A 57397-nucleotide genomic window follows, 5' to 3' on the forward strand; every position below is an offset into this window, starting at 1 on the left:
CTGAACACAGGATTCAAGGTGTGGCCTCACCAGTGTCATGTACAGGTTGTCAGTCAGTGCCCTGGTCCTGCTGGCCACACTACTGCTGATACAGGCCAGGATGCCATTGGCCTTCCTGGCCACCCGGGCACAGCTGGTTCGTGTTGAGCTGCTGTCAATCAGTACACCCCAGGTCCTTTTCTGCCTGAAAGGATTTCCAGTCACTCTGTCCCAGGCCTGTGACACTGCCTGGGGTTGTTCTGCCCCAAATGCAGGACCTGGTTCTTTGCCTTGCTGAAACTCATGCAATTGACCTTGGCCCATCAATCCAAATCTGCTGCCCAGATCCCTCTGCAAATCCTTCCTGCTCTCAAGTAGATCAATACTCCCATCCAGCTTGGTGTCATCTGCAAGTTGACTCAGGATGCACTGAATCTCTTTGCCCAGATAATAAAAAAATATATTAAACAATATTGGCCCCAGTACTGGGCCCTGGGGAACACCACAACAAACAGGATTTTACTCCATTCCCCACTATTCTCTGGACCTAGTCACCCAGCCAGTTTTTTACCCAGAGAAGAGTACACATATCCAAATCAAGAGCAGCCAGTTTCTCCAGGAGAATGCTGTGGAAAACAGTGTCAAAGGCTTCAGTAATGCCTAGGTAGATGACATCCTCAGCTTTTCCCTCCTCCACTGATTCACCTTGTCACAGGTGTCGTAGATTACATCAGATGTTCTTCCATCAATTACATCATTTGTAAACAGCAAACATTGTATCTTTCAAGTGGTTAGCAGAAAAGGCATAGTTTTTATAAAATCAGGAGAAATTAGGAGTGCTTCAGTGTTCTCAGGTACTAATTGATTCAGTTTTGACTAATCTTTACAACTGCACAAAGGCAAGGTGCTTATGCACTCTGCCCATAGTCACTCTCCTTCCAATATATATCCATTCAACAGGCAGACAGAAGCTTCCTGGCATCAATAAACATAAAATCTTCATGTCCACACCCAATATTCAACAAATGCTAAAGGTCACATGTGCTAAAGTTAATCTGCCATCTTGTGGGTATATATCACAATATACTTTTTTTATTATCAACCATACAATTTATTACAGACAAATTAGTATCTTGTATTGGTATATAAACTACCTAAAGGTTTCTGAATAAAAAATGGGAGACACAAATACAACCTACGACCTCGTAAATAAGACTTACACAATGATTATTGTAATTCCTACAAAAGTAACCACAGAGGAATATTACCCAAGATACAGCAATAATTCTAGTTGGACAGACACTCTAGGATGGAAACTTGGTCACTTTGAAACAAATAATAATATAAGTATAAATTATGAGTTAACTGCATAACAAATTAGTGTAATTTTTTTTTTAAAAAGAAAAAAAACCAAAACTTTTTTAAACACAGGAAGAAAGATCAGTCATGAGGTGCTGAGTAACAACTTCATTACTGCTTTGGCTGCCAGTTAAATTGTACGTGGCATAGAGCAAGCACCAATCTAAAGGTGAAGTCCAAATGGCATCTGCAATGGAACAAATATCAAAAAGAAGCTATATAAAGATATATAAAACCTTCCAGCAAATTATGACCATCAAAGAAAAAAATTTTTAAACAGCTCTAAAATGCAAGCAGCTCTTTCTATTCTGTGTGGAATATTGCTACATTAATACATGACCATATAATGAAATTATATTAGTTTAATTGGTGATTAACTTCAACAATGTCATGAAATGTTGGTCCCTGGTAGAAATTCCCAAACCTCAATCACACTTTATGTCCTTTATTTGTTCTTACTCTAATAAAAATATCTCTTTAGTAATGAATTGAGGAAATTCTTTATAAAATTAACAGTAAAACATTGATTCTATTTTATATATAGATAATTTATTTTAGTTTAATCCATCAAGACACTTTTCCTCATCTCTGATGATAATGACTATTTGCAACATTATGAGACTCTGAGGTGCTTTCATAGGAATATTCCCACTAGATAGAAGTAATACACTAGTGTGGAGAACATGTGTCTAAAACATTTTGCTTTTTGGACAATTGGAAATCAAAACCCTGGTTATGTCTTAACAAAAGGTATTTAGGTTGTTTTAATAAAAAAAATTAAATGGACTCAAAGCAGGGGCAAATAGCATTTTAAACCATCATTGTTAGAGCCATGATGTGTGTCACTTGTGTACGTATTGTGGTAAAGAGTCACATTTTTCTTCAGCAGGATTGAGGATTTAGCTTCATTATTTGAAAGGAAACCTGGAATCTTCATGGGCTAGCTAAAGTAAAGTAGCCATCTTCACTTAAGTAAATAAGAAAAAATCTGAAGAAATAGCAATAGAAAGTATGTCTCAATCGCTTATGATGTTCCACCAAAATGTTTTTCAAGAGGAAAAAAAAAATTTTCTAATGAACACCTGGGATGTATTTTCAGACTGGGGAAAAAGTCTACAGAGCTTTTGGCTCTTTACCCAGACAAAGATAACCTTAGCAGTAGATAGACATGAAGGAATTGCAGATATGCTGCTGTTTTGAGTCCTTGAATGAATCTGCCTAGGTGCGAAGCTATGTCACACGGAGAACAAGATCAGCAGAAGACTTCTTTTGGGTCACCTTTTACCTCCAGTGTAGCTTATTTGGAGGAGGGGATGTTGGGGGGTAATTAGTAAATATAATACTTGATTAAATGCTGACATTAAATATTTTTAAGGAAGATGAGTGTGGTAGCCTGATGAATGAAAATTTTGCCTTCCTCGATGCAAAAAATTATTATACCTACTAGATCAAAGATGAGAATGCCTTCTTCCACTTTATAAAGGTACTATAACAAATATACAAATTCAAATGTGACACAGATTTAGCTAAGAAAAATCTATATATTATATTTATTTTTACAATCCACCTGAATTGTTTCTGCTCCTTTATGGGTGTTATCCCAGTTACATTATGGGGTAATGATTAATTTCAGTGAAATGTACCATCAGAAATGGAAGCCTGCCCCTAAATTAAGACGTGGGTTTTGATCTAAAAATCTTTCAAGGAATTTACTGCTGTGTTTTTTGTTCAGTTTAGTTTAAAATTAAGTATTGTTTGCAAATCCATATTCTACATATGGGACATGGTTTTGAATTAAAATTCTTGCTATAATTCTGTACCAGTTGTAGCCTCCTAACTGGTTTTGGTGTGATATCTGAATACAATTATATTTTAAAAAGGCTTCACAAAATGACAATATCAAATGAAATAAATTTCTACAGTTATCTATAACTTTGCCTTTTCTCATTATGTGCATGTATTATATATACATATACAAAATGCAATTCAGGAAATTTCGTAACGATTCAGCAGTGTTACACAAAGGTGACACCAAACAAAAGAAATCATGCTTCACTAACTTGATTGCCTTATACAATGACAAGTGACTGGATAGACAAGGAGAGAGCAGTGGATGTTGTCTACCTGGACTTCAGCAAGGCTTTTGACACTGTCCGCTATGATATCCTCCGAGGCAAGCTCAGAAAGTGCAGGCTGGATAGGGGGATTAAGAAGTGGCTGAATGGCAGGTCTCAAGGGGTTGTGATCAGTGGCAAAGAACCTACTTATCTAAACAGTCTCTAAAGCAAGTCAACTGTTATAAGAAGACAAATACCATCAAGATATCCCTCCAAGAACAGTAAAGAGGAAAAAAAAACATCTGAAACAAAACCTCCCAGGAAACAAAAATTCCCAGCTTATTCAATAGTCTTGTATTTTCTTTGCAATATGTTAATATACAATGCACGAAAAATAGTTTCAGAGGAACTTAACTATAAGCCTTCTCTGAAGAAAATGCCTTTAAAATTGCACTAAAATAATAGTGTTGCTTCAGTGCTGCACACACAAATTACATTTGCTTGGATTATAAATTGGGCAAATTTAAGTAAATCATTCACTAAATTGGGTGGCTTGGTTTATTTCCCTTCCCTACCAAATTCAAATTCCAGAAACAGAATTTGAAGATCAAGTGAAGTTATTTCTGATTGTTCTACTGGTGCTGACTGAAACATGCTCTTGTTCCACAGGCTACAATTTACCTATTACTCTCCCCAAGTAAATTATAATCTTGGCATCTCTATTCCCTGTCTATATCATCTCTCCGTGCTTTTCTCTGCTTTTCTCACTATTTCCTTTCTCATATGATCTGAGACCAATTATTCTCAATGGTATTTAATTCTGAAGTTTGTTGTTCTCTTTCAGATCCAAAAAAGGGGCTTCTGTGACCAAATGCTACTTTTCGAACTGCACTAATTATTCTAAGAAAACATATCACCTGTACCTGCAATCCCAATCTAGCATCTGACAAGACATAGGAACCAGTACATCTGTATAGTTGTTTTAATAATTCTGAAAGAGATGAGATGAGGAGATCCTATACAATCACTTTATGGCATTAGTACAGACTGCATTGCATAACTACTTAAGTGATGCCACTGACATTTGTGCACAAATGAATAAAAACAATAACAGGTTAGACTTCAATAAAATGCTAGCAGGGTTAAATTCCACTTTAATCCTGGAACAGTTATATAGCTGCTATTAAATGTGCTCTTAAAATGTGCCTCAAGCTTTTCTTTATAATATGTCTTGATCTGTAAAGGAGTGATGAATAAAATAACTAGAAAATGTTATTTCTTTCCTCATGATGAAATGGGGGAAAGAAGGGAGAGCAGACCATGTAGTGAAGTCAAAGAATCCAGTGTACAAAGAAAAGTTAAGGCAGTGACATCAAACCTGATAATTATTTACTAACTACAGTGTTATTCACATTGAAACACTGCAAATATCAGATGAAAACAGGATCCTTTCCAGTTTTCAGTTATTTATCTTTAAAGGATATACATATTTGTCATGAAGAAAAGGTTTTGTTAAAAATCCAGTCATCTGGTGAAAAATAAAACTCTATCAACCTAGCCTAGTTGTTTTTGCAAATTGCATCTCAAATAATAAAATAAATTTTCTAAGTGAGTAATGTTCTAAATAACAAAGTCAACTTTCTCCATTTCTCTTCTATCACCCCACTGAGTTTAAAATTCTACTGTTTTGAGTACACCCACACATTATCAGAAAGTGAAGGAATAAAAAATAAATAGCACAAGATCATCTATTTACATACATTCATATGTGTAAAGCAGAAGCAGACAGAAAGATATCAAGCTGAACAGGAGGAAGCAGGGAAATTGAGAGAGCCTTTCATGTGGACAATATACTCAACCTACCAAGCACTGCAATAAGATTCCAGGTTAACTATTCTTATCCTATTTCTGAGTAATAAAAAGATGACAAATACGAAATACAAAAATTACAAAAGGAAGGTAAGTCTTGGAGACAACACTGAGGGTCTTGAATTCATATTAATATGGATAGTAGCATGAGCAATCTGCTCATTTACAGAATCTAAGATAAATAATACAGAAGAGTTAAGACTAATAAAACATTAACAATTTTCTCTCAGTTCTCATATAACTTTGTGTTATTTTTTCTGAACAAGGGTGGATAATAGTAGGGGTAAATGAAGCTCTAATCTTGTGCTATTTACCAAGATGACATCGAAAGCTCTGAAATCCAATATTTTTTTCTTAATATCCTTAATATTACTGCCATAAAATAAGAGATTCCCAGAAAGAAAACAAAACCCTACTGCATGTAGGTCTTGATTTGAAATCAGGGTTGCATTTTAACTAAGTAGAAGCAATTCACTGATGATTCTGGCTGTGACCAGGCAGAACAGATAAGGAAGAAGAAAATTTTCAAAAATCTCACCATGCCTTTCTGTTTACTCTAAGTTTATCATAAGTGATCCTGAAATTTTTTACTCTCTCTCAATAAGCGACAGCTTAAATCTAAAAACCATTATAAACTATGTACAAACTGCTGCTGTGACACTAAAGATCTTTTTCATGTGCAGTTATGATGTCACCATTTAACCACTTATCCTCTACTTCTGATTAATGGTCCAATATAAGATTTTGCAGTGAAGAGCAATACTGTTTAGGCACCACTTTAGCACACTGAATGGCTGACAGCATATGGTCTGCCTAACATGGGGTGACAGAAGGAAAGACCTTTAAATCACCACATTCTAAATTAATTTAATGGTTAAAAAGATGGCTGTGTAATGGCCATGTATGATTATGTGGTCTCGCACGAACCTGTTCTCTTTGTGGTGACCTGTTGAAAGGTGCCCCACAAATGATTTCAAATTATGGAAACCACGGGATCAATTCTGGTTAAATACCAGTCTTTGATTCCATGGCTTACATTTTTAGTGAAGAGTCTCCTTAAAAATTTACTATCATATTCTGGATGAATAAAGTAAATCCAATTAAGCAAAAACCAGAATTATAGTAGCTCAAAAACTAATAAAAAATAATGGTTATTTCATGGCAACTTGCAATAAGGATACTATAAAATTCTTATTGACTTGCCTAATTCTAGTAGAATCCTTCTAATGTGTTTTTATAGACCATAACTCAGTAGTACAGCAAGCAGAGTTTGTGCATAAACAAGATGACCTAGTTTTCAACATCTGCAAGTCTTACCTTGAAGCTTGTTTGTTACTTGAAAGGCAATTAAAATTTAAACAAGTGTGAAAGAACAAACTCTTTTTTTCCTTGAATTTCAGTGAAAAAAAAAACCCAGTTACACATTAACTAATATTTAATACAAAGCCACATCATAATTGAAAATAACAGCAGATAATTAGTATTTGTATTTTTTAGACCAAAACAAACCACTTAGAGATACTAAAACATATGCAAAATTATAAAAGAACAGTAGGGGTAAACAATTCAGGACAATAGGTTGGGCAGTTCCTTTCAAATTATAAACCATGTACAGAAAGTGTAATTTCACAGGACATTCTTCAAGTAAGAGATTTGAGTCAATGAACTAAGCAATCTGTGTATTATTGTATGGAATTCATTAAAAATCCAGACACTCATCTTGCAACAGACAAACATTCCACATAAAAGGTGTCTTTCAAACATCAGTATTTACAGAGACAAACTCATTACTCTTTTCCTCTGATAGCAATTTTTTTCATTGTATTTGCATATTTTACTATTTAACTAGGATGTATTTGCTGTTAGTTATTGAACATGATGCTTATTACAGCAGAAAGGTTATACAGATCAAAATAATTTCTGTCCCAAAGAGCCTGTAAACCAAACACAGGAAAACACAAGAAAAACTGCCAAAGGAGCAAAGAGCATTACAGCACCCATTTTAAAAGGAAGCTAAAGAACCCAAGTAATTTATACTTCTTCATGTCCTGAAAAACGTTCTGGAAGACAAAGGTACAAAAACTGCTCCTTATATTTATCTTAAATTCAGTCTTCATATTGTTGTGATTTCTTTATTGTTTTAATTACCACCTATTCAGACCTTTTGCTCTTATTAATACAAAATATTTTCAAATCATGAAAGGCACTAGACTTATAAATCTATGCTTTTACTTTGACACTGATACTGGATAAACTCATAGAATAGAAAATAAAGACTGCAGTTTAGAATTGGAGATGCTAAAATAACTGATCAGCATCGAAACAGCTAAAGGAGAACTAAGTCTCGCCAAACATCACTTTTTTCTGAATACAGGTTTATTTGATCAAAGTAACTGTGTTGACATCAAATGCCTTGCAGAGTCTTCTAATAGGTTTTTATGACATTCTGAGATACAGAAAGCAAAAATCAGTAAAATATAAAATACAGGTATCCAAAGGTAAATGTAAATGAGATGCTTCTAATACAATGGAGTGTTTCCATGCAGATTATATGTGGCTGATTTTGGCCAACAGTAACACAGACCTATTTATCATAGCCTGGAGCATGGTCCTCCATCTCATTCTGGCATACTTATGCAAGAAGAAAAGAGAAGAAGTAGAAAAAGTCAAAGTTATAAAGGAAAAAGACAAAAAAAAATATTCAAGGAACAGTTTTAGACCTTAAATGATGACAAATGAAAACCGTGCTTCACAAACCAACTATCCAACTGCATACTAAAGCAATGTGATTATCATCTACCTATTACGTGCAGAGGATACTCATTTTACATTCTTAAAATGCAGTGAGATAATATGGTTTGCATACTATTCTCTTCAATATCATAATCTTGTAATAGATGCAAAGTCTAATGTCCAATCTCAGAATATCTGCATAAGAGCTACAGCCCTGTGAAATCACTCTATTTACTATGATTTATGCAACTTTTTTTACTCTCACAAGGGGGAGTTATTAGAATTACTACTAGAATCCTAAAAGAATAAAATAACAAAATCCCTTCAAAAACCATAAAATACCAAGAATTAAATTTTTTTAAAAACCCCATACAAAAAAAAAAATCTCTTTGGATTCAATGGCATTATCATGCACATGAGATGACATGCTTGACTCCAGTTTTTTCACCAGTAGAACAGCTTGAAGTATTAACAGATATTTCTTTAAATAATATACCTTTCGTCGTTGAAGAATTCTGCCTTAGTGTAACTTTTGTTTGGATTCTATCATTCTACCATCCTCTCCTTCTCTTAGACAATTCATTTGCTTGTGGTACCATCTGAGAAAAGATTACAGGTTAACCTGGTGGCTATTAGCCAACAGCCAGCTTCCCTTCCAGGGCAGCACCTCTGGGCACATGGTCAGGCAAATCAACTCGCTCCGTCCGATTCTCCCCAGACAGGGACACAAGTGATTCATCCCCCCTGGCAGATAAGCTGCTGACATTTCCATCTCTGTTTGCTGGGTTAGCTGACAGATTGCTGACATGATGCCTTTGTTTTCTCCCTATTCTCTCTACATTAGAGCCAGGAACAGAGCAGGTGAACACCTACTCTCTGCTACAGAATGGAAACACCATGTGGAGTCCACTTTACAAGTAGCTTCATTTTTAGAGTATAAAAGTTAAGCACTCATATTAAAAATATACACTGCAAAACTCAGTTTGACAAAAAAGTACCACAAGTCCTGATGCATATGAATTTCACATACAGATCTTATTTATCAAAAAGTACAAAAGGTTTTGCAAGGATTTCAGAAGATACTGCAGAAATACTTATGAACATATCTGCATTCATAAAAAAATTGGATCATGCCTGTTTTTTAACTTAAATGAGAAGCAGTTTTAATTCTATAAGCTAAAGAATTTTAAATTTGGAACTTGCAAAAGGAAATGCACCTTTTTACAACAAACAAGTGACTTAAATAGCTTCAGGAGCGTAAGAGTCTGATCTCAAAGTTTCTCTACCTATATAAGGATATATTAAATTTTTTGTGCTACTTTCCAGATACATAAACTTTAAGCAAATTAAGTTTGACATTACTCAACTTTAAAAACACAAAAATCTTAATTATATATAGGATCACACAAATAAATCTTCCTAGGAATGGAACTTCAATACCCCTACAGGACACAGAGAGAGAGAGGACAGACCTAGAACCTAGACACGGGATTGGCAGAATTTAAAAAGACCACTAGTGCTATAAGGGGAAAAAAAAAAAAAAAAAAAGAGTGGACCCATAAACTTCTGAGACCACTAGACCAGACATTGCAGGGCACACAAAAACATGGAAAGCTATTTGTTTATTCATTGTTTACTGAAATCTCACTAATTTTTGACAATACATTGGGCTTTTTTTCCAGAGAATAAATCATCATGGGCAAAAAACATACAGCATTTTGCATAGAGATTTGTCTTACAAGGATAGTTAAAAACCAGAAATATTCTGCAACGTCCTACACAAACCAGCCCTTTTTAATACACTATGCCTTTAATATTCTTATTTTAATATACTCCAGAAACTGAAAAAATTCCAGTGTGCCCACTGTCTCTTCTCTAGGCTACCATTCCCATTTTTGCAATTTCTTAGACCTGGTAAGTGCTGCTTGCACATAGCTAAAAAAGTCCCTGTAAAAAAAGAAGCAATTAATGATAGCCTCCAAAATTAAAGGAAAATTAAATTTCCCATATCCTTAAACTCCTTTCTAAATATATTTGTTTCTGGTCAGTTTTAATGGGAGAAGGTGAAAAATGGCACGCAGCACTGGACCTGACAGAACTTTACAATTCATAACACAGCACCTAATGGGACAGTAGAGGAGAGTTGATTTGAATAATATAATTTCAAAATGGACTAGGAGGGGAATAGACAAATTTATCTTGTGAAAGCAAAATAATTTTTAATTCCTACCAACTTCTGGGTTTGAATTTTATGTCGTTTTGAAAACTTAAAAACAATTCTACAGGTCAATCCTTGCACCTCCCAGTATTCATATCCCATACTGAACCTCCTCTTTTTTTACAGAAAAGCAAGGGTTTTCCTGATTCAAATGTCTTTCAATTTGTCCTAGGAAGAGATACTTTAAAACACAAAACTGAATATTGCAGAAGTCTTTTTATATTTTATAAAATGGAGACCTGCAAGTAAATTCAATTTGTGGTCAAAAGAGACACAGTGTTTCCTTCAAATGTATGGTAGGATAGCTCAAAGTGCCTGTAAAATGTGCTCACTGATGCAAATGCTTAAAACATTATCTACTGCCAGTAGCTGCACCACTGGCAGTAGACTACAAGTGCAGAAAATTTCTATCTACTACAGCAGAAAACTGACCCTTTATACATACTTATAACTGAACAGGAAAAGACTAGCAAAAGAAAAGAAGCATTTTTAATATATATAACAATAAAAATCAAATTTTAGACAAAAGAAATTAATCTACTATAAAATCTTATCTTACTAAGAGCACACAGATTTAAAATAGGAACTATCTAAAGACAGGTTTAAGTTACTGTGTCCTCAATCTGTGGCACAAATTTCTAAAGAGGTTTTTGTACTGGGTTATGTTTGTACTATTAACAATACTATGCATATTTTATCACCATTTCCCTTTTGACAGAACTAGGTCTCCACAAACACACAGAAATCTGGAAGCTAAGTATAAGTTCTTAGAAGCAAATATCTCAAATATAAATCTAAAACACTACAATTGGCTTTACCATTACTGACCTTGTATTACATAAGGAGGTTATGCTGGATTTTTTTTCTGATACTAGTACTGCAACAAGAAGTCAAAATTTTAAGACTCCTTCTGAAAGCAAATCAAATTCTATCATGAACCACTTTTTCTGCTTTGAACTGCTAATAAAGCATGTAGGGAGCATGCCCAAATTCTGACTCTACAGGCTATAGACCCTTGTTATACGACCAAAGAGTCTTGCTATTCATAATCCCACTTTTAAATCAATTTCTTAATTTTAATTACATATGTATTTTTAAGAGTATTATCCACAGAAATTGTTGAAATTAATGAAGTCACATTTCTGGTGTCAGGACTTTCTGCATGTATGTTTAGGTGCTCCAACACCATAAAGGTCTGGGTCACTCAAGTTTTAACTCCCTTTTGTGACCTTCAGACCAAATAGATCTAAAGGTAAGTGCAATTTAAAAAATAATGAAAAGAAGGAAAAAACCCCACTCCCATGTCCATTCAGATTGGTGATGTGAAGGGAGAAATTAAGTAACAACCCAAGAAATATCCTTGTGAAAATGTATTTTTTTAATCCTCTATGTCTTAAGTGCTTTCAGGCAGCTCAGGAAGGACCAGGTCAACTTCTACAATACTAAGCAGACTTCTGCTGTCAAGGATGTATTACTGAAAAGGTTCTTCTCCATCTAGCTCAAGGCATAGAGAATTTCATTCTGTTAAATCCAATGTATGCAATTAACAGGGCAAAATATATTAACAGGGTAAAATAAATTAACAGGGTAAAAGATGAGCTATACTTCTGGAGCCAAGGCTAACCAATAACTAGATTCATGTCGTATAAACTGATCCCTTGCTATTTATAAGTGATTGACAAGTACTGTAGCAGGCATTTTACACATGTGTCTGGCAGGGTCTCATTCTGTGCTCACTCAAAGTATTTATCCCTATGTAGGTGCTGCAACCTGTGTGTTGGAGGACTAAACTAAATGTCTTAACTCCTCAAAATGCTGCACGTACAAAAGCTGCTGTTAGTTTAAAGGAAATAAAATTTTCAGAAACTGCTATTTAAAAGAAATCCCACAAGAAAATGCTTTTAAAACGAGTCATACTAGATATTTTCTTTGTAAACTGTGTTCATCTTCAGTGAAATAAGCATTTGCTTACATTATTAAACAACAATTAAAAATATGTAATGCAGTGAAATTTATTAAAACACACAGCTGCCAAATAAATATGGAAATTGTGACTGAATTATCTTACAATATGAGAATAAAAAATGAATTAAGTAACTCTAAATAAATTGTACACACATACACAAAATACAAATTTGAGACAGATAAAAAATGACACCAAATGACACGTTTATAATATCTACTGAGATAGTTTAAAATCTTTCTTGTTATTTGTAAAGAAATTGTTGAGACTCCTGCACCTAAAATTAGACTTACTATATCAGTTACGTTGTGTTCTTGGCTGCGACATCCTTGGCTGTGCAGCCCCTACACTGCACTCTTGTGTGCTGGCGTGGTAATGCAATAGCTCGCTACTACTTGTTTCAATAGTGTGCAGTCTCTTCTGTACAGAGATGCACCATAGGAAAGGAGTGGCATGGCAGTTATCAGCATGGGAGAGAACTCCTTGGACCTAATTTTTTTGCTGCTGGAGGATTCAGCAAGAAAAAAATGATTTACACAAGTGTTCTTTTCTGAACTGGCACTGTAGATCAGGACTACTAAATATTTATTTTACAAATAAAACTGACTGAAGAGAAAGTAGTCAGACAAGTTGTTACTATCACAGTATGCTTCAACACTAATTATTCACAGAATAATAACAAAACATTTTAAGTGGAAAGACCCTACCAAAACTCCTCATGCAGCTCTATCTCTTGGCTGTAATGGGAATTGAGATACTCAATTGCTTAATAACAACGTGTGTTTCTTGGCTTTATCAGACCTATGCTTATCCCACCTATAATGACTGTGACCATCATTGGTGCACTTCTGGACCAAATTTAGTGAGTTGTTGACATGGTGGTGGTTGGTGAAAGGTTGGACTCAATCTTGGGTGTCTTTTCCAACCTTAAGGATACTATGATTCTAACTGCACCAGTAGCCTACTGTCATCACCTCAATCCTGCCATCACCTCAATCCTGCAGGTGTTTCCAATTTTATAATCAGTTGTACTTATGATTTTAAGGCAGCACCAGGAATCTTAAAATAATTTTTAAAACATTTGAATAATGTGCTATCTCTACTGCTATGCTACAAAATCAACATTTAGAAACCTTGGGCAAAATTGTTTAGCTAATTTTTGATTATGCAATTGTAATGCTTATTTGCATATATTATATTAGTAAAAATATGTATTGAGGAAAAGAGGAAAGGGATTGATAGTGGATCAATAGCTCTAATCCACAACAATGTCTAACAATAGAAAAACTCTGTCTGCAGTCCTTTCTGCAATGTCACTAATGGTTGCTGTGGAAATAATTGTCAATAATACAAAATTGAAAGCAGGGAGCATCTGGAAACTCACAGCTCAGTCTGCAGCATCTCTAGTGTTAAGTTTTTAATGTAGAAATTTCTCACCTATAAATCATATTCTCTCAATCCTTTTCTGCCTCCCACCCAGCTGCACCTCCACCCACCCTACTTCAAGGCTGTACTGTTTGTGAAGGTAATGTTCATTGCTGCATATAGTAAAATGATTCTACCTTCTGTTACCCAACAGTTCTTCTTTTTCAATCCATATCATTAATAGTTAGTCACAGAGCTATTATTCATTCTCTGAACTCCTAAAATGAGATATCACTGATAGGTTTATATCCTTAGCAACTGCACATAATATGGAGAACTGTATTTTACTCAGCCACATCATCACAAGTTTCTATTTCTGCTTGCAAACAGACTCTTGTTGTTGTTAAAGAACGGGTGTCAACAACAGGCTTCAACAGGGTATTTCATTCCAGTTAATATGTACAGCATGTCTTTACCTCCCCAGCAATGCCACTAGTTTGAGTGACTGCAGCCTTTCAGCCCAAAAGTAGATTTCTTTACCAGCTAGTATCTATTAACCCTTGGTTCTACTATAAAAATATACACAAGTACATATATATAAATATGTACATGGGTTTGACTTAAATAATTCTGCCTCCTTATATGTAGAAGCAAAGCAGATATGTTGAATTGTCTAAAATATTTGATCGCATAGTGATAATTATTCCTATAAATATAGATGCTTATTTTAAAATTTTATATATACTGTATTTTACTTCAGTTATTTACTATACATTCTTTCATTTTACTCTATATGCACAGTAAGCAATACCCAAAATAGAAGAGATAAGACTGTGACATTCTTTAAAGAAAATGTAATTGTTTCAATAGTCATAATCAGATTTTATACGTACTAGGGAAGAATGTGCAGGATATGCAAGAACTTTAAAAAATAACATATATCTAACTTTACATACATGTTTGCATTAATATTTTTCTATAATAAAGGAAGATGTTTTGGAAGACTTCTTTCTGTCATAACAAACATGAAGGGAATTCAGTGGTCTGCTGGTATTTCAACGCAGACCCAACCTGGACAGACCCTCTCTCATACATGATTTATCCTTTTCCTAAGACAGTAACAACATTCATGAATAAGGAAAGTCATAAGGTCAGAGAATTCTACAGTGGCATGAATACTTCAAAGCTGACATCTCTGTAAGAAAATTCTCCATTTGATAAGGAAAATACCTCCACTGTTTAAATCCCATGTCTTGTTTCTGGATGCTTTTGGCCAGAACTGGCAGTGGATTTCTTGAAATTCTACATTCCTTTTAGGTCAACCATGCTTCAAAAGCACCCCAAGGAATCCAAAACCCACAAACTTAATACAGCTATTACCTCCTTACACAAGGGGAACTTTATTCATGCAGTGCTAGAGTAACATTGTGTTCCATATACAAACCTAGCTGGTACGATCTGCTGTCCATTTCCATATATGCAGCCATGTTAAAAAATCAAAAATAAAACCAAGCCCAACAAAGCTTAAAAAAAACCATGTGGAGTTATTACAAAATACTACAATTTTGCTCCATTTGTCCCCCTTTTTGTTGTTCTTTTTTGCAGAGCCTCAAGAGACACTGCATCTTACATTCATAAACACTTTACCTGCAAAACAAAGAGACAGAATGACTTAAGTTTTGAATCAGGGATATGAGAACCACAGCGGCCACTGTTGTTCCTTCAGGCTTCAAAGAAAGCCAGAAAAGTCCATTACCCTTTTTCTCAAAGGATATTATCAACTCAGACAGCACATGGTGGTTTCTGTAGGCCTAGATCTTCTGAAGGAAGGCAGAAATAGTGCAGCAGGTGAGGCAGTGTTTCTTGAGGAGCACAAGAAACAGGGCTCTGAAGGGATACCATTAATAGCAAAATGGGATTAAGATGTGTGGGGAAGTACATAACACTTAAACTAGAGTATGTCTGTCTATATATATATTTTTTTAATAAAAACGATTAAATTACAGAGAGGACAAATTAAATAAATACCACTACCACATTACATGCCACGCCTACATCTATGAAAACTATATTCTCAGGTATATATGCACTTGCTATGCCAAGCTCTTCAAAACAGTGCCTCTTCAGTAACTCTCCTAGAAAAACTATATTTTTGGCCTTGAGAGGTGGAGGATATTTTGTAATACCTCCAGCTGAACTTGTCTGTTGAGCGTAGATATGTGTATAAATATCATGCATATATTCATACAGTTGCACATACAAACAGTTATCAACCTTTCCATTTCTTCCTCCCATTGAAAATGCTACAGAAGTCTCTCCTGTCAGTTATCTTTACTGAAAATAGAAGGAGATTGTTTTTATTAGCAAATACTTTATTGTTATATTTGCATTTATCCCTTCCTTTAGTTAGTTGCTATTGCCAATGGAGATTATTCTCAGTCTTTCCCCAGTGACGCTCTATTTGTCACTATTCCGGGCATTAATCCAAGTCCAAAGATAGGAATGAAAATTATAGGCTCTTCCTACATAGCTTTCCTTTTTAGCAACTTCATGCAGGCTCCATATTAGCAACTTCTAACTTCTCTCAGATTTCTTTCTACATAAGTCATTCTCCAAACAGATCAGAAGTGGAAAAAATTAAACTCAATGCTCAAAAGGATTTTATCCTTTAACTTCTTACTGAAAAGATTTATTTTTCCTTTTTTTTTCCAAATTCAAATAAAGGTAGTAGATTTGAGGGGGGTGGGAGGTGGTTGGTTGTTGTTTACCTGAAGCATTTTCTATAGCACATACCACATTAATATCTGAGATAAAATATTAATGGATTTTTCTTCACAGTAGTTCCATTTTATGGAAAATATCGTTGCCCTCATTTTAGCAGTAGGAAACTCATGCACAGATAGTGAACTGCATGTGCAACATCATAAGAGAAGAATATGCTGAAATCAGGAATACCTTTCTGAAAACACAATCCTTTTCATTCTTAATTTTTGCCAGTGTTTGGAAAATATTGCTATGTTTTTACTATTGTTCCGTGATGTTATTTAAATGGAGTGTTGAATGCAACTTTTTTATTTGATCTAATTCATCACACGATACTAATAGATAGAAGCTCAGTTATAGGTCATGATTTATTCTGCCAAATGTTAACAAACAAACAAGTTGGAAAAGCTAATAAGATGTATTAAGTAACCGATAAAAAATAGATAACCAAATCTAATTCACTCCTAGTCTGACTTAATTGACAGCAAGTCTATTTTGAAGCAGGAGACAGAACTAAGGTGTCAGTTTAACCATCTGTCATATATGCTTTGACAAAGAGGAGAGATTTGTAAGGTACATCCACATCCTACTGCTAATGGAAAATCTCAGTATGGTATATGGAGCCCCTACATACCAATAGGAGTATGTTGAACCAAACACTGCTCTCCATATCTCTTGGTTTATATCAAGTAGATACTTAAAAGGAGAGCTACTGTTTTACTGAACTTCAATGGAAACTATATTTGCATGTATCTCTTCAACCTCTAAAATAAAATCAACAGCTCTTGTCAGATACTTCTTGGCTGCATTTCACAATTTAATTTAGGATTAAAATTAGCAATCAAATATGATTACAAAGTGAATAGTGATTGGGAAGCACTTAATCACCTAACTAAGATAAAACATTAGAATTGGCAAATCAGAAAATGCTTCTGAAAGAAAAAATGGAAGAGGTTGCAAATGCAGTCAAAAGAGAAGCTAAATGGCAGGGAAGTCATTAGCAAAATAATACTTGATAAGCCTGAATGCCTCCTACTTATTTTTGCTCAACCATTTAAAAATTATCCCTTCCCACAGTCCTTTCTAGTTTTCTCCCTCTTTCTTCCTTCCCCTGGCTAGTCCTTTTACCAGAACAAAAACTACCTGTTCTTCTACTTCTACTCAAAAGAAGAACACTTCTTTTCACTTACTAATGGATTCCAAACCTGCATTACTGCAGAACCAACTACAGGATACATACAAACAAGAGTGCCACATCTACAAATAACAAAAACACACAAGAAGCATAACAAAGTAATCCATTACATCCTACAGATATAAGGAATTGGTTAGCTCTTCTGCTATATTCATACAATACCATAGAGCATTTAGGAGTTTCACCACTGATTGCTCTTTGCCCAATATTTCATCATTATGCTGTCTCTATAAATCATAGTTTTAAATAATGAACAAGTGAAAATACATGGGGAGTTTATAGTTTCCAAAAGGATAACAAAAATATTCTGGCCCTTGGTACATAATAAATAAACTATAATCAGTTTACTGCTTGTAACATTTTACATCATAAAAAAGTTAAATACTTACATAGCATCATTCAAACACCAAGTTCCTGATTTGCAATATCTTATCTCACCACTCTGCATAGAAATAGAGAGAAACATGAGTTTGAAAGCGGTCAAGACTCATAAATGGACAGGCAATTGTGAGGAATGCCAGCTTACAAAGATGGTCCTGAACAAGTCAATAAAAGACAGGAGTTTGACTAATCTGTGACACAATCATCTTAATTACATTACAAAATTTTGTCATGTTTTTATAATACGACACTCCATCACTTGATTTTTATCTTTATTTTCCATCCCTAATAACTCTTTTCGAGCACGGTAAAACGCCCACAATGGATTCAGAGGCTGCTCTGAGCATCTCTTCGCAGTTGCCAGTGCGTCGGTGGAAAGCCTTTCCCTCCCCTGCGGCGGCTCTGTGTGGGCAGCGCGGGGCCGCACCGCCCCCCGGCCGCGGCCAGCGCGGTGCCGCAGCGCCCCCTGGTGCCCGCCCGCCTGCGGCCCGCGCTGCCCCGGCAGGGCAGGGGCTCGCCGGGGCAATTTGCAGCGGAAGCGCGGAGCATGGCGGTAACGCGGAATTCCAAGGCTCAACAAAAAAGCGGTGCTCCTCAACCCTTGCTGGGTGAGCTCCTCGCGGTATAGTTTAGAAATTAACGGTATGAGGATATACCTGAGCGAGAACCACTCCGTTCTGCAGAGAGGAGTTAAAAACAAAGAAGTCCAGGAAAGAATTCATATTGTGTATTAGGGATACAAGGGATTTGCATGTCAAAAGATGAGGAAAGGGGTCTGTTTATACTTAATAGTATATTGTGTTCTACACTAGAAGAAAAACGTTGAGTAAATTTACCTTAGTTTTTCCAATAAACCAGGAGCTTACCATATTAAGAGGAGCATTTTATGATACTACAAGTAATCCGTTCACTTCAGAAAATATCAGAAGATATATTCCCTAAAAAGGAAGGGAATCATGCCATTGACTGGGATTTGTTCTGAAGACATTCAAGGATGAAAGACCAAAAAGCACGGCTGCAACAACAAGCACTAGTAACAGAAATTAATACTGTAACACCTAATTTAATCCTTTGAAAATAAAAGCACATAAGCAGTAATCAAAGAAACTTGGTTTATTTCTGTATAGGATCTGTTAAGGCACTGGAAAAATACTATAGTGAAAACTCTAGGATTGCACATGGCTTCACATAACCAGTGAATCAGTAATATACAGCAGAATACCAGCACGTGCAATATTAGCATCTTCTGCTACAGATCAGAAACAGAACCGAATCAATTAAGCTAACAAATGCCTAACACAGTGCCATTACACTCAGCATCAATCAATACCATGCATGAGGCAAAGAAACTACAAATACTTCAAAAAACAGCTCTAAATATAACGTAAATATAAATATAAGCCTGCCAAACATGCCTCTGTGGCCTTACTTTTTGTTCTCTGAACACTGAATGCCTTCAGGCAAGCTGATGGCTAGTAAGTTACCAATCACTTGTGCCTTACTTTCTTGCCTCTAGTTCTCCTACTTCTCTTTAGATTCTTTCATCTAAAATCTTTCATCAATACTTCCAACAAATCCCAATTTTAGTAGCTTCCTCCTCACTCAAATTCTAGCTCATACCCAGTAAACAACTAAGGAGACACAACTGACTCCTGTTCAACCTCTTCCCCCGCCTCCAAGAAGGGTAGTCCAGCAGGTAAAAATGTGGTATCCCCTTTAATCCTAGACCCCTAGTTACACACAAGCACAGTTAGCTGCTAACCCACAGCTGTCACAGCACTCACCTTCGAGTAATTGGAATATTAAGCAACCATTTATTCTCTTAATTACTTTTTCAATTAAAAAAAAAACAGTAGAATTGCTGTGATTCAAAAGTACACAAGGAAAAACCTTCCAAGCTTCTAGAATTATGAAAGAAGCTTCTAGGGAAGCAAATAACCAGTTCTTTTTGGACTCATACACTTTAGCTGAAGAGTTACAGGGTGTAACACAGCAAGGCAGTTCCCAGTTCAGAGTCATGAGTTCTTAGTATAGCTCTCCAACAGGACAGTGTGCCTGCTCTCTAGGTTTCATTGTGGCTATTTTGAACTAGAAGAATTTCAGTTTTTATTTTCCCAGCTACAGCTCTCAGAAGTTAATGGAACAGAGAGACAAACAATGAATTTACATTTCAAATTTGCGATAAGAAAAAAATCATATGTAAAGCTTCAATTTCTCCTACGTGGTTTTATGTGACACTTAATTTAAATAAGCAGTATATTGTTTGTCACAACCAACTAGTAAGGCATAGCCAGTTGCAATTTAAGATTTTGTTTTCCCTCCACATGCTTACTTTGACCATAATAGTGCAGAACAGGAGGCAGAAAATGTTATCACGTCAGACTGAAGCTTCAGGATCCACAATGAGAACCATCAACAAAAGGTTAGCAACACTGCCTACACAAGACTTATCAATGATAAGCTTAAAGACTCTGCTTCTCCAAAAGGGGTTATGGTACCTTCAACTTGCAGGAGAGGAAAAACTGTACTGATAACTTCCAGGTCAGTTATTTAGCTTTTGTCCACTAACTTCACAAATACTACAAGTTCTTATGAAGACCAGCTTAGAAGTTTTAGGATATAAACATTTTCCTCAAACCATAATTCTTTTGAGTAGCTTCTGTAAAGCTCTATACACCCTTACAGAAGATCAGGTAATTGGTATTTATTAAGCTCATCAGCTAAACAACACAGGCAGACTGCCCACAGCTATCATATTACGAGGTTGCACTCCCCTGTAGTGCTGATTGTCCTTGCAGAGGGCACAATATACCTGGACACTTTACACTCATTGCTCACATGCATCACCAAATATTTCTCAAGAAAATCTTTTCTTAAAATGGTCCATAATCTCTTTCTGGCAGACTGTTATGTATCTCACAACTAAATTCATTTGCTGTTGAAAACATTAGTCCTTTTTTAATATGTTTGTCTGAAAGACAGAGACACTATTAAAAAGTAAAAGATTACTGACCTTTTTACAGAGGACTAAAGAATCTGACATTAAAGTGTCATGTGATTATAACAATCATTCCTTACAAAGAATGCTCCTTTTTTTCTGTTTTATTCCTTCATTTAGCGATAAAAGGAAATGTATTCTTCTTTATATGTCATTTGCATCACATGACTTATTTTTCTAGGCCTACTTTGTGTCTAATCTTATATCTTTAATCTTAAATGGTTTCAGATGATTCAGACATTCTTGGAGTACACAAAGAGCTTATAGTATTGACTCTTCTTTGGTTTTTTTTAATGCCTTGTTTGCTTTAATATATTTAATGCTTGTGAAAGATAACAATGGTTTCACTGGCATTTAGAAATCTAGTTCTCAAGCAGTAACACTGGCAAAGCAGAAGTTGCAACAGTGTAGGCTTCTCCAGAAAGCTCTGCCAACACTGTTCAACACCATCTCATGCTATTATTTATTACAGTGTGTACACCTTGCCCAGTGGGGATGTCAGGCATGTTTGTAGGTAGTTTCCTGGATCATTCTTGGACTTCTTTCAGGCAGCCATATTCATGTCAAATGTGCCATTTTCCAATACCACTAGTACCACTGACATGAAGTACAATGGTACTACCTTCTCCAGCCACAAATTAATTTATGATTTCAAGATGAATACATCTGATCATCCCAAATCATTATTGCTTATATTTTCCAGTCACTCTATTGATAATTCAATTTAAGGGATACTCTCTCTCTAGTCCTCCTTGTGGAAAGTGTTTTGCCATGGAAAATATCCTAAGATACTCTCCAGTAAACAAAAAACACCCCTCTTTGCTTTGTCTGGTCTGATTTTATTGTGATTGCTCTTCCCACCCAGCCTTACATTTCTGTGGATCTTCAGGATTCTCCTGCAGAATTTCTGCTCATAAGTACTAAAGGTACTAATAAAGATTCCTTCTTGGTGTTTGTTGCTCTAACACATTTTGGCCTCCTTAGTATGTTTCTGCATTTCATGAAAATTTATGGTTCTTTCTGTTTCTTTTTTTAGGCACAAATTCCTTTGTGCCTATCTTTTTTGAAGGTGCCATCTGTTTGTTTGGTTTTTTTTTATAATTGTCTCCTGTGGTTTAATTGTGTTGGCATCCTTCAGAGCTTGATCCTGCACCACAACCAATGGTGGTGTGGTGTACAACTGCACAAACTGTCCTACAGCAAACTCCCAAAGAACTTAATGTAAACAGTGGATTATGGACTTGCAGTGCACCCTGCAATTTTATTCACAATGTACTGCAAGTCTTAAGGCTAAGACTAAAACCAGTATTAAGCATTCTAGACAATAACCACATTCCAAAGCACAACAAAAAGCACAGAGCAATCCAAGAAATCAAAAACTACTCTCAAAGCATCTCTGCACAATCTTTTGGGAACTGCCTATTCCTTTCCTTAATTCACTGTTACTATACTGAATTAAAACTAGAAATTTATAAACACTACTCAGAATCATGCCAGTGTGACCAATAGAAGTAAAATTTTAGGACTCCTAAATAAGTGGGTGGGTGCCACATTCAGGCACCAGCCCCCTTATGTACTAAGAGCTGCATAGTGGGAGCTTGACTTGATTTGTCAAAAAAAGTCTGAAGAATGTATCTGATTAATTATAAGGTTATACAGGAGAAAGTATTTGCACAAAACAGAAATTATTTTCTAAGGTAACTAATACACACTCCAAATAAGAATTAAAACAAAATCATATTATTTAGGGCACTATTGTACAGCATGTGGGTATTAGATACAGAGGCCTTGTGAGGAAATTGCTACAGTACTAAACATAGAGAGTCTGGTAGAAGACTATCTTGAAAACCTACTACATGGTTTATTACACTCTGTTTAAAACAGCTTAATTCTCCGGTTTCACACAGAATTCTTTGTACAGTCCAAGAAAGAAAATAACATTGTTACAAATCACAGGAATTGCGTCTTAGGCCTCTCAAAGTTACTTTGCTGAGTCATGTCATCTGACTAGTCACACAAGAATACATGTCAGCTTGTAGCTTGTCATGGAGATGATTAAAGATTTTTTTGAAAGAGCTGAAGCTAATGTGCTTAAGCTATTGAACAAAAATGTCATATATGCTCTTTATGTGCACTTTGTTCTCCATATTAAATCATATGCATCATAGATCTTTAAGGACAAAATTACTGATGCACAGCACATGTGCTCCTTTAAGCACCACAGTTTACCCTAGCAAAGTATTATCAAATATAGGAGTTCTTAAGATTATAGAAAGGAAATTAGCATGCTCTATTTTCTCTACTATTTAATTGTCATCTCTCAGGCATTTTTCCCCATAATGATTTCATCTTGTTGAAAATTTTGGGTCCACATTCTGATGATCCCTCCAGTAATTGGAGTAAGTCCCTAAAGTTAGGTAGATTTTTTTACTCTTGTAGGCCCTACATTTTTTGTCCCGCAATACTTCACAAAATTAATTACCTCCTCCAATTTTTTTATCAAAGCCTACTACGTCCTACGAGTTTCGATTTAAGATGTATTTTTCTTTGTGTGGATTGTTCTGCATTTCCAAAGCGTATTCCTGCTGGACACTGATTGGTCTCAGCTCGATATCTAGCGACTAAACTTTCAGCACTGTCATTTTCCATGTTTTAATTAGTTTGGCTTCTTCCCATCTTTGACTAGAACCTCAGTACATTCTTTATCTGACTGATCACTCTATAGCAGATTACCCTCCCTGAACAACACTGATATTGAAAAGTAGCCATAAATTAGCAGCTGTGACATCGGACCTGGTTTTCGTTACACATCCCACCGAGAAAGCTTTCCTGGTGCTCTCGGGATAAACAGGGAATGGGTGAACTTGAAGTCTTACAAGTTCAAGGCAGAGAAGCGCTTTCTTTCTGGAATGTTTCCAGTACAGGGGCCGTCCGGAGGATGGGCCGCCATCTAACAGCCCCCGCCCACCCGTACGAGCCCAGGGCGCTCCTCCAGCCCCTGACCGCGGTCCAACAGGTCCCTGGAGCCGCGGGTCGGGTCGGGCCGGGCGCGGCCGGACGGGAGCACACCCGCCTTTCCCACACGGCGGCGGCGCCGCGGGACCACTCCGAGCCCGCCTGAGGGGAGCCCGTGCCGGGCGCGCGGGCCGGGCGGCACCGGCGGCCCCCAGCCCAGCGGCGCCGCGAGGGACGCGGCTTGCCCGCCCCGGGCCCGCCGGCCATGGAGCCGCCGCCGGCCGCGGAGCCGCCGCCGGCCACCGCTCGCCAGGTACCGGGCGGACACTGGGGGCAAGGCGAGGTGTGGGACTGTGCGCGGGTCAGCGAGCCCGCCCGCCGGCACCCGCCGGACTTCTCTCTGCGCCCCGCGGCTCGTGGGGCGGGGATGGGTGTGAGGGGCACCGCGGCCGGTTGAGGCGGCTCAGGACGATCGGCCGCTGGAACGTCCCCGCTCCATGGTCGAGCGGGCGGCAGCGATGGCCCTTTCATCTCTGTTCAGTTGCCCCCGAATTCGTAGGAGGAAGAAAGTGCTAGGTACCACGCAGGGGGAGAAATGCGGTCTCGGGGACCTCAGCTTGTGAGGCCGGGGAAGGGTGGCTCCTCGGCTGAAATTCGGTGCCGCGTTAGCGCCCCGTCTCCAGCCGTGCCCCATCATCTCCGGACGTGCCCGCTGCTGTCGCTGTCGTAGCGGGTGGCCTTGGCATGCCCATGGCTCGCAGGGAGCCCCAGGAGAGGACCCTGCGAGAGGCAGACGCCTCGCCTTCACCTCTCCCGCGTTGTACAGCTCTCTGGCCGGGCTCGCTGCTGGCATCCCTCCCTGTCTGCGGGCCAGGGACACCCTGGGAAGCTCTTCTCTTCGCACAGGAGCCGTTTCACTTGTGTCACAACTTTTTGTTGCCCTTTCTTTTTGCCCACTGAAATATGTCCCTTCCAGCTGGGGAAATGGAACAGGACTTAGCAACGCACATTGTGTTAATTTCTTGTAACAAGTGAAGAGAGGGACCTGGACTGTTCCATTCAGTGCAATTTTACCTGTACTGTGCTGTTAGCAGAGGGCATTAGAATTTAAGGAGAGAATGACAGTGATGCTTCTGTTGCTGAAATCAGTAGTGAAATAAAAATGTAGCACAAGTCTAGATAAGAAACAACTGAGGGAGAATGTTACTTATGAAACTGTGTGATATGAAGATAGGAAATAGTGTTTAGTTTCTCTGTGATGCCCCAAAAGACCTGGGGACACCCAAGTGAAAATACTGAGTGGTAGATTCAGAACAAATTAAATTCCCTGTCTCTTCCTAGGATGCATAATTGAAACGTGGCATTCACTGACACATAACATTGTAGATGCTAAAACTTATGCACAGTTTCTAAAAAGGGAAAAATCAAGCAGCTGTCCATTTAGAAGTGTAGTGCACCAAGAACACAACCACTTTGGGAAGTCCAAAATACACAAACTGAGGAAAGCTGGGACTGGAAATTTATTTGCTAACTAGCTATCTCCTGTGTTCCTATGCTTTTCCCTAGGCACCTTTCATAGTAATCACTCAGAAATGGGATACCATGCTATACTGGCCTTTGATCTGAGACGTATTAATTTAGTGCTGCTTAAGGATTAAAGGTTCCACTTAAATGTGTAGCCCTACTAGAGGCAGGCAATCTTATGCTTGTCAGTTTATGTGTCTATCTACAGATGGCTTAGATTTTTCAGTAATTTAATTTTTTCCCAGGAATATTAGTGGCAAGCTATATATGTTAAATAGGCTTCTGCATCCATGAAATGGTGGTTTTACCTTCATACTTAGTACACAGAACACAGGCAAGCACTTTATTCATTAAATTCTTGTTCCTCTCTTGAATTTCACAACTTCAGGTAAAATACAGTCTTTCTGATGAATAATTCTAAAAAGTTGTCTGGAAGCACAGTGGTCATCTAAGGAGAGGATTACTGCATGTTTATTAAGAAGTTCTTTTATGAAGATACAAACATTAATTTTTCAAGCTACTGCTACATATTGTTCTCTAAACTTTGGTTCTTTCCCATAGAAACTTTCTGGTACCAGCTGATTTTATAGTGTCATTAATGATTCATACTTAACTAAACCATTGAATGGCACAGAAATATTTAAAATACTGGATAAAACCTTGGATTAGAGTATGTTAAGATGTTGGCATGCTTTACTAGTAAGTCTTAAAATAATTTAATTTTCCTGATTCAGGAACTTTTTTACTGACCAATTGCATTAGCCAAAATGTTTTCAAAAATACTTGATTCACATTTCTGCCTTTGAAACATGACTAAGAATGTCTTTGTTTAGCAGCCTACCTCTGAGTTTATATATATTTCTTGCCTTTCACTTATTATTTTTCAGAGAATTACAGAAGATTATGGGTCAGACTTATACAGGAATTAGCTGCTTAATACCCCTTTGATTTCTCACTGAAAAAATGGGATTTATTTATCAAAATGCCTCTACAAACCTGAGTGTTTGACAAATTCTTAAAAATCTTTAATTGACTATGTGAAAAATACTTTTTCTCACTTATTTTTCTCATGTATAATGTCTTCCTTGTCTTCCTGAATAGGTAGAAACAGATGACCAAATAGCCCTCCTTAGTAAGCCCAGGAATAAAGGAGGAAACAGTGATCTGGCATCAGCTGGATTTAACATTATTAATTCAATCATAGGATCAGGCGTTATAGGTAAATCTACTTTTCTTCACTATCCTGTGTTCAGCCTTGTTTATTCATGCATGACTATCCAGCTTGGGGAATAATACTGACTCCTTATTTTCTGCTGCTGTTTTAAAAGTTTTTTCTCTGTATTTATTTGTTTACTTTGCAAATATGCTGAGGTGTCAGTTGAGACCACACTTTAGTGATAAACACCCCAGAGTCTCTTGGCCATAATGGTCAGAGAGGTTTTATCTTTCTGAGGTTATTAAGCATGCTGATCCAATTTGGGAGATTACTAGCATTTTTTAAAATCTGAGTTTTTCTTTATTTTGATTCTCACAAATAAATATTTGGAAAGAGACTTCTAGAATCTCTCTTTTTCTGCTTTACAGGATTGCCATATTCGATGAAGGAAGCCGGTTTTCCTCTAGGAATACTGCTTTTGTTTGTGGTTGCCTTAATCACAGGTACTCTGAAGGCAGTTTCTGTTGTAAAGATAAAATTAGTCATGCAATATTTTAGCTTATCTTGAGCTTAATGATACCTTAAAAAAGCATATCTATGACAATAAAAATGACTAATATTTTCCTTACCTCACAAATCTCTTCAGCAGATTAGTAGAAGTAGGGAATTATACTGTACAACATATGAAGCTGCTTTTTGACTGCATTTATTTTCATGAAGCCTTAGTTTCCTAGTCGAGGTAACATTTGAAAGAATATTCTTATTTGTACCCTCATAATCACTTGTTTGAGTCCACTGTTAAGAATGGACTAATTAAGAGACTGAATCCTGAGGGGGTTGTATATGACTTTTAAAAATAGACCGCAGAATGAAAGCCTTTGGTTGTACTATGATTTTAAGTATTCTTCTTCTGATAGGAGCCTATAGCTCCTGGGTTTAGTGGATTGAGAGATTTTGTGAGATTTCTCATCCCTGCTCTTCCTAGTGTCACTGCTTTTCTTCTTATGGCCTTTTTGTTTTTTTGGTTGGAGGAGTGAAAGAAGGTGAAAAGTAATCTACTGCAAGTTGGCTCATATCGTCTTTAACAGTAATTTTATATTTTAACAGATTATTCCATTATATTACTGATCAAAGGAGGAAATTTGTCCAGTACCAAAACCTATCAAGAGCTGGTGAAAAAAACGTATGGTCTTGTAGGTTATCTAATCCTTTCAGTTCTCCAGTTTTTATACCCATTTATTGGTAAGATCACATAAAATATAAATGTTTAAGTTTTATAAGTATCAAGCTTTTTCACATTACTTCATCATTTCACTGATTGAATATTAAGAACTATATAAAGAATGTACTGTATATGCTTGTTTGCTATTTTAAAAAATTAAATATATTTTGTGGGTTCTGAAGAATGAGGAGTAATTCAATGAATTGGAGGATCAGAATAATAGAATAATAGAATAATAGAACTGAAATGTAATAGGGAAATGTGTGATCACACATATGAAAATTAATTACAAAAGTAGCTAGAAAAATAGCAAAGGAGATTCTGTTCTAGACTGAGTAGCACAGCACAAAGTTGATGTGTCTGAAAGAAAAGGAAAACACAAATTTAGGAGTATACTGACTTAGTATATTTTCAGAGATGCAATGTTACTCTAATTGGAGAAGCCACTGTTTCAGTCTTGCTAGAATATTATGTGCTGTCATTGCTCTTCAAAAGCATTAGTTCAGCCTCATACTCAACGAAGTACTAGGAAATAGGGTAGTTGAGACCCTATTGGAAGAAGAAATAGTAACTGAACAAAAAGGTATAATCTGGGCAGGAATTTATTAGACCAGAAATTTGAAATAAAGTTCTGTTCTGAATCTGTCCCCTGCTGTAGCAACATAATTCAATCAAATATTAAATAGTCTTGATATTTTCACACATGGGGTTGCAAGATGGGATGACTTGATTGCAAGATGACTGGACTTGGTGATCACAGAGTCACAGATCAAAATTCCTATCTTGGGTCTGGCTACAGGTACCTGAGATTTTTAAGGGTGTCAGTTTACTGTTAGTGCAGGGCAACAGTGTTAGACATTTAACTGTACTCCTTTGTAAACCAAGTACTCCACTGATAATACAGAAAAAGAATTGTAAAGATCTTAGTCCTTACGATAGCGCTATGGCTATGCATTTGTATATGTTTGCATTAATTTATATAAGTAGAGTTGATGACTTACAATTTCACAGCACTGAATATTTATGTATAGTTAAGGTCAATACCTACATATATGCTGTCTAAATGCTGAAGACCATGAGAATGTATAAATACATCTTGTGTATGCATACACATGTGCACAAATTTACATACTCTTAGTGTAGAGTTAGATAAGAATGAACTATGGGTGTTAAGGCCACAGCACTTATTAATGAGAGGGAGGAATCAAAGTCCATATCTTAATCCTATTTTCTCCTTCCTTTTTCTGGTTTAACGAGTTTGTTAGTTTTTTGCATGAGCTAGAAAATCTTTTGCATTTAATTGCAGAACTGATTGTTAGACTAACACAGGAAATTTACTAAATAGAAACAGGCATTTGAAAGTAAACCGACAAAGAATCGCTATTTGAAACAGACAGGTTTAGAAAGCCTTTTTTATCCTCTTCTGAAGTAAGTCTGTATGGCCACTCAACACAATGGCCTTGCTTATCAGGCTGCATTAATGCTTAGGTTGTACTTGTTTAAAAAAAAAACAAAAAAGGAAGTGTTAAGTAATTTTTTTTTAACCTGAAACTTACAGTTGTTGCTGCTAGCCAGAATTCATATGAGAGGGATAGTGGCATATTATCCTGAAGTCTACAAAATGTGTGTATTCAGTGTTAGTCAAATATTTTGCATATGACTTGTACTAACAAAAAACTTATTTTCCTTAAGCTATGATCAGTTACAACATAATAACAGGAGACACTTTAACTAAAGTTTTTCAGAGAATTCCTGGAGGTAAGATGCATTTAAAAATTTTAAGAATGGGGAATTATGTATTGAATAGAAGCTTAGCATAAGTATTTTGGAATTACCTGTAATTTATCTTCTAAATTACTCTTAAGTTTAGTTCAAATTAAGAACTTGAAGCATATGTCTATGAATGGGTTTTTTTGAGTTTGTTCCTTTTTCTTTAATAAGACTTTCCCAAATAAAAGCTATGAATCCTAGTCCTTGGCTATCAGTGGACTCAGTGTCAGTGAAGATACCAGATGCTTCAGTGAAATACTAAGCAAATAGAAGTGAGTCTTCCACAGTTGTTATTTACAAGATTATTGGGTTTTGTAAATTTTTTTAGATACTTCCTGTAATAATAATAATAATTTAAATAGCGAAACAATACTTCATCTAGTGAATAGTTCTGGATAAGTTGCAAATAATATAATGAATGTAATGCTTTTTAACTCTTGCCCCCTTGTTTCCCTTCCTGTGCTCTTAAGTTTTCACAGCAACATCAGTGGAGCAATTTGTGTAACTGTTTGATATCTACTTCAGTAAAAAAGCAGCTAAGTTAAAACATGCTTCACTGGGAAAATAAACAGAGAGAAAATATGTCTGTAATGAAGTAGAAATGTGAATTTGTATGAACTGTTTAATTTACACAGGAGAACTGTAATTTTCAGCATGTGAAACCTGAAGTGTGTGGATGTAGTTTTAATTGTCACACTCTGTTGTTCTGTGAATACCTGATCAAATTGATAGTGACAGTGAATATCTAATAATTTATATATAATATGACTTCTGTTATAGGGGGAATCCCCAGCAAGGCAAATCTTATTACCTATCTGGTAGAATACCTGATTTTTCATCAAGTATTATATTTCATCAAGTATTATATTTCATCAAATATACTTAATTTTTCATCAAGTATTCATTCAAGCCAATGATTTATGGTGGCCTCACTGAAACTTGGAGATGTTTTATTTTAAGTTGTCATTGTCTTGAAAAAAACCACCAGTAATGCAAAGCAAGTCCCACTGATAGCAGGGAATATTATAACAGCATTGTTGCCTTCACATGGTAATCTACTTTGCAAGTGGAAGCCGGCTGATGTCAGGAAAGCAGCTGCCCAAAAGAAACCTCAAAATTAACTTATTTTAGGCCATTTCTTAGGGAACAATACTATCCTAAACAGCACAGTAGTCTATGTCAACCGAGAGTATCAAAAAATTCTCAAGACTAAATGGCAGAAAGAAGTAGTAGAATTTTTTACTTGCAGTCTCCCAACATTGACCCAGACATAATGAAAGACGTTAATACCAATCTATATGTAGGAATCCAGACTTTGCAATTTTGATTTAATATATCCCATATGTTTTGCATTTGGTTTGAATTTGCAGAATTCTTGTGTTTGTGCCCATGCTGTGCATGGCTTTCTCATTGTTAGTTAATGCCCAGTTTTCAGTATTACTTAGCGTAAGCGAAGGGAATAAAGGCTTGATCACCAACAGTTTTTTACTTCTAACCTTTCAAATGTAGCTAATCTTTTACTCAGGTTAGTCTCTTAAAGAAATAAACTATTTTCTTTTTTGCTTTAGTTGGGGTGGATAACGTGCTTACCGACCGTCACTTCATAATTCTTCTTACCACCATCATCTTTACCTTACCTATATCTTTATATCGAGACATAGCAAAATTGGGAAAGGTAAATCATAACAGCAGTTGATTTTTGGTTTATTGTTCTGTATGTCATTGAAAACAATTGCCAGTCATAACTTCGTGTAAATAATTAACAAATTCATTATGCTGCTCAAAGGACCACCTTTCAGCAGCTTACTGACTGAAGTAATGTTTTTACCTTTACAGATATCTCTTCTTTCTCTGATTCTAACCATTGTCATCCTGGTTGTTGTGATGGTGAGAACAGTAACCTTCAGTTCACAAGTGTGAGTATTCTTACACTTGCTACAAAGTGAACTTCTGTTCATATATAATCTGATATTTCACTCTTTCACTTACCTGCATAGTTGTGGAACATGCCTGCTTTGAAACAGACAGATAATTGAAAAATCTCTATCAGCAGTAATACAAAATGAATAGCTAAATATACTTAATCCTTTTTAATTTCTACTGGGTATAAGCAAATTTAGAGAAAGTCTCAAGACCCCTAGAGATAAATGGGAAATTATGGATGACTAATAGAAGGTGGGTCCTGAATCGGCATGTGAGATTATCGGTCATTTGAGATTTTTTTTTATCCATTGTGGTCAGATTAATGATTTGCAATCATGAAAATAGCTACTATCTTAGGAATATTTCTTTTTCTGATAAGCTAAATATAAGAATTTCATAATAAAAATAAAATACAAACACTGTGAATTTTTTAAAAACAACACAATATTAAAATCTGTATTTTGTCATGTGAGAAAACTATAATACAAAAAACTCTTACGCATGCTCTGAAAGTGGTATTTAACATTGTACATTTGAGTGTTCTAGACAATTTAGTACACATAAATATGTGTTGTGACAATATTTTTATGATTGTATTGCAAGAAAGTGTTAGGAATCTGTTATTTTTCCTTAAAGGCGTAGAAGGGCTGTCTTTTTTCTCATCCTTTAAATGTATAGATATATTAAAAAAGATGACAAATTCTATTTCTGAACGTGCTTTTTTATTTATTGGAACAGGTTTATATGCTACTTCTTATGTTTGCCTAAGTAGATTCTTACACCAGGATTGTTTCATCCCTGTTAGGCACAATTGTTCAGTTGTATTACTGCTGTGAAACATGGGTTAATTGCAGGGTATTTGGGTTTAATGGTAGGAAGATGCCTGGAATAGCAGTTTCTTAAGTTGTACCAGATGATGTTGTCTATCATCCACAAAATCTCTCTCTCAGAACAGTGTGGAATTTCCCTCACCACCATATTTCTGGAGCAGCATGTTTTTCACACTGTGTCAAAGGAGTATTTAAAAGGTTAATCTCAAAACTCCCTGTTAAAAAAGGAAGAAGCTATATATAATAATTACTGATAACCTTGTTACTATGGTAACATTTCTTCTCCACAGTTGTGATGCACTGAAAAATATGGAATGCATGGTTTTATTTTTTCTTACAATACATGCTGTTTGGTTTTGAGTGATTCTGGAAGTTTTACTTCTTAATTCTTTAGAGACTTCCATTTCTACCTTTACACTTCTTGTTTTCAAAAATGCATCTAGCAAGTTGATAAACAGTTGGTAATTTTTTTTCCTCACCAACATTCTGTTAATGTCTATTTTTACTGTCTTTGCTATTTTTACTTTACACTTAGACATAGACATATACTCTAATTGTTAAAACTATCTTCTATTTTGTTGTATAATACGACTTTTTTTTGCAATGAAAAGAAAGAATACTGCTATATTTTAATATGGGTCTCATCATATTACAAGTGAAACAAGTGAATTAACACATTTACTTTGAACCCTTATTAAAATACAATAGAAGTCAGAGTTCCCAAAGAGATTTTTAAAAATCACAGTCCTTGTATCTGTCATATAGGAAAAGAATTTGTACAATCCTGGATAAAGGCTCAATGGGGACAAGAATATTTTATCCCCACGATTGTTGTATGGCAAAACTGATTATGTGCCTGCCATTGATGACAGGTGATTGCCAAGAACAAACTAGACAATGCCATGGTTTCCCATTCCAATCCTTAACTGGCCTTTTCTTATGAATTCTTCCTGTGTATGGTTCTATGATTCCATTTCATATTGGTTGCTTCTTGGCCTAACCACAGTGGATATGGACAGCAAACTATTTATGCTTTTTCAAGTTCTTGAAAAACACCTCTAAAAAGGCTGTAATTTGACCCCCTTTGAGGATCCTTTCTATAGAGTAAATAAGCACAGTTCCTTTAGGGTTTCTCTTTTTGTCATTTCTAGTGCTTCTAATCATGCTCAATGGCTGCCTTAAGTCTTCTGCAAATTAAAGTGGAATCGTGGTGCCCCACTTGCCTGGGATATTCTCTCTGAGGAGCAGAGAAGATGATGTATCTTAAATGCAGAGTGTTGTAAGGTCCCTTTCAACTGTATCCCTTGGGGATTGCCATGCCTCTGTTTATGTAGCCTAGTTTGATGTTAGCTTTTTTGGAAAATAGCATGGTATCATGAATGTGCCTTGAGTTCGCAGTCTAGTGGAACTACCAAGCACAAGATACTCTGCAGAACTGCGTGCTGGTGACTTTTCCTTTCTTTGTCACTCTTCTCATGAAGTTTGGGATTTTTTTGTTTGTTTGATTGTTCTCTCTGCCTTTTTCTTGTGAAGCTTTTTTATCCTCTGCGTAACTGTAGAATTTGTCATTACAGAATTGAATGGTTCTTTATCAGATGATTTCTCCAGTTACCAACATATTTATGATTTTTCTTTTTTCATCCCATTCTCTAGCATGATTGTGTTAATTGCACATTTCATGCTTTCCATTAAGGACACTTTTTTGCTTTTTTTCCATATTCAAGTCATTGCTGAATACATTCAAAAGTACCGGACTCAGGTCAGGTTCCACTGGAATCCCATTTGGATATCTTCCTGCTTTGATAATTACTTTCTGAGTAGTAATCAGTTTTCATTTACCTTTAGATTTTTCAAGGTGAATACTTCATCCCTTTGAGAGGTACAAGATCATTATGTGGAAATGATAAAACATTTTTTGCTTAACTGCAGTCCATGCTCTAGTTGAAAATTAAATCTTATGTGGACAACAAAGCAATAAAGGATATTTTCTGCAATAATCTGAAACATCTTGCAATGTTTTAGACCATCATAGAAACAACAAGATTATTACTATTTTAAACAGGAATTTTAAGGTTTTGAATGTTGCTTCTTTTGCTTTTGTTTGTTTTCCTCTTTATTTGCTTTGGGTGTGGGACTGGTTGTCCAAGGACATTTTAAGAATGTTATTGTAACATTTTGATGAGAAAAGCAAAATGTATTTAAGATGCGGGATTACTTGGTTTAATTTATTTCCTCTTATGACAAATATAAAACTGAGGTATTTCTGGTTTTCAGTTTTGGTTTTGATAACTATCATCCATATGATTATTGTTAACTGAATGACATAATAAACCTGCAGATAGAATACAGTGTTCTGGACTATTAAGAGTTTATTCTCAGTATTTTAAGATGCTGGATAAAAATACATTTTGACCTGATCTTTATGCCCATCTGCTTATGTTTGGGTATTTGTGTACTGTGATCAGAAAAAATAGGTAAGAGTTAACTTGAACTGTAAAGTGCATCATGTTAATACTGTATGAAATGACTTCATGCTTCTAGCCTGAAACTAAAATTCCTTGCTGTCAAAAGAAATATTTTATGTAGCTTATAAAGAGGGATCATTTTAATTTAATTTGGTGTTCTTTAGCAAGAATGTTACGATGTCAGTGTCTCCATAATACATAAATGTCTATGAAAAACTTCAAGAGCATCTGCTACACATAAAGAGGATGTGAGAATTACTCAACAGGCAGCTGATTCCAGGGATAAAACACCAAGGGCTCAGGAAAAAAAAAATTGAAAGTAAAAAGCTGATTCTTTCCTTCATATAAAAAAATCTAGTAGTAAGCAAAGGTAAACTTTAATGTGTGATGAATTAAAAAAAAAACAATGAAGCTACTTTATATTTACAGAACTGTTAAGTAATTCACTAAGGAAGAAAGAAGAGTAGACTTAGCTGTATCTAAGTTGGGCTGGCATAATAGCTTTGCCTTGTCTGTGTTCTTTCACAGGATGACTTTGATTAATATAAAATCCAAGACTAATGTGAGCTGTACTCATTTTCTTTCCATTATATTGATTAAAGTTATATTCAGCATCTATGAACTTTTCAGTTTTTCACTTTAAACTTTTAAAGTTCAAAAGGACCTAGAAAGGTATTTTACTTAAGAATAGAATTAAATTGAAATGTTACAATTAATTTTCTAAATATTTAAATAATTTAATTAAACCTGAATGAATCTATGAGATGATTCTGGATTATGTTGTTAACTGCTGTTAAGTTTGGGTTTGCACCCAAACTTGGCACTGAGCTTCAATCCAAAACGATGGAAGTCGTTTGCGCATTCCATCATGTAGCTCCCCTGTCAAAAATATGACTGTTCCTCTCTAGAAATCACCTTTCTCTTTTCAAGTCAGTGTTTTATAGCCACAAGCTGGTTGCAGTCAGGGATATTTCTTTCTCTTGCCTTCACTAAAGATGTTTTGCTTCTCATGCACTCTTCTACTGCAACATTTCTATATAAATTACAGAAAATATTTTTGTATAGCACTGATCTTAAAATGGGGACTATTATGCTGCAGGTGTTTTACAAGAAGTAAAAGAGAGGCCATCTTAGACTGCCAAACAAATTTGCCCAACTCTTACTCATGATCTGGATGCTTACCCTGTTAGGATGTCTTATTCTCTGCCTGGTTCATTTGTTCTCAATTTCTTCGTTCTTATGTAGATAAACATGAATATTTTCAAAATTTTTAGAACTTTAATTTGTTTATTATGGTATATTTTCACTTATGTTGAAGACTCAGTAAAGTCTTATTTTCTTACCCTCTAGGTCTTCTTCATTGCTAGGCCTCACTACCTGCAGTCTGTCTTGCTTCTGTCTTAGTTTCAGCTAAGACTTTTTCCCTGTATGGGAACTCCCTTAGTCTGTCTTTTTACTCAGTTTTTTACTATTTTTGTTCCAAGAACTACAGGTAAATTCCGTCTCAGGTTTTACTTTGTGTTTCAGCTTCTACTATATATTATAGACAGTACAGCTGTCAGCAAGTGCATTTAGTTCAAAAATGTATTTCTTCTCTTACATTTAATTGTTTCATCTAACTAATACTTCTTCAGTGTGAAAAAAGCTTCATGTTCATGCAGGCATAGCCTATGCTTTTATACACTGAGTGTGAAGCAGAGAGCTGGCTGATTTTGTCATTCAAGGATTTTCACAGCTAATGCCGTTCTTGTATAAGCAGCAGTTAAAATCTTCCCCTAATAACTCCTAACAAGAATGTAGGCCAGAACAAAGGTGCCCTCAAAAAAAAAATAATCTTGAACAGTAGCAAGTAGTAGGTTTTTCAATCCACAACAAGTTATCCTGTATTCTTGTGATACTCCTTCAGTGTGTACATGCATCTGCCTACAGAGATGCATATATTAAATCAATTTGTGTATGTTTACTTTGACAGATGATGTTTCCATTAGCTGCCCTTTGGCTTGCGAGTGATTTTATGTGATTGTTCACTATATGGCTCTTCTATAACTAACACCTACTGTTTTCTGGCACAGTTTTTCTGAGAAGTCTTTCTATGAAGTCTTAATTTATATAGACACTTTCATGTCACCTGCACCCTTTCCCAGGAGCTTTTCATATGTCTATTTGTTCTGCAGACTGAACTTGGGAGTAATGTCTTACTGATGTGATCACAGTTCTAGAACTGTTGACTCTCAGTTCCAAACACTCAGAAATTAAATTTCTGGCTGTGTGTTTTCACTGCATGAGGTCCCTCTATTCCCACACTATGAAAATGTTTTTCAAAGCACATGCAGCAGTATATGAGTTACTAAAGAAAATAGCACGTCTGTACCAGCGTACGTTGTAGGACATTACAAGCTGCTGGTAGTGTTCAAATCAGGGATCTGAAATTCTTCCTCTATTCTGCGACTAGAATGGAAGAAATTTATCTTCTTAGACTGTTAAATAAGCAGGATTTTGTTCTTTTGGGTTTTTTCCCCCTAATAATACTCCTAATCTGATTTGTCATTCATCAGTAAAGCAAAACAATATATTGGTCTTTTGCATATTGCTAGTGCATAAGCTAACACTGTGCAAGGGGAAAACCAGCCCTGGGGATTTTATTTTTTAATTAACTGGCCACTTTATTAAAAATGCTTCAAGTGAAATTCATATGCTTTCTGAATTCCCTTTTTATATCTGAATTGGTAGGAGCTCATAATATAGCTGTAACATTGCATAGGATGTACCATTTTCACAGAAATTAAATGTGTTTCAGGCAAAAGTATTCTTTATTTCTTTGCATTTGGTTTATAAGGTATTAAATAATCTAACTTTATTACTACTAGGAAAGAGCCAAAGAAAACTTCTGCTGTCAAAGGAAAAAATAAAACAAATTTTCATTTTGTATGTTTATTATCAAAGCTGACCTCTAGTGGTTACAGAATGGAATAAATGGAGTGTTAGCTTCCTTTACACTCTTTTTATTTTGAAATATTATTGGATTTTTTCCAATCAGATGTGAATGTTTTCCTTAAAAATATTACATTCAAAATTATTAATATTAATTTTCCAGACACATGTCTAGGTGTAATGATTTGAAATCAGCTGTGCTCTAATATTAAGGGAGCTTATATAAGGAACAACAGCAGCTATAGAGGGTCAGAACTCCTATTTCTCAAGACAAATACCAGGTAGCTCTATTTCATCCACAGTGCTTTACATCTACTTGCTGAGTCTGAGAATATTTTAGGAGGGCCATATTCAGCTGCTGAAGGTTCGAAGCAGTATGTTACAGCAGTTCAAGACAATATACTTTACCTGAGGACAAAAAAAGGGAACTTGATTTTATGTTCAGGTTCTGTTAATTTCAAAGTTAAAATTAGCAACCACATCGTAACAGCTGAAAAGCTGCTCGAAGTCTGAACTGAATGTGCATTAGGTACTTCAAGTCTGGGTTTTATTAATATGAAAAAGGAAGGATTGACTATTTGAAATCAAGAAATAGTAAGATATGAGTTCTGAAAGAGTAAACTTCAACTTTTTTTACTTTTTTTTTTTTTACTATTACTTTTATTTTAATCTGTTTATTTTTAGGGGCTGGAGGTGTAATTTAAACATTTGAAAGCAATGAAACCTGACATAGCATATGCCACTGCATCTGTCAAAACCAGCGAGAGGGAGAGATCACCAAAGAGAGGGAAAAATAAAACTGCCATTGTTACCTTCACAGAACTGGCCTGAGTTCCATACTGCTTCCTAGGGCAGTAGGAAAAGATCATCTTAAGGCCTCAGGTGGCAGCAGCTTTCCCTCTAAATAAAAACAGAGCAATCAAGGTTAGCAGTAGCCAACTTTTAAAGAGCAAGCTTCTCTGGATTGTTTTTCATTGTCTGTGCTCTAATATTACAAATTCAGTATTTAACTAGCTTGTGAATTTCATTTGATCTTTTTAGCAAATTGTATTTCTGGAAAAGGATGTTTTGTGTCCTTCCCTATTTTTTTCATTTTGGCTCTTTATTCCAAGATGAAGTTCATGCAGCAAATGGTTTTTTAAAAAAAATTGCTGATGGTCCTCCTCTAGGCATTGAAATTACCACAGATCCAAATCTGTGAGCATATCTTAGAGGAGGAGGTGTAGGGAGTATTACATACTTGCCTGACTGTAAAAGTCTTCTTGTACTCTCTTAAAATTTCTTTTATGTTTTGGGAAGTAGTGGAATCTCTTTACTATGAGGAACAGTTGGAAGAGGTGTAAAGAAAGGCAAACTCCCTCACTTGATTTGTAGCCTAGTAAAATGGTATCTTCTAGACTGCATCGATTACATGTTTAAATTCAAAGGTAGAAATTGCCTCTAGTCAGAGGACATTTTCAGTTGAGATATTCTGTCAGAATCAGTAACAGCTTTTACCTTCCATTTTGCTGTTTCTTGGTATATGCTGACTTGAAGAGTTTATTTACAAAACTGAAACAGGCTAACTTTTTTGACTGTAAATACTGGTTACAGAAATACTTGAATCAAAACAGGGAGATGAGAAAGGTATCTCCCTGGTTTCAGCTTGTTAATAAACACTGGGGCTATGTCAGAGAGTAATAACTGATATTGGAAAATAGGGTAACCTATTTAAATGTCTGTTTTAGACCCAAATCAGAAAATGCATGGATATTTGCAAAACCAAACGCAGTACAAGCCATTGGGGTGATGTCATTCGGTAAGTGTTTTTTGCTGTTTGGGGTTTTTTTCCAATATTAAGATAAATTGTAAGAAACTATTTAATATTTTGAAACTAGAAATTTTAATATTCATGTTAAACTGGTGTTGGAAAAAAATAAATTGTCTGAATGATCCATATGAATGTCATTGTTATTGTGTAAGACATTAACTTCATTCATTTTCCATTTGGCCCTGGAGGCTTGCCACCATAGCAGTGACACTGTGCGGGTGAGTGCAGTTCACCTGTGCAGGTCATCCCAAAGCCCCTGCATCAGTGGGTTTGTCTAACTGATAAATGGAGGGGGCTAGGATCATGCTGCATTCCCTTGGGTAACCTCAAACAGAAAAGTCCTCATTCTGAAATCTGTTCCTGCCTGCAGGATCTGATATATTATTTCTTGTTAGCGTTGTGGTAATCAGAGGCATCCCAATGATTGCTGCTGCCTAAAATGGATGCCATATGAAGTCTGAAAGTAGCAAATGGCTCTGTAGATTTAAAAAAAAAAAAACCAACAACTTCTCAAATCTGCTGCTGGGTTCTTAGGTAAAAGAAGAGCAGGAGGAGGAAATAGCTGTGGAATGGAGATGTGGAGGGCGGGAAACAGCATAGCATTTAAGGATAATGTAATCAGAATCATCTCAGGATGAATATAAACCTTTATCAAATCAACTAAGCAAGCAAAGGTTCAAGCCATTTATCTTTGCCACTCATTGCAAGATAAATGTTTGTATTTAATAATGAGTGGATTCAAACTGTGCTGTGTCTCTATGCATTTATGCATGAATTCATACATTTGCTTTAACTGTCATGTGTGTTTCAGCATTCATCTGCCATCATAACAGCTTTTTAATATATGGGTCTCTGGAAGAACCCACATTAAAGAATTGGTCTCAAGTCACACATATGTCTGTGGCCTTTGCTCTTGTCATCAGTGTAGTATTTGCTGCCAGTGGATATATGACTTTTACAGGATACACGGAAGGTAAACTGCTTGATCCCTCAATTTTGGTGCTTGCTATAATCCTTACGTTTCTGCTTTCCTGTCTGATTTTTTCTGTAAACGTTTTGGTGACTGTAAAAATGCAAATATCATAGTATATTTGGGCACAAATAGGACATTCATCATAGTTACCCAACAACCAAAACATGATCCAGAAATGTCAGCTACATGCTAATAGGTGTCAGATTCTTAAGCATAAGCCTCACCATTGGAAGTCCCATTTGAATACTTCCATTATTAAAACACTTTGAAGACTACACAGCTATGATTTATCCACATGATCCAGCAGCAGAGAGCAGTAAGAGCAAAAATTTCCTACAGGGTATCTGGTATATATCTGTGTATATTTTCTTACATTTTTTTCTTGTCTGTACTAATACAGCATCCTAGAGTTAGAGGTATTTCCTATCTTTGCAACAGCTGTTCTGGTGTTACTTATCCTACTGTCCCCTCTGTGGGTATATGAATATACATAGATATATATGACCAATGTTGCATCATGCTATTTAACATCATTTTGTTGAAGTGAAAAAGGTACATTCATAAGAACAAGGTGTAAATTGGTTTCAGTGCATTACTTTCTTCAAGATACGCATTTCATAAGCAAGCATATTTTCTGTTACTTAATAGTGACATTCTGGGTTGTAGGAGGAGGCTTCCAAGCTTTTTCCTTTTCTGATGAGCAGCAGCATTTAATTGAGAACAGAGAAATTGTAGGATGGGGGCTCCTGGTTTTTCTGTCCTTTTTTCCTGCCTCCAGTGCTTATTCCAGCAGAGTAAGTCACTGTCCTAGATGTACTGTAGGTAGACCAAATGCAGGCTGGCTGAGAACTTTCAGGTAGAGAAAGCTCTGCCTGCACCTCCTCCTCAGCTTACGACTCCTGTGTTAGCAGGTTCCATCTCACCTTCTGTCTCCCCTGCCAAAATCTTTTGGCTGTTTAAAGTACACCTTATTGCTTCTTCAGTGTCATTGTGTTCCTAAAGTAGTAAATAATAAGACAGTATCGTAACCACATAAAAGGGAACTGATAGATCATCTGGTCACTGTCTTGCACTGCCTCTTGTGCTTCAGAGATCATTATTACAGATTCTTTGTGGTAAAAAACAAGCAAGATAATCTGAATTTTATAGTGATGCTTTTGTTTCTAGATATAAGATGATTTGCTAGGTAATAATCCATATGTTTATAATGGGCTTTTGAGGTCAGAATATTTGAAATTATTTTCTACAGCTTATTAGCTGTGATTAGATACTGTTAGGGAAATGCAGTTCTCCACAGGTAACTCTCACCTTTTTGAATGTAATTGTTGTTCTAGGAGTTTTTAGGGAAAATTTATCTTCTACACATAAGCTTGCTTTCTGAACCTATCGCACATTTATTTAATCAAACACCAGTGTCTCATACAAAATCTGTGTTATGGGGAAGATAACAGATGACAAACTCTGATATGTATATTTTAAAATATTTTTTGAAGATAAGTGCTACTGGAGGTAAAAACACTGAACCAGCAGGATAAGCTGAAAGTTTCTCCCAGACATAACTTGTGACTATAACTAGTTTCTAGTTACATGTCAGATGAGGGGATCAGAAAATCTCAATTACTCCAGTAACCTGCACTTCAAGTTGCAAATATAGGTAAATGTGAAGTTCAGGCTAATTGGTGTTTTGCTATACCTCAGGAGATATATTTGAAAACTACTGTAGAGATGACAACCTTGCTACATTTGGAAGATTTTGTTATGGAGTTACTGTAATTCTGACCTTCCCCCTTGAATGTTTTGTGACCAGAGAGGTAAGAATTTATTACATTTCCCTTTAACACTGTTGTTCTATATTAATAATATTGTCACATTCTTAATACATATTGTAGCTGAAGCCTATGGTTGATCTGTGATAAATAGCAGCATATTTTATCCTACTATGTGCAATGAGTATGGGGAACTAGTTGTACTGTTTAGACACTGGCCATATAATGTTGTTTTACATTTATTATAATATTAGTCAACATTATATTAATAATTAGTTAATAATATCAAGACTGCTTAAAATTTCAAGTTTGGCATAAATGACACTGTTGTTACTGTGTTGAGAACAGCCAAAAATACATACTTTTCAATCTTAATAGTGTTTCTTTTTAGAAGTATCTCCATCTAGGAAATTCATCAATTCAATGAATAATTGTAAGTGGATTTATTCTGTAATGGGCAAATGGGAAAAGAGTAAATTCTGAAATCCTACAAGTATAACTAAGTCAATTTGGCAAGTGTTCTGCAATTTTAGTAATGATTGTTTTGAGTTATTTCTGGAAGCAGATGAAGATGTTTTCTTGAAGCAAGGTAAGTAAAATTCAGCCAGTGTATTCTCACCCGTTCCTGTAGTTTCCTGAGGTTAGAAAGTTTAGATTAAGTTGTTTGATAACGTAAGGAGAAAAATCAAGATTTAAAATTGTGGTTCTATTTCAGGTGATTGCCAATGTGTTTTTCCATGGGAACCTCTCAACAGTTTTCCATGTTGTTGTGACAGTAGTTATCATTGCTGTGGCGACTGGTGTATCATTAGTGTATGATTGCCTTGGAATAGTTTTAGAGCTGAATGTAAGTGAACCTGTCTACTCTTTTATTTAATAAATAATTTATTAATAAATAACCTTTAAAATGCACAGCTCTACTAGAAATCTTGTGTAACTTGACATAGTCAGTAGTAGTGTTAGAAGGAATTACTGCTTCAAAAATAGATAACTAAAGGTGAAAGGAAGTTCAAGAAGTAAAATTCAGTTGTGGGGAGGGTTTTAGAACAGTTTTGTGGATAAGGCAAGTGGCTATGACCTACCAAATGTGTTGAGCCACATCAGAAATCACTGAAATACTCATCCAAACTGTATAGTGGTACTGAATTTAGCATTTCTTTCTCTAGTCTCTGCTTGTGATAAAGTTGGCAAATTACTTAACACTGGGGCAGATTCTAGTGACTGCCTTGTGCCACAGGGGCAAAAAACAGAGGGAGGTAGAAAGAAAGAATCAGTAGTAGCTAGACCATAGAGATGGTCACTGGAAATATACAATCAAAAGCAAGCAAAAAAAGCAAGCATTCCATCAATGCAGTGTTTTTTTTTCCTAAGCAGTTAATCAATAGTCAAGCTGATAGCTTTATTCAGTTACAAATAGAAGTTGATAGCCAGGCATTTGCATGAGTAGCTCCTATCTTGTGGGTTTTTTTGCTTTTCCTTTTTAAGAGAGAATTTGACAATACAGCTGTGGGTATTTATTGGATGTAATAGTGCTCAAAAAGATGGTTCAGTCTTGATATCTAGCAGGAGGGAAAAATGAATAGACAGAGTATTTACATGTGAAAGAAAGGTGATCTGTCTTTTCAGCTGGCTTTCTGTCAGCAGAAGAGCTGTCTTTTGGCTCTTCACCACAGATGGCATTTGATACATAATTCTCTGACCCTGCTTATTCTTTCCCTGCTTTCTGGTTTTAGAATAAAACATAAGCCATTGTGTTTGCCTGGTGGTAATTCCCCAGGGAAGCTATTGGGTCATATGGGAGTCAAAGGCCACAGAATTTTTTTTGTTATTCTTTTACTGGGGTGCTGGTTTGTCTTACTTCACAGACCTAAAGCTTAATTTTCATGGAGGAGATACTTTGTGCTTATACCTATTTCTGCTGTCTATACTGCTCACTGTTAACAGGTTCTACCATACAAATATTGCATGTTTTGTACAAATGATGATGTAAAGTTATTACTTAGGCTAGATTACTATCTGGCCATAATTAAATTGAAACATAGTGCTTGTTAACTATGTAACTAAATAAACATTCAAAATTTCTACATAAAATTGCTCTCTTTTGGCATGTAACTCATATGCCAATCTGCAGTGGCTTTACTATAAAAAGAATTTTTGAAAGTGCTTTTTGTTTGTCCCTTTCTAAGAGAGCACTTAAAGAGGAGCTGAATGTTTAGTGAGAGGAAAGGTTCTACTCTGTCAAAAGGATCTTTGCGTTCATAGGGAAGTCAACCTAAATCAGGTTATAAATGTCAAAACTGATCAGAATTCTTTGAACTGTGACATGATGCTTCCACTTTTCAAAAAATTTTATTCCTTTTAAAGGCAGTGTTATATTTAAACTCCTCCATGGAATTACCTTAAATATTTTAATTCAGTTCAAGTATTGAAGAACTATGTTTGGACTTTTACTCTAAATGCTTCTTGCAATGTTAAAATATTATTCTGTATCAGCAAAGCAAAGCATTTAAATAAATCTTAATTATTGGAAATAGTTTAACAGATATTTTTGCATATTTTTGGGCCTTTTTTTTTTGGAAAAAGAGGTTTTCCATATAGCAACACAGGAAAAGACCTTTATCCTGTTTTTACTGTTACATCAGTCTAATCACAACTGTTAAAAAATTTAGGTTTTTGTTCTTTACATCTAAATAAACATGCTTATGAGGTTTTTTCTATTGCTCTTTCCCACACACAGGGAGTTTTGAGTGCTACCCCACTTGTTTTTATCATCCCATCAGCGTGTTATCTAAGGCTGTCCAAGGAGCGGTGGAACCATTCCGATAACCTCATATCCTGCCTGATTCTTGTTCTTGGTGTGCTAGTGATGGCAGTTGGGTTTGTCATGACTGTCTTGCATCCCCAGGAATGTAGCCATGGAAAAGAAATGTTCTACTGCTCCCCTAGTAATGTTTCTTTACCCAACAGCACACTTCCACCGTAGGTAGCACACCAACCCCAAGACTAGACTGGGGACATTGCACCATGAGCCATACGTGCCAGTTAAAAGGAGAGTGGAACAAAGATTTTTCATGTTTTGAGATGCACTAAGAATTTTAAACTGTATAAAATTTATATAAACTGTATTTACATACTTGATTTTATGCTGCCATCCTTTTTCAGGTAAGACTTCGGTTTTAACTGTCGAAACACAAAATCTCAGAGGTGCCTTTCAGTAGACATTACTTGAATAACTTGCAAGCCTATCAAAAAGGTTGCATTTTTTAACCTTAGTCTGCAGTGCTGTTTAAAAGTGATAAATTAAATGCTTTGGAATATAAACCTTTCCCATGTTTCATTGATTTAACTTAGTTTTTATTAATTTTATAATCTTTCATGTGTATTTATTAGCACATTATAGTATGGGGGTTTTTTGAAGTCCTGAGAAAATGTATTTCTGGATCTCTGTGTACGACAATTCTGCTATTAAATCAAAAGACCCTTATTAATTCTGTATTTGATTTTGCAGTAACTGCCCTTTAGAGCTGAAAGCTTCCCTTTTACTGGATCTTAAGTCAAAGGAAATTTTGTATTCTGACTGAACTGTAACTGATACAATTTAATTGTAACTGTTACAATATGTGGTCTTATAATTGAAAGATATTGCACAAATAAATCCACAAGAGTTGATTTAAAAAGATTCAACTAGGCAGTCTTTGTAAAAACTTCAAGGTTGACGAAGAAGGAAATTACATTGCAGCTCAGTTCTTACATTTATAATATTATTCATTATTTCTGAAACTGAATTGAAACTAACATTCTAAGCCTGATTATCATTCTAGTCCTCTGTTTCTTTTCAGTATATGACTAATGATTTTGTCATGGTTTGTCAAATTTTGGTGATTTGTTACGTTTTCCAAAATGCATTTAACATCAAGGATTCATGTACATATATGCATGTGTATAAATATACAAATATACATAAGTATATATATAAATAGACTCCCATGCCTATAGAATAGGACTAATTTGAGGCTGAGTAATATAAGTATCCTCAGTCATATCAATGCTGTCATTTTGAAAATGTTTTGTTACCAAATCAAAATGTGAACTTGAGTTAATTTTTGCATTATTACGATCCTTGTGGTTCCTCATGCCAGCTAGATGTCTAATGCTACTTCATTTTTATGCTGCTTAATGGGGATGGGTTTTGTCTTCATCTTGCATGAAAAAGCTATGTCATTCAAGACTTCCAGCTAAACAAAAGTGTAAGCAAGGGTCACTAGATGGTGATAATACTTTTAAGAATAACACACTTCTAAAAAGTAGTGCTTCCAAAATAAAAGCTTTAAATATACTGGGATTTTTTGTTGTTTCTTTGTTTTTTGGGTTTTTTTTAAGTTGTAAAGCAATTAGAGAGAAGCATGAGTATTACTCTGCTTTCATTTCTCTACAAAGTGTCAACTTTGAGGGTGATTATTTGTTCTCCAGGTACCTGATACTGTTCACAAATAATATTTCTCACAAGTTTAGATTCAGTAATAGCTGATTTTGTCTTAGCTGTGTATGAATTGTTACTGAATAGATTCACTTTCTTCTATGCCAAATGGAGTCAAACCCAAATAATATTTCCTTGTGACAGTTAAGGAGATCTTTTTGATCAATCATAATTCTTTCATTACCTTTGTTGGTCTTTTTTTTCCTTTTTTTTTTTTTTTTAGTTTTAAAGTAGGTTACCTTGTTTCAGGTATTAATTATAAACTATCTTCGCTATAGAGTGTCAATGGAATATCTTCCATCTCATTCTACTGAGGCTGTGTTGTTATTAAATCATGTTTGTATGTCCTTTATGAAGGATGAGTCTTTATATGCTTTTCTACTCTATGTATGAAAATGTAAAGAATTTTTTTCACTGTTCTTTTTAATTTTCAAAGTGTAAAATCTGAAGTAGTAATGGTCAGTTAAATGTTTTCATTGCTGCTAAAGCTTCTCTTACTCTTAGAAGTTCCATTTGCCAAAACTAATTGAATTCATGTAATCATATGCTCAGCAGTTTTCATTTGTGAATTTCCCAGGTGGGAAATGGGGTTCTCCCAGCCATAAGTATATTGTAAATGGGAGGTTGGATGTCACAGATGGCAGAATTTAAAGTTAACTGCTATTTGCCTAATGGCTTTATAAAACCCACGATCCCTTCTTTTCCAATATTGCATACTGAAACTTACCTTTATTAAAATGACAAATAACAGTAATCTGGTAAATCCTTTCTTAGAACCAAGGCAGTCCAAATAGAGAAAGATAATTCATCATAACAAAACCTGTGATAATCATTGTTTTTTGCAAATACTTAAGACTCCGCAAAATAAAATTGTAATGCTCTCACTGGCCTTAGCATGTGCAGGATCTCACCACAATCTTAGTACTTCAAGCAGAGGTATGCTGGGGGTAGCAATATCCCCAGCTCCAAATGCTCAGTGGTGACAGAACTTCATGGTGTGCATGGAGGGAGAAGAATGTTCCACAAGCACTTGCTGGCAGGATTTTCATATCCAAAGCTGGTAGTGTGACTCACTGTTTCTCCAAGTTCCTCTCTCCAGCTGAGAAGGCATTTCAGGACACCAGATGTACAATTACCATTCTCACAGGAGCTAAACAGACAGTTTATGACTTTCTAGAGCAAAATGCTTCTCACCAATCACAGAATACTGAGCATTCACAAAATACTTCTTCCTAAAATTTTGTCAGATGGCCAAACCCTGTTAACTACCTGAGACTTTCTAGAGAATTTTCCTTCCTCCTCAAGTTTCTCTCTGGAAGGGGAAGCAAAATGGCTCAGGTTTGCTAAATGGACATATTTCTATATATTTTTCACACGCAAAATCTTTGTATCTCATATAACATACATACATTATGTATATTTTTCTGCATCTGATAGAGGAAGGATATTTATTTACTACACTATTTATTTAATACACTATTTAGTATTTATGACTCACTGGAGAACAGAACTTAAAAAGTAGTGTGAGGATGTCTTTGGAGTCTGGTGGAAACATGGGGTAAAAGGGAGAAAATAATAAAAGTGGCAGGGTAAACGAATGTGGAGTGCAAAACATGAGATTGAAAAATTCAAACAATGCACAGAAGAGTTCTACTTTTTTAGTAGTTCTGTTATATCTGTTATAAGATCTAATTTTAAAAGCAATTCTTGAGTTTTGGATTTTTTTTTTTTTTAAGAATTGATGTAAATTCTAAAACATTCAAGATTTGAATTCAGGCCAGTGAAGGAAATAAGTAGCAGCTTTCCAGTTTCTATTATTCAATGCTGTTGGAGAAGTTGAAATTCAGGTAAATGCTTAATACATGACTCAAAACTCTTCATGGAGAGAAAGTAAACTATATGGTTATTCCTCTTTCTGCTTATCTTTCTGTTCTCTCCTGATTAAATGTTGATTCTAGGTGTTTCATAAGGCAATACCATATGGAAAAGCTATAGTTGCCATATGGAATTCCAAAATAGCATTCAAGAAAAGTTCAGGAAGGTTTGAATTTTCACATGTAATTTCCTGAAAGAGACAGTATCCACTAAACACTGCAAATTCCCAGCAAGATTCATGGACTTACTGTATTAATACAAACAGAGAAGTAATGAACTGAAGACAAAGCAAGTTAGAAACAAGTGAAAATTACTATAAGACACTGTAGGAATAAATGACAGATGTCATTCTATAAAACCTGCATCGAGATGAAGTCTTGTAAATTATCTTTCAGTGAGCAGCTTATGTCTGCCACAAGCAGCACACTTGGCCAGACTCTTCAGCAGTGTCCTTTGTCTTGATGGAGGCAAGACAGCTGACAGTGGTGATTTGCTGTCCTGCCAAGAGCGCCTGCCTGAGATTGCATGGCAGGATGTTGCGACCACCTCCTGGGACTTCTGTTTCTAGAGGCAGGGGCTGTCTCATATTTTGTTTTGTATTCATACACTGCTGAGCACAGTGGCTCCTGTTAACAGGGCCTCCTAGGTGCCAGTAACACAAGCAGTAATTATTATACTATGGCCATATTTTACTGTTTCTCTGTCATATCCTGTTGCAGTCATCAGTGGATAACATAAATATGTCACTGGGTGACAGTGGGTCCCTTTGCTTCTATTTTTGGTTTTATTTGTGGGAAAAAAAGTTTAGAAGATACCTTCGCACTGTTTGGTTCATTGCATTTTGTGGCTTTTCAGAAAAGGACATAGGTGTCACATGCCTTATTAGTAGTCAAAGTAGCTAGTAGTTATTCTAGTTTTTGCAGTGCTGCAGGAAAACTCTTGTGAAAAAGCAGTACCTTGTCTATTATACACAATATGCTCAAACACAGGGCAGTTCTGGCCTTTGTGGAACAATGATTAACTCATCAAAGGAGAATAGCTGGGGTTGTGTGACATTTGCTGGAATGACAGCTGCTTAATTTTGGTGATCTTTCATATCAACACATTAGGAAAGATAACTTCGAGGACAAAAGACAAATATTTTAAAGCTTAAACTGACTGCTTGGGAAAAAATGGAACATACCCTACAGAGCAACAAAATGACTTGATTACAGGGACATATATTTAAAACTCCCTTATACTGAGCACTAACTTCTTCCTTTCACCATGCCTTTTTCTGTCACAAAGGAATATTTCTAATGAACTGCAGCAGTAAGTTTCAGGCTCTTTTCTCTCATATTGCAAAAGATACATTACTGAGTGACATACAGATACCTTCCCATGCTGTTTGACTGAAGAAGTCACTTGATTAGGCACATAAAAAAAAAATGAAAAGAAATGATAAAACATGATCACATGTAAACAATGTTCCGGTCACATAAATTCCCTTCTGCTTATTTGCTCTTTCTCTTTCTACTTTTCCTGTGGTTTATTTTTTCACAGTAAGAATTGTCTGTCATTTGAATCAGGTCCTTTTATATCACAGCTCAGTGTTTTGATGTGTGAAGTGCAAAGTATTTTCTATTTTTTTAATGTTAATATTCTTATCATCACCCTACTATAGAATAATAGACATATTAAAATAACAGAAGTTTTCACAAAAGGGTTATTATCTTTCCTGAACTGTGTTTTAGCTGTCTTCCAGAGAAGAGAGAAATCCCTAAAGAGATAGATCCCTAAAATTAAATTCTGAAGGAAGTAGCATATAAGATGATACCATAACACAGTGTTTTCCAGCATTTTAAATTAGTGGCATGCTGTATGTTGGCACCAAACTTTTGTAACGGTATTAGTCGGCCTGCAGTGTGAGACAGATGGTGTTCTCAGACTCCCATTCATTTATTTAACAGTATATATTAAATCTGTTCCCATTTACTGACTGGGCAATGGAATGGAATATTACCCTGTCTCAGAGGACAGTAATTCTTTAACTATGCAAAAAGATTATTATATAGCTCGTTTTGTGCAGAAATCTTATTATCCAAGAACAATCTGTAGTGTGCTGGTCCTCCCAGGGACTTCATAACCACCAAGAAGCTTTCCTGGAAAAGTAGGACAAATGTACAGTTACCCAGTTATCACTGGATAATTGACATTTTCAGTCTTTGAAAAATCAGATGTAATTTAATCCAGATTCTATAAAAAAAGAGTAGGCCTCAGTGGTGAAATGCAAATACAGAATTGATGTCATATCAAATTGTTGCTGGTGGGTTCTGTGGTACTTGTCCCAGCTGTGGGAAAAACATGTGGATGCAGCAGTCTTAAACCAGCCCATAGGGAGAAAGGAAGGGGAATCTAGACCATAGAGCTATGTAGCATTGTCAGTTTTCTTAGCTTCAGCTACAAAAGCAGAGGAAATCCCTGGAAAAATGTACATTAGAAATTACATTTAGTACATTAGAAATTACATTTCTTCCTCACAGTCTCTCCCTTCAGCCCTGTGTTTCTAATCTATTGCATGAAGTGGTTTACAGGGCATTGTAAGATTTTAAGATGCAATAGGAAAAGACCATGAGAGTGAGGAAGCTGGATCAGTGTTTGTGACTTTGTAGGTAGAGAAGAGAGTGTGAGGAGCTTGAACAGAGGGAATGGTGTGGCTGTGGATCTGCAGGTGCTCTGAAGGCCCATGCCATTGTACTTATGAAGTTAACTCATTGTGAAACTGAATAAGAGAACATATTTAATTTCATGCACATGAAAAATATAGATAGTATGGTAGAGAAAGGTTGTTATTTTAGATAAAGGATGAATATTTTTATCTACTTTCTGTGAATATCCAATCTTGTATTGCCTAAGAATAACAACAGAAAGATAATAATTCTGCTTGCTGTAAACAAATTCAAGCATCTGGGATTGATTTAGCCACCTCTGTCTACTCCGAAGTCCACTGCAACCATTGCCTAAAAGGGCAGGAAAATGCAGAAAGATGCAAGGAAACTTGAAACAAATCTTTCAATTTGGCAGCTTTTGCTATTAAACACCAGCTGGACCAGGATATCAATATAAGCATTCAAAATGCAATAGAAAATAGACAGAAATAATAGACAGGAATACTATTTCCTCTAATACACACATAACTCAATCTGTAAAAGTAAAGAAGGCTGGACTTCTTGGAGCAGAATTTATTCTGTAAGATTTTCTGGGTTCTGTTGCATGCTACTTTATATTATTAATTACTGGTAGTCTGTTCCCACGTTCTTTTATTGAAATGCAGTTCTTCCTTAGATGGATATTCTGTTGTAATTTTTTCCCCTTGGAAGACTGTGAAACTTGTAGGGTGCTTCCAGAAGGGCTTATATCTTGCAACAAAAGCAGGATGCAACAAGAAAAACATCCTGAAATTTTAGTAGGACATCAAAAGAGGACACTCCTGGAACTGAATAAGGAACGTCATTGAGAACTTGCAAGTACTCTGCACTGATGGTTAAGGCTTCCAAAACTAGAGCAAAAAAAAAAAAACCAACATTGTTCCTGTTGTTCTTTAGTTAGATGTAAACTGGGAATTCAGAATGTGTTTGTAACTTCAGGCATTTTGAACTTCTTAACACATCCTCTCTATAGCCATTCATTATTACATGAATTCTGCTGTTTCCTCTGGTATGATGCCAATGCATGACTCGTGGGAGCTTTTAATAAATATGTAAGAGATAAGTCAATACAGACCTGATGATTATCCAGGTGTTATCAGCTATTGGGAAATTTGGTTGTTGTTTCAGAAGCAGACCAGCAGATGGTGCTCGAAAATTAGTTGCATCAGAACTGAGTTGTGCATTTTCAGTTCATTTTTGTTTGTTTGTTTTTATTTGTTTGGGTTTACTTTTGTTGTTTATAGAACGACTATTACACACATTTCTTCATTAAATAAACTATGAATAAGGATGGAAGAATGGAATACCCAGCAATTTGTGGAATTCTGTCTCTGAATTCTTACTGGGTTTTTTTTCCTAACAATAATTTTTGTGTTTAATTTTTATCTTATTCTATTACTTAATTTCAGTTCAAATGCTTACAGCTTTATCTTTAAACTCTGGCTTTTCTCACAATCAGACTGAGATGATTTGTCTTGTAGATTTAAGCATAAATGTAATAATATTTGGAGGGGTGATGGTAGATGCAGATGATGGTTATTAACTTCTTTTAAAAAATAGAAATATTCTCTGTTTGAGCTGAAGTTTAGCTGCAATGATACACAGTAATCTTAAGAGCCTTGGGAATTCTACAGACAGTCCATTAAACATAAAACATTCTGCAAATCAGAAAATCCAGTGTTAATGTTGTATTCAGAAAATAAGCATTGGCCTGTGTTAAAATGCAGTAAATTCAACATACTCTGCCATCCTGCTGACTCTCAGTCTATGCTGTGACAACCTGTTGACATGCTATATTGCAGATTTTGTGGATGGTATGCCCAGGTGGTATGAAACTTGGCAGCTTTACAGTCCCTGCTTTCTTGGATATTTAATGTGCAGACACCTTGATAAATTCCCAGTTCAGTTTATGTTGCAGAGTGTGAAGATGAACCTAACGTGGGAGCTGTGTAAGCCCCACCCAAGGCATATAGTCTATTTTTAACTAAATATATTGGCAAGTTAATGAAGATGTTTTGCTTGAATATTAAAAGCGTTATATTGGCAGTAAATGCCTTGAGGTAGCTGTAGTGGAATGGAGAGAGAAATGTGATGAAAAATTTAAAAAGTGACAAGTGGTGTAGTGGCAGTGGCATTTTGTGCAGGAGGGATGAATTAGATTGGTCTTTGGCAGGACAGACATGTTGTGTAGAGTGCTAGTTTGCATATCAGAGGAGACAGTTACAGAATTCACAATTAATGTAAGAAGTCTATGACAAGTAAAGTAGTTTAGGCTTCATACTTTCCAGGAAAATGCAAGTAGTGTGCACTACACTGGAGTTTGGGATGTAGAAATTTTATATGGGCATACACACAAAATCAAAACCACCAGTGCATTCTTTGGAAAACAGAACATGCAGCTTAGAAACAAGAAAAACTTGTAAAACAACATGCAAATACGGTACTGGTCTTTGTCTCTTGCTGCTAAGCCTATTGTCATAGACTTAATCTTAAAAATAATCTTTCCATTAGTGTTTCAACAAAGGTGTCAGGGGAGAAAAAGTAAGGATTTATCTTTCCTCTGTTAGGTTGCACATAAAAGGAGGGATCTTAATACAATATTACATTAAGGGTACCCTAATGCTAATGAAACAATACAGGACCTTCAGAAAAGCATTTTCAAGTAATCACAGCTCTCATAGTTGATCTGCACTCGCCTTGGTTAGTTCTTGGCACACCTGCAGCATCCATGAGAAGCATGTCTCTGTAAGGTTTTCTGATGTCAGCTACAGAGACTGCTGTATTTCCAGCAGAAAAAAAAAAAAAAATTGCAAAAATATACATCAGGATCCAATTCAGAACTGTGTACACATACATACAATGTGATTTTCATGGAACTTAAATATGTGTCTCAAGACCTTTGATAAACTGAGAATGCATCGGACTATCCAGAAAGTCCAAAGCAATGTTAATGGACCTGACTGGTAAGCTGTACATATAGACAGAAAAAGAAAAGTATTTTTGTAACTGCCATGTCACAATAATCCAGTTTGGAAGTTACATATGCTATGGCATGTCTTTGAACTCAAAGCTGATCAAATGGTTTTCTATTCCTTAGTTCTTATTCTAGTGGCAACTGAGGCTTCTGTATGTAGAATACCACTCTGCTTTCTCAAATGCAGGAATTAAGTGATTTATTCATGTTTTTAGTGAACAAACAGGAATTGTAGTTGTGTGTACTGATTTTGTGGACTATATGAATTACCTAAACTTCTGTGGCAGAGTTAGGGACAAGTACAAGCAAGTAATTTGTCTGTACATCTGGAGTCTTTCAATACACCTAATAATTTGTACTGCACATGAAGTTAGAGCTGCAGCTCATGTGCAGCTGAAAGTCAAGGCCATCCATTAGAGTCAATCTACCCCAAGGCAAGCTGTTTTAGGCATGTTTTTATGAAAGAGGTCAGAAGCTCCTGTGAAAGTAACAAAAATGATGGTAACTAACTTAAGCATAGTCATTGGTCTTTTGCTGTCACACTCTCATCTTTTTCTGGTTTTGATTGTTAGTGCTTTTGTTGCTTTGCTACTCTTGTTGCTTATGACATTTACTGTGCTCCACATGATGTTCATCAGTCTTCTTGTTCCAGTAAAGACTGTGTTTAAAACCTTGTTTCCTGCTCTGATTTCATAATTGTCTTCAGTTTTATTCACATTAATCTTTGGCTAAGGGATGAGGTCATCTTTCTCTTAACTGAGTGCATGTATTTACATTTTTGTTGATCTCATCCACAGTAGACTTGGCCAGTCAGAAAACCAGCATGAATATGCTGAGATGGAGATCATGGGGCTGAGGGTCATGGAGTTCAGGCATGCAATTGTTGCTGACTGCTGTTTTCCTGTAAAGAATAGCAGATTGCTGTGACACAGGCTCTGAAACTTCTGGCAACATGTAGTGGACAAAGACAGCAGTAGGCTCAGAGCAGGCCTATATAAGCCTGGTAGTTTAGCATCTGTTCTAATAACATCTTCAACAGGAAGCTCTTTTCACCTGTTGCTTGTGTGCTACCTAACATATACTGTCCCCCACACTAAATTGGCCTTTCAGGAAAATGCAGTATTGATTATTTCAAAACCTGGCTCTTGCAGTAGGTTATTGAGGCTTTAGAGAGGGGGGACTGGTCTCTAGATCGGAGGCCAAATGGCATAGAATGGGTTATATCCACAGTATGCACCAGTTGGCCCTTGATGTCCCCTGGACAAAATAGAGCACTGCTCTGGCTTCAGGCATAATTTATGTATGCAAATATTAAAATTAAGGGAAGGATGCACAACACCTCCTGTGACTGGTAAAGACTTATAGGTAGCATTATACAGAAGGTATGGGAAAGAATAGTAGCTGGTATAGTCAAACCTCACCAGGGCTTGATCTGGCTCTATGTTCCTGTCTAATTCAGCAGTACAGACACAGACTGCCTTGGTGACTGGTGAAAAGTGTGTGCTAGATTAAAAACTGCCTGTCAACAGTACCTGGAGATGCTACTGAACCATTTAAAATTTTCAGACAATGTCAGAGCAGGCTGACAAGACTTAGCGTAGGCCTTTTTATGTAGCTCCCACTTAACTAGGCAGACACAAATGAAGTCCAGAATTACAGTGGTTTTGTGTTCTACCTGCAGAGGGCATTCATACTGTTCAGTACATCATTACTCTCCAGTTGACAGTGAAAGGATTGCTTATGGTTATCTCAGTTACGGGTGCATGAATCAGGAGCTTTATGATAATTGCTTTATTGAGCATATCTGTCTTCCGTGAAGATTCTGAGAACCTCTAGCTGAGTACATATGAAACAGATGAAAACTGTGGTTGTGAGAAGAGTGGTAAAAGCTGGTCAGAGATGTTCCTAAGCAAAAATACATTTTGCTAGCTGAACTACTTTTTCATTTTAGTTATAAAGTGTTTTAAATTATTGCTGTTAATTTCTAGCCCTTTGCATTTTAATAATTGTTAGACATAGTTTGTGCACAGTGCAAAATGCTTAAACATCTTTTCAATAAAGCCACTCCACAAAGCTTGTACCAAACTTGCAGAGAGTGGCAAAAGTTACAAATATGAAAATTTTGAAAAAGACATAATGAAATCAAGCTAGAATGGAGAAAGGTGATATTTTTTTTTTCTTGGAACCAAGAAGTGTAAGAAGAAAAAGATAATTATATCAGGGCTATTAATCAAATATTTTTAAAAGCATTTGTTTCAGTTTTATTTTGAGTATGAAAGTGATTCTTGTTTTTGAAGAGGAGAGCATGCCCCTTTGGCAGGCTCAGGAAGTATCTTCATAAAGTATCTCCCGATCCTGGAAGTGGCAAGGACAAGGAATGTAGACTAGCTGGAAGAACAAGTCTGATAAATGGTAACCCAGGCCCATTGTATCAGACAATGGCAACTGCTGAATAAACACTGGCAGAGCAGTATAAGTCTGCACAAGAGACAAGCTGAAGCACAGAACACTTGAGAACCTATTCATAATAGAGCTGTTGATCCTTGGATGCCTCTGAAAGTGAAGATGACTGTTAGAAAGTTAGCAGTCTAACAGTTGAGAACAGACTTTCAAGAAACAGAGAGAAAGGAACAAGAGTGGTCTCTGCCTCTTCTTGAGACCAGGCGTTCTATTTCTGGGGATTTGCTCTTAGGACAAACTACCAGATAATATTCTAGGAAGTCTGTATTCATTATGTCAAAGTGATTATGAAGTATATAATGGAGAATCCAGGGCATTGAGATGAAAATAAGGTGCTTGTCAGGAGGTCATCCTTGGCAGAAAACGCACCTGGATTGCAGTACACAGAATTGCTAGAACTGCAGTTTCCTTTCATGTAATAATCTAGTGTGTATTCATGAAACTGAGAGTGACTGAATGCTATATTTCAACTTCCACTGCCTGAAAACTCTCCCCTTGGATGCATATATTTCTGTAGTCTCTTTATACTGTCACAAGCTGCTTGACATAGCTTTCTCCTCTGATATCTCCTCAGCTCTCTGACAAACCTCATTGACTATTCTGTAGTGGAACTCACATAATATTTGAATGCAATCACTGCAGATGGTGTGCTAAGACTTGCTGCTCTTAATCGTATTTTTAATACTGAAACCTTTCTACTTATTCATGCTTCCAGTAAA

At 36.0% G+C, this 57397-nt stretch overlaps 1 protein-coding gene and 1 long non-coding RNA gene across 4 annotated transcripts; one reads left to right on the forward strand and one right to left on the reverse strand.

Annotated features, from left to right (window-relative positions):
- Positions 1-8499: 8499 nt before the first annotated feature.
- Positions 8500-23900, reverse strand: LOC128810222 (uncharacterized). Its single transcript, XR_008437978.1, has 4 exons — positions 23757-23900; positions 17891-17943; positions 11044-11092; positions 8500-8596 (listed from the first exon to the last, which is right to left on the reverse strand). It is a non-coding gene; the product is annotated as an uncharacterized LOC128810222 (long non-coding RNA).
- A 94-nt stretch (positions 23901-23994) lies between these two features.
- On the forward strand, positions 23995-46547 carry SLC38A11 (solute carrier family 38 member 11). 3 transcript variants are annotated; one of them, XM_053982894.1, is made up of 12 exons: positions 23995-24148; positions 26461-26578; positions 26944-27018; positions 27623-27757; positions 29430-29495; positions 31076-31182; positions 31344-31423; positions 39384-39454; positions 40278-40439; positions 42138-42250; positions 42921-43052; positions 44943-46547. In XM_053982894.1, exons 1-12 carry the CDS (start codon positions 24101-24103, stop codon positions 45186-45188), a joined length of 1353 nt encoding a protein of 450 aa, XP_053838869.1. In that variant the 5' UTR covers positions 23995-24100; the 3' UTR covers positions 45189-46547. The 3 variants fall into 3 exon arrangements, with proteins under 3 accessions (XP_053838869.1, XP_053838870.1, XP_053838871.1); XM_053982895.1 differs by lacking the exon at positions 23995-24148 and adding an exon at positions 24335-24411; XM_053982896.1 differs by lacking the exons at positions 23995-24148; positions 26461-26578 and adding an exon at positions 27162-27254 and having other exon boundaries at positions 26976-27018.
- Positions 46548-57397: the final 10850 nt, after the last annotated feature.

This window comes from Vidua macroura, chromosome 7, assembly GCF_024509145.1.
Source record: "Vidua macroura isolate BioBank_ID:100142 chromosome 7, ASM2450914v1, whole genome shotgun sequence".
Lineage (NCBI taxonomy): Eukaryota > Metazoa > Chordata > Aves > Passeriformes > Viduidae > Vidua > Vidua macroura.

What these genes read in the sequence shown, in the direction of transcription:
- SLC38A11 (XM_053982894.1), top strand. Translation starts at nt 24,101, where the DNA reads ATGGAGCCGCCGCCGGCCGCGGAGCCGCCGCCGGCCACCGCTCGCCAG. An exon ending in CATAGGATCAGGCGTTATAG is followed by an intron (nt 26,579 to 26,943) that starts GTAAATCTACTT and finishes TCTGCTTTACAG; the next exon opens with GATTGCCATATTCGATGAAG. An exon ending in TTTTCAGAGAATTCCTGGAG is followed by an intron (nt 29,496 to 31,075) that starts GTAAGATGCATT and finishes TTTTTGCTTTAG; the next exon opens with TTGGGGTGGATAACGTGCTT.